General features: G+C 40.6%; 1 long non-coding RNA gene across 1 annotated transcript; it reads right to left on the bottom strand.

Moving 5' to 3' along the window:
- Positions 1 to 27,390: 27,390 nt before the first annotated feature.
- LOC309843475 lies at positions 27,391 to 52,226 on the bottom strand. The gene is made up of 4 exons (XR_014300149.1): positions 52,186 to 52,226; positions 31,821 to 31,922; positions 29,833 to 30,059; positions 27,391 to 27,864 (listed from the first exon to the last, which is right to left on the bottom strand). It is a non-coding gene; the product is annotated as an uncharacterized lncRNA (long non-coding RNA).
- Between the last annotated feature and the right edge of the window lie 19,863 nt (positions 52,227 to 72,089).

Raw genomic sequence — 72,089 nt, 5'->3', positions numbered from 1 at the left:
CATGGGGCCTGGCTCCCGTGAGGAGCTGGGAGCCTCACCAGCCAACAGAAGCACAGCCTTTTGCACTCCCCACGCGAGTGCCCTGCCTTGCCATCAGAGTCCAAGTCGTGCCCTGCGCCCTCCCCTGAGAGAGGTGCACACAGGCGCCAACCCAGTGCTCTCAGACCCAGAAAGACCAGGCACTCCCAGCCCAGGCCAGAGGGAAAATCTCAGTGAGCGATCTCTGCTTGGAACTTCTCTGGCAGTCTGGAGCTGCCCAGACAGTGGTTTTGGGTACAAGCAAAAAATCCTGAGTCCCCAGGGACCGCGACTGGGAACCTGCTCTGCCAGCAGCCAGGGGGGATTTATTTGGGCTCTGCAGCCCAGACTGAGGCTTCTCTCTGAGAGGGAGATCAGGGTGCAGTTTGCTTTCCTCTAAACCTACAAAAACCACCAAAAGTGGTCAAGGCGAGAGAGAAAAACAAAAGTGAACAAATAAAAAAACCTCCAGAGAACAAAAGCCTGAAAAAACCAGTTTCCTCAGAGCCCACCCCCTTGAGGGGGGCGGGAGGACTTCACTCAGAGAACATCATTGACTGAAAACCCACGTGGCAGGCCCCTCCCCCAGAAAACCAACCAGGAAAGGAAAAAAAAGAAAAAAAGATGACAAGAGAACAACCACCACTACTTCATAGGACAATTTTTATTATTAATTCGTTACCATTATTCTGGCTCATTTTTTTATAGAGATAATTTTTTATTATTATAAAGATAATTTTTTAACCTATTTACTGTCACAGTGAGATGTCCAGTACATCAAATTCCATAATAACCTTCTAACCTGAACTTTTTGGTACATACACCTGTGTTTTCCTTTTGCATTTCTATTTTTAAATTTCTTTTTTTTTTAATTTTAGTTTAGTTTAGTCTAGTTTATTCTTTTTTTAATATTTATTTTCTTTTTTTTTAAATATAATTTTTTTATTTTTTATAAACATATATTTTTATCCCCAGGGGTACAGGTCTGTGAATCACCAGGTTTACACACTTCACATCACTCACCAAAACACATACCCTCCCCAATGTCCATAATACCACCCCCTTCTCCCAAACCCCCTCCCCCCAGCAACCCTCAGTTTGTTTTGTGAGATTAAGAGTCACTTATGGTTTGTCTCCCTCCCAATCCCATCTTCTTTCATTTATTCTTCTCGTACCCACTTAAGCCCCCATGTTGCATCACCACTTCCTCATATCAGGGAGATCCTATGATAGTTGTCTTTCTCTGCTTGACTTATTTCGCTAAGCATGATATGCTCTAGTTCCATCCATGTTGTCGCAAATGGCAAGATTTCATTTCTTTTGATGGCTGCATAGTATTCCATTGTGTATATATACCACATCTTCTTGATCTATTCATCTGTTGATGGACATCTAGGTTCTTTCCATAGTTTGGCTATTGTGGACATTGCTGCTATAAACATTCGGGTGCACGTGCCCCTTTGGATCACTACGTTTGTATCTTTAGGGTAAATACCCAATAGTGCAATTGCTGGGTCATAGGGCAGTTCTATTTTCAACATTTTGAGGAACCTCCATGCTGTTTTCCAGAGAGGTTGCACCAGCTTGCATTCCCACCAACAGTGTAGGAGGGTTCCCCTTTCTCCGCATCCTCGCCAGCATCTGTCATTTCCTGACTTGTTGATTTTAGCCATTCTGACTGGTGTGAGGTGATATCGCATTGTGGTTTTGATTTGTATTTCCCTGATGCCAAGTGATATGGAGCATTTTTTCATGTGTCTGTTCGCCATCTGGATGTCTTCTTTGCAGAAATGTCTGTTCATGTCCTCTGCCCATTTCTTGATTGGATTATTTGTTCTTTGGGTGTTGAGTTTGCTAAGTTCTTTATAGATTCTGGACACTAGTCCTATATCTGATATGTCGTTTGCAAATATCTTCTCCCATTCTGTCAGTTGTCTTTTGATTTTGTTAACTGTTTCCTTTGCTGTGCAAAAGCTTTTGATCTTGATGAAATCCCAATAGTTCATTTTTGCCCTTGCTTCCCTTGACTTTGGCGTTGTTCCTAGGAAGATGTTGCTGCGGCTGAGGTCGAAGAGGTTGCTGCCTGTGTTCTCCTCAAGGATTTTGATGGATTCCTTTCGCACATTGAGGTCCTTCATCCATTTTGAGTCTATTTTTGTGTGTGGTGTAAGGAAATGGTCCAATTTCATTTTTCTGCATGTGGCTGTCCAATTTTCCCAGCACCATTTATTGAAGAGGCTGTCTTTTTTCCATTGGACATTCTTTCCTGCTTTGTCGAAGATTAGTTGACCATAGAGTTGAGAGTCTATTTCTGGGCTTTCTATTCTGTTCCATTGATCTATGGGTCTGTTTTTGTGCCAGTACCATGCTGTCTTGATGATGACAGCTTTGTAATAGAGCTTGAAGTCCGGGATTGTGATGCCACCAACGTTGGCTTTCTTTTTCAATATCCCTTTAGCTATTCGAGGTCTTTTCTGGTTCCATATAAATTTTAGAATTATTTGTTCCATTTCTTTGAAAAAGATGGATGGTACTTTGATAGGAATTGCATTAAATGTGTAGATTGCTTTAGGTAACATAGACATTTTCACAATATTTATTCTTCCAATCCAGGAGCATGGAACATTTTTCCATTTCTTTGTGTCTTCCTCAATTTCTTTCATGAGTACTTTATAGTTTTCTGAGTATAGATTCTGTGTCTCTTTGGTTAGGTTTATTCCTAGGTATCTTATGGTTTTGGGTGCAATTGTAAATGGGATTGACTCCTTAATTTCCCTTTCTTCTGTCTTGCTGTTGGTGTAGAGAAATGCAACTGATTTCTGTGCATTGATTTTATATCCTGACACTTTACTGAATTCCTGTATAAGTTCTAGCAGTTTTGGAGTGGAGTCTTTTGGGTTTTCCACATATAGTATCATATCATCTGCGAAGAGTGATAATTTGACTTCTTCTTTGCCGATTTGGATGCCTTTAATTTCCTTTTCTTGTCTGATTGCTGAGGCTAGGACCTCTAGTACTATGTTGAATAGCAGTGGTGATAATGGACATCCCTGCCGTGTTCCTGACCTTAGCGGAAAATCTTTCAGTTTTTCTCCATTGAGAATGATATTTGCGGTGGGTTTTTCATAGATGGCTTTGATTATATTGAGGTATGTGCCCTCTATCCCTACACTTTGAAGAGTTTTGATCAGGAAGGGATGCTGTACTTTGTCAAATGCTTTTTCAGCATCTATTGAGAGTATCATATGGTTCTTGTTCTTACTTTTATTGATGTGTTGTATCACATTGACTGATTTGCGGATGTTGAACCAAACTTGCAGCCCTGGAATAAATCCCACTTGGTCGTGGTGAATAATCTTTTTAATGTACTGTTGAATCCTATTGGCTAGTATTTTGTTGAGTATTTTTGCATCTGTGTTCATCAAGGATATTGGTCTATAGCTCTCTTTTTTGGTGGGATCCTTGCCTGGTTTTGGGATCAAGGTGATGCTGGCCTCATAAAATGAGTTTGGAAGTTTTCCTTCCATTTCTATTTTTTGGAACAGTTTCAGGAGAATAGGAATTAGTTCTTCTTTAAATGTTTGGTAGAATTCCCCCGGGAAGCCATCTGGCCCTGGGCTTTTGTTTGTTTGGAGATTTTTAATGACTGTTTCAATCTCCTTACTGGTTATGGGTCTGTTCAGGCTTTCTTTTGCTTCCTGGTTCAATTGTGGTAGTTTATATGTTTCTAGGAATGCATCCATTTCTTCCAGATTGTCAAATTTATTGCCGTAGAGTTGCTCATAGTATGTTCTTATAATAGTTTGTATTTCTTTGGTGTTAGTTGTGATCTCTCCTCTTTCATTCATGATTTTATTTATTTGGGTCCTTTCTCTTTTCTTTTTGAAAAGTCGGGCCAGGGGTTTATCAATTTTATTAATTCTTTCAAAGAACCAGCTCCTACTTTCGTTGATTTGTTCTATTGTTTTTTTGGTTTCTATTTCATTGATTTCTGCTCTGATCTTTATGATTTCTCTTCTCCTGCTAGGCTTAGGGTTTCTATCTTGTTCTTTTTCCAGCTCCTTTAGGTGTAGGGTTAGATTGTGTACCTGAGACCTTTCTTGTTTCTTGAGAAAGGCTTGTACTGCTATATATTTTCCTCTCAGGACTGCCTTTGTTGTGTCCCACAGATTTTGAACCATTGTATTTTCATTATCATTTGTTTCCATGATTTTTTTCAATTCTTCTTTAATTTCCCGTTTGACCCATTCATTCTTTAGAAGGATGCTGTTTAGTCTCCATGTATTTGGGTTCTTTTCAAACTTCCTTTTGTGGTTGAGTTCTAGCTTTAGAGCATTGTGGTCTGAAACTATGCAGGGAATGATCCCAATCTTTTGATACCGGTTGAGTCCTGATTTAGGACCGAGGATGTGATCTATTCTGGAGAATGTTCCATGTGCACTAGAGAAGAATGTGTATTCTGTTGCTTTGGGATGAAATGTTCTGAATGTATCTGTGATGTCCATCTGGTCCAGTGTGTCGTTTAAGGCCTTTATTTCCTTGCTGATCTTTTGCTTGGATGATCTGTCCATTTCAGTGAGGGGAGTGTTAAAGTCCCCTACTATTATTGTATTATTGTTGATGTGTTTCTTTGATTTTGTTATTAATTGGTTTATATAGTTGGCTGCTCCCACGTTGGGGGCATAGATATTTAAAATTGTTAAATCTTCTTGTTGGACAGACCCTTTGAGTATGATATAGTGTCCTTCCTCATCTCTTATTATAGTCTTTGGCTTAAAATCTAATTGATCTGATATAAGGATTGCCACTCCTGCTTTCTTCTGATGTCCATTAGCATGGTAAATTCTTTTCCACCCCCTCACTTTAAATCTGGAGGTGTCTTCGGGCTTAAAATGAGTTTCTTGGAGGCAACATATAGATGGGTTTTGTTTTTTTATCCATTCTGATACCCTGTGTCTTTTGACAGGGGCATTTAGCCCATTCACATTCAGGGTAACTATTGAGAGATATGAATTTAGGGCCATTGTATTGCCTGTAAGGTGGCTGTTACTGTATATGGTCTCTGTTCCTTTCTGATCTACCACTTGTAGGATCTCTCTTTGCTTAGAGGACCCCTTTCAAGATTTCCTGTAGAGCTGGTTTGGTGTTTGCAAATTCTTTCAGTTGTTGTTTGTCCTGGAAGCTTTTAATCTCTCCTTCTATTTTCAATGATAGCCTAGCTGGATATAGTATTCTGGGCTGCATGTTTTTCTCATTTAGTGCTCTGAAAATATCATGCCAGCTCTTTCTGGCCTGCCAGGTCTCTGTGGATAAGTCAGCTGCCAATCTAATATTTTTACCATTGTATGTTACAGACTTCTTTTCCCGGGCTGCTTTCAGGATTTTCTCTTTGTCACTGAGACTTGTAAATTTTACTATTAGGTGACGGGGTGTGGGCCTATTCTTATTGATTTTGAGGGGCGTTCTCTGAACCTCCTGAATTTTGATGCTCGTTCCCTTTGCCATATTGGGGAAATTCTCCCCAATAATTCTCTCTAGTATACCTTCTGCTCCCCTCTCTGTTTCTTCTTCTTCTGGAATCCCAATTATCCTAATGTTGTTTCGTCTTATGGTGTCACTTATCTCTCGAATTCTCCCCTCGTGGTCCAGTAGCTGTTTGTCCCTCTTTTGCTCAGCTTCTTTATTCTCTGTCATTTGGTCTTCTATATCACTAATTCTTTCTTCTGCCTCATTTATCCTAGCAGTGAGAGCCTCCATTTTTGATTGCACCTCATTAATAGCTTTTTTGATTTCAACTTGGTTAGATTTTAGTTCTTTTATTTCTCCAGAAAGGGCTTTTATATCTCTCGAGAGGGTTTCTCTAATATCTTCCATGCCTTTTTCGAGCCCGGCTAGAACCTTGAGAATTGTCATTCTGAACTCTAGATCTGACATATTACCAATGTCTGTATTGATTAGGTCCCTAGCCTTCGGTACTGCCTCTTGTTCTTTTTTTTGTGTTGAATTTTTCCGTCTTGTCATTTTGGCCAGATAAGAGTATATGAAGGGGCAAGTAAAATACTAAAAGGGTGGCAACAACCCCAGGAAAATATGCTTTAACCAAATTAGAAGAGATCCAAAATCGTGAGGGGGGAGAAAAGGGATAAAAAGAGGTTCAAAAAGGAAGAAATAATAAAAAAAAAAAGAAAAAAGAATAAAAAAAGAAAAGAATTTTTTAAAAAAGAAAACACCTAAGAAAAATATAAAAAAGAAAAAATATATGTATTAGATAAACTAGTAAAAAATCGTTAAAAAAGAAAAAGGTAACAGTTAAAAAAAAAAAATTTACCCGAAGGCAAAAAAAAAAAAAAAAAATATGAAAAAGAAAAAAAGTAAATTAACCGCAAGACTAAAAAAAATCACAGGGAAAAAGCCATGAGTTCTGTGCTTTGCTTTCTCCTCCTCTAGAATTTTGCTGCTCTCCTTGGTATTGAAACCGCACTCCTTGGTAGGTGAACTTGGTCTCGGCTGGATTTCTTGTTGATCTTCTGGGGGAGGGGCCTGTTGTAGTGATTCTCAAGTGTCTTTGCCCCAGGCGGAATTACACCTCCCTTACCCAGGGCCGGGGTGAGTAATCCGCTCGGGTTTGCTTTCAGGAGCTTTTGTTCCCTGAGCGCTTTCCGTAGAGTTCCGGAGGACGGGAATACAAATGGCGGCCTCCTGGTCTCCGGCCCGGAGGAGCCGAGAGCCCAGGGCCGCACTCCTCAGTGCGCGCTCAGAGAACCGCGCTCAGTTACTCCCGTCTGCCTGACCTCCGGCCGCGCTCCGAGCTCACCAAGCCTGTGACCGGTTCAAGGTCACCCCGAGCTGCGAGCTTACTGTCGGCTCTGTCTCTGTAGCCGGCTTTCCCGTTCCAATACCCGCAAGCTCTGCGACACTCAGACACCCCCGATCCTTCTGTGACCCTGCGGGACCTGAGGCCACGCTGACCCCGTGTGGGCTTTGCCCCGGTAGCCTCTGGAGTGATGTCCCTCAGCGGAACAGACTTTTAAAAGTCCCGATTTTGTTCGCTGTTGCTCTGCCGCTTGCCGGGAGCCGGCCCCTCCCCCCAGGGTCTATCTTCCCGTCGCTTTGGATTCACTTCTCCGCCGGTCCTACCTTTCAGAAAGTGGTTGTTTTTCTGTTTCCAGAATTGCTGTTCTTCTTCTCTTCGATCTGCCGATGGATTTTCAGGTGTTTGCAATCTTTAGATAAGCTATCTAGCTGATCTCTGGCTAGCTGAAGTAGTCTCGGCCTGCTACTTCTCCGCCATCTTGACTCCTCCCCTAATATTTATTTTCTAATATTCATATAGAGTTAAACTTCAAGGCAATCCCCTTTCCCCAATCAATGCCACCCCTATAGGTAAACCAATTCCTAATCCCCCTTTATCTTAAGAAAGTTGAGTCCTTTAACAAAGGTATCAGGATACATCCAGGAAGAATCAAAACAACCTTCCTCACCCACATTGAGTATTTACAACCACTCTCCCATCTTTTTCTTCCACCAGTGTTTCTGTGTTTTTGTGTTTGTCCTGATAGTATATAAATCTTACACTCGGGCTTCTTTTTGACAAGGATCTTCCTTTATTTGCATATATATATATATATATATATATATATATATATATATTACTTTTTCTCTCTAGTCATATACTTTTATCCGTCTTTTTTTTTTTTTTGTCTGTTTTTGTTTGTATATTTCATAAATCTTACCTAGGGGCCCATTTGGGTGGAACGTTCTCTTTTATCTCAACTTTCGTTCCTGTCTCTCTCTCTCTCTTTTTTTTCTTTTTTCATTTCTTTTTCCAGTCAATTGGGTGGGGGACCCTGATTGCTTAGAAGCTTTCCAGGGTGCACCTTGACTGCACCACGGCCGATACATCCAGCTACACCCATTCAGCCATCTCTTACAAAAATGACTAGGAGGAGGAATGCCCAACAGAAGAAAAATACAGAGGATGGGCCTTCTGCAACAGAGCTAATGGCTATCAACATAGACAATATGACAGAAAGAGAATTCAGGCTAACAATTATCCAAGCAATAGCTAGGTTAGAGAAAGCCATGGGTGACCAAATGGAATTGATTAGGGCCAAACGGAAAACGACCAGAGACCATGTTTTCAATACTAGGGAAGAGCTGAAAGGTACCAGGGATGAGCTTCACAATGCTCTCAATGAGTTCCAATCTAATCTAAATTCTCTCAAAGCTAGAGTAACTGAGACAGAAGATAGAATTAGTGAGCTGGAGGACAAACAGATAGAGAGAAAGGATCTGGAGGAAGCCAGGAACAAACAGCTTAGAAGCCACGAAAATAGAATCAGGGTGATAAATTATGCCATGAAACATTCCAACGTCAGAATTCTTGGAATCCCTGAAGGGGAGGAGAAAGAAAGTAGTCTAGAAGATATAGTGGAACAAGTTCTTCATGAAAATTTTCCGAATCTCGTGAATGGAACCAGTGTTCATGTATTAGAGGCCTAACGGTTTCCCTCCAAGATTACAGATTCTCGAAAGTACTCGAGACACCTAATAGTAAGAATGATGAATTATAATTGTAGGCAGACCTCTTGAAAGCAGCTAGGACAAAGAAGATCCTTACATAAGAGGAAAGCCCATCAGAATAACGTCAGACCTGTCCATAGAGACAGACCTGGCAAGCAAGAAAGGGCTGGCACGATATATTCAGAGCATTAAATGAGAAGAACATGCAGTCAAGAATACTTTATCCAGCAAGACTGACATTCAAAATGGATGGAGAGATAAAGAGTTTCCAGGACTGGCAAGGCTTAAAAAACTATGCAACCACCAAGCCAATAGCAGGAAATATTAAGGGGGGTTCTATAAAAGAGGAAAAAGCCCAAGAATAGTAATAACAGAAATATAGAGAAAATATACAGAAAGAAAGTCTTCAAAGGTAGCACTATGTCAATAAAATTGTATCTATCAATAAAATCACCCTCAATGTGAATGGCCTAAATGCGCCCATAAAACGGCACAGGGTTGCAGACTGGATAAAATGATAGGACCCATCCATATGTTGTCTACAAGAGACCCATTTTGAACCTAAAGATACACCCAGACTGAAATTGAAGGGACGGAGAAGCATCGTTCATGCCAATGGGCCTCAAAAGAAGGCTGGGGTAGTGATTCTCATATCAGACAAATTAGAATTTAAACTAAAGACTGTAGTAAGAGATACAGAAGGACACTACATCATTCTTAAAGGGAATATCCACCAAGATGATCTAACAATTGTAAAATCTATGCCCCCAATATGGGAGCAGCCAATTACATAAGAAAACTGCTAATCAAGATAAAGAGTCATATTGATATGAATACACTAATCATTGGAGATCTTAACATGCTTCTCTCAGAAATAGACAGATCATCGAAGCAGAAAATCAATAAAGAAACAAGAGCATTGAATGATACTTTGGACCAGATGGACCTCATAGATATATACAGAACATTCCACCCTAAAACAACAGAATACTCATTCTTCTCAAGTGCACATGGAACCTTCTCCAGAATAGACCACATACTGGGTCACAAATCAGGACTCAACCGATACCAAAAGACTGAGATTATTCCCTGCATGTTCTTAGATCACAATGCTTTGAAATTGGAGCTCAATCACAAGGAAAAGTTCCGAAGAAACTCAAACACCTGGAAGCTAAAGATCACCTTGCTAAAGAATGCTTGGGTCCACCAGGAGATCAAAGAAGAACTGAAACAATTCATGGAAACCAATGAGAATGAAGACACTTCGGTCCAAAACCTATGGGTTAGAGCAAAGACGGTCCTAAGGGGGAAATACATAGCCACCCAAGCCTACCTCCAAAAAACTGAAAAATCCAGAACACACCAGCTGTCTCTACACCTTAAAAAACTGGAGAATCAACAACAAAACAAACCAACTCCACACATAAGAAGGGAAATCATCAAGATTAGAGCTGAGATCAATGAAGTAGAAACCAGAGATACAGTAGAATGTATCAATGAGACTAGAAGCTGGTTTTTTGAAAGAATCAATAAGATCGACAAACCATTGGCCACACTAATCCAAAAAAAGAGAGAAAGCCCAAATTCATAAAATTATGAATGTAAAGGGAGAGATCACAACTACCACCAAGGAAGTAGAAACAATCATCAGAAGTTATTATCAACAGTTATATGCCAATAAGCTAAGCAACCTAGATGACATGGATGCATTCCTGGAAAACTATAAGCTCCCAAAATTGAACCAGGAAGAAATTGACACCTGAATAGACTTATATCCTGTAAGGAGATTGAAGCAGTGATCAAAAACCTCACAAAAAAACAAAAAGCTGATGGATGCCCTGGGGAATTCTACCAAACTTTCAAAGAAGAAATAACACTCTTCTCCTGAAGCTGTTTCAAAAAATTGAAGCAGAAGGAAAACTTCCAGACTCTTTCTATGAAACCAGCATTACCCTGATCCCCAAACCAGGCAAAGACCCTACCAAAAAGGAGAATTTCAGACCAATATCACTGACCAATATGGATGCTAAGATTCTCAACAAGATCCTAGCAAACAGGATCCAACAGCACATTAAAACGATTATCCACCATGACCGGCCGGGACTCATTATTGAAGTAAAAGAATGGTTCAACATTCTCAAATCAATCAATGTGATAGAACAAATTAATAAGAGAAGAGCGAAGAACGACATGGTCCTCTCAATTGATGCAGAAAAAGCTTTTGACAAAATCCAGCATCCGTTCCTGATTAAAACGCTTCAAGTACAGGGAAAGAGGGAACATTCCTGAACCTCATCAAATCTATCTATGAAAGAACCACAGCAAATATCATCCTCAATGGGAAAAAGCTTGCAGCCTTCCTGTTGAGGTCAGGAACACGACAAGGATGCCCACTATCACCACTCTTGTTCAACACAGTATCAGAAGTCCTAGCAACTGCAAACAGACAACAAAGAGAAATAAAAGGTATCCAAATTGGCAATGTCTCTTCACAGATGACATGATTCTTTATATGGAAAACCCAAAAGACTCACCCCCAAACTACTAGAACTCATACAGCAATTCTGTAACGTGGCAGGATACAAAGTCAATGTACAGAAATCAGTGGCTTTCTTATACCCTAACAATGAAAATACAGAAAGGGAAATCAGAGAATCGATTCCATTTACTATAGCACCAAGAACCATAAGATACCTGGGAAAAAACCTAACCAAAGAGGTAAAGGAACTGTATTCGAGGAACTACAGAACACTCATGAAAGAAATTGAAGAAGACACAAAAATATGGAAGACCATTTCATGCTCTGGGATCGGAAGAATAAACATTGTTAAAATGTCTAACCTGCCTAGAACAAATTTTAATGCCATGCTGATAAAAATTCCAATGGTATTTTTCAAAGAGTTGGAGCAAATAATACTAAAATTTTTATGGAAACAGAAGATACCCTGAATCACTAAGGAAATGTTGAAAAACAAAAATAAAAGTGGCAGCATCACGTTACCTGATTTCAAGCTTTACTACAAAGCTGTGATCACCAAGACAGCATGGTACTGGCATAAAAACAGACACATAGACCAGTGGAACAGAGTAGAGAGCCCAGATATGGACCCTCAACTCTATGGGCAAAAATCTTCGACAAAACAGGAAAAAATATACAGTGAAAAAAAGACAGTCTCTTCAATAAATCGTGCTGGAAAAACTGGACAGCTATATGTGGAAGAATGAAACTCGAGCATTCTCTTACACCACACACACACAGATAAACTCAAAATGGATAAAAGACCTCAATGTGAGGCAGGAATCCATCAGAATCCTAGAGGAGAACATAAGCAGTAATCTCTTTGATATCAGCCACGCAACTTCTTTCAAGATATGTCTCCAAAGGCAAAGGAAACAAAAGCGAAAATGAACTTTTGGGACTTCATCAAAATCAAAAGCTTCTGCACAGCAAAGAAAACAGTCAAGGAAACAAAGAGGTAACCCACGGAACGGGAGAAGGTATTTGCAAATGACAGTACAGACAAAAGGTTGATATCCAGGATCTATAAAGAACTCCTCAAACTCAACAGACACAAAACAGAGAATCATATCAAAAAAAATGGGCAGAAGATATGAACAGACACTTTTCCAATGAAGACATAAAAATGGCTATCTGCACATGAAAAAATGTTCATCATCACTAGCTATCAGGGAGATTTAAATTAAAACCACATTGAGATACCACCTTACATCAGTTAGAATGGCCAAAATTAGCAGGACAGGAAAGAACATGTGTTGGAGTGGATGTGGAGAAACGGGAACCCTCTTCCACTGTTGGTGGGAATGCAGGTTGGTGCAGCCTCTTTGGAGAACAGTGTGGAGATTCCTCAAGAAATTAAAAATAGAACTTCCCTATGACCCTGCCATTGAACTACTGGGTATTTACCCCAAAGATACAGATGTCGTGAAAGAAAGGCCATCTGTACCCCAATGTTTATAGCAGCAATGGCCACGGTTGCCCAACTGTCGAAAGAACCAAGATGCCCTTCAACGGATGAATGGATAAGGAAGATGTGGTCCATATACACTATGGAGTATTATGCCTCCATCAGAAAGGATGAATACCCAACTTTGTAGCCACATGGACGGGACTGGAAGAGATTATGCTGAATGAAATAAGTCAAGCAGAGAGAGTCAATCATCATATGGTTTCACTTATTTGTGGAGCATAACAAATAACATGGAGGACAGGGGTGTTAGAGAGAAGAAGGGAGTTGGGGGAAATTGGAAAGGGAGGTGAACCATGAGAGACTATGGACTGTGAAAAACAATCTGAGGGGTTTGAAGTAGCAAGGGGTGGGCAGTTGGGGGAACCAGGTGGTGGGTATTAGAGAGGGCATGGATTGCATGGAGCACTGGGTGTGGTGCAAAAACAATGAATATTGTTATGCTGAAAACAAATAAATAAATAAATAAATTTTAAAAAGTAAAGGGGAAAAAACAAAACAAAACAAAAAAACAACAAATGTCCTCTGAGAATAAAAGAAAATGCCTATCATTAAAAAAAAAAACCAACTTGTGTAGCACAGAAGTGTCAGAATAGATCTATTCATTTATCCCCCTTAACACAATTTCTTTCAGAAAGATGTTTCTTGAGATCCTTCTTGACACTGATTTTTGGATTTGACATCAGAAGCAAAGGCTACAATGAAAAATAAACAGCTGGGACTACATCAAACTAAAAGCCTTCGGCAGAGCAAAGGAATCTCATCATCAACACGTTGAAAAGACAACATACTAAAGAGGAGAAAATATTTGCAAACTATCTAACTGGTAAAAGTTTCATATCCAAAATACTGAAGAACTCATATAACTCAATAGCACAAGAACAGATAGCAGTTACGAAATCAGCAGAGTTCAGAATAGATATTTTTCCAAAGAAAACACACAGAGGGTCAAAAAATACATGAAACGATTTCACCAACACTTATCACCAGTGAAATGCAAATCAAAGCCCAAAGTGATGTCACCTGATACCTGTCAGAATGGCTAGTATCCAAAAGACCAAAAATAACAAACGCTAGCCAAAATGTGGAGGAAAGGGAACTGTGTTGTTGGTGGGACTGTAAATGGGTGCAGCCACTATGGAAACAGTATTAAGTTTCCTCAAAGAATTCAACATGGGGCACCTGACTGACTAAGTCAGAAGAATGAGTGACTTGACCTTAGGGTCAAGAGGATGAGCCCCACATTGGGGGCAGAGAGTACTTTTAAACAGTCAATATAAAACAACCATATCATCCAGAAACTCCCCTCTTACATATTAGAATAAAGCCAAACCTTCTCTTATCTAAAATGAATAGTTTGTTGTGCTCCACTGTTTCATTCCAGCACTGAAGAGTCTCTGCTCCCTTGAAGTAGACTGTGAAGGGTCCTGGCCACCAAGCTAAGGTCTAAAGTCCCAAGCCAGCTGCCATCCAGAGCTCTACTCAAATCCTGAGAAGTTAGCTCTCAGTCTACTTTCCTTGTACCCACAGTTCTGTCATTCCCCAATCTCTCAAGGCCCAGCCCACCATCCCAGGGAGCTTGACATAGCTTGTGGGTCTGGCTGACCCTGGACTTGCTGGGTCAGCACTGAGCCCAAAGCTATATCCTAAGCTGCCCACTACAAATATGCCTGGGTCATAGAAACGTATTAGCTACTTAGCAGAATTCTCAGAAGGGTCTCACAAGCACAGACCCCCAATCTATATACTTGCTGATTAGGAAGCATCCCCCAGCTATTGCAGGCCCGCTGTATCCAATGTGCCATCAGGTGTTGTGTGCAAAATCCTTCCACTCTTGTCCCTCAAACAGCCTAGACTCTCACCAGCCAGTGAGAACTGGTTAAGTTACATGCACATGATCACCAAAATCTGCTGTCTATAAGCCCTCTGCTACTCATGCATATATTTCCTTCCCAGCTTAGCAGTATCTGGAACTTATCACACATTACCGAGTCTTCTGATCTTGAATCCTTTGACTCTTCATCTATCCCATGGTCTGATGTGCTTGGTGTCTTCCTTCTGCCTTCAGAAATATTTTTCTTCATAAGGTCCAGCCCTCAGATCTGAGTGCTGCATTAACCCATGGAGTCCACCAGGTAACTCTCTTGATCCTTAGAGCTTCCCCATTGATGGCATGGGAACAATAATCTGGAGTTTATGGACCTCGGAGTTTCTGGAGTGAATAAGTGACATTTTTCAATCCAGCAGTCTCAGATTTTGTTTTATGGAGGAAAATATTGACACTGACGGCAAACAAATCCATTCAAATGCAACATATTTCATAAATATGCATGTTCAAAAAGGAAAATTCAAACCGTAATTTGTCTCATTTTATATTTATATTTACTCAAAATGACAACCTAAGTTTGTTTCCTTCAAAAGGTCCACATAAGACAGCAAGAGGCTATTTTAAATGGTCGCTTTGACTGGAACCTAAGTGGTGCTTTTCCTCTCCCATCGCTATGCTTTTCTTCCACCACCTTGCAACACACAGCCTATTCTTTCCTCCTCTTTGGAAGGAAGCCAGGTGTCCACCTTAATGCTCAGTCCCTGAAGAACATCTTTTACTTCCTTTTTTTAATAGGATAGTGTCTTCTGCTAATCACACAGAAACCATTGCTGGCCTAGGTGAAGAAAACAGATTATCCACAAGGGAACAGCATTTCCATTTTAAACATTATATGAAGTGAAATATTAGTTCCCAGATGGGGGAATTTGGAGTGAATTTTCCTCAACACTGCCTCCTTTTTCAGAGTCCTCAGAGGTGGGTATGGGATGTGGCTGCCCCAAGGCCTGACTGCCACAGGAAAGAGCCCTGCCCCGGAACTCCAGATTTTGAAGATTGTAGCAGGATTAACTCTAAAACCGCCTGTACTCAAAAGTGTCTGGGAGCAAGGGAAGGAGAAACAGTCAATCATCAATGTGGGAAATACCCATCAGATGCTAAAAGTACTTGAATGCTAAGCAAGGACTGGGCCTGATGTCTTTCATCAGGCATGTGTCCCCTACAGGAGGCTCTAGAGCAAGGACTAAAGTCACAGTTGATGCCAAACTCTGAGTAGAGATTTACAGTCCCTTCCAGTCAGTGGAGATGTGAGAGAAAGTGTGTGGGCTTTGGAATCAAGGCACCAAAACTTCAGTGCCCCATTTCTCATATGTTGGCCATGTGCCTACATAGTCCTCAAGCCTCTGTTGCCTCACATAGCACACAAAGACCATGATAGTGCCTTTTCTTTTCTCATGTTTGATAAATGCCATGAGGGAAATCTAAAGCCTGCTCAAAGATTAAGTTATTAAGATGAAGTTATTACTGACTCAGTAACAGAGATTCTGAAGTATGGCTGTTGTTCATTTACAACCCTGTGAACATGTTTTTCAGTGGTGATAGCATTTCCCCCGAGGTTTATTGAAGTACCCCTTGGTGTGCAATAAACTCCTGAGGCCCAAGCAGAACCAGGCTTCCCTCAAGAGAATGCACAGGGTCCAAGTGGATGATCATTACTAACAATCCTTGTCTTGACCACCTGGCATTATCTGAAGGACTGACCTTTGAGGAAGTACAGTCAACATGAGTTAAAAATTTGCCATACCAGTATTTGCAGGAGCTTTCACAGTGATGACCCTCGTGCCAATGCTTAAGTGTTTTTTTCTTTTTTTTGAGTCCATTATAGTTCTAATGAATGAACAGCTCCTCCATAGTGTCTTCAAATGTAGCTTCTATTTTTATTAGGTGTGGCAAGGCCATTGCAAAGATAGTTTGTTATCCTCACAGATCTCAGGAGGACAGAACACAGCATGCCACATGGGGAAGTACAGAGTCAGTTAGGAGGCAGCGGGGGCAAAGGAAAAAATGTACCAAGAAACAGTACCAGGAATGCCTTTATACCCCAGAGTCTGCTGAAATTCTTCAAACTAGCCAATCCTAAGCCTTCTTACCTTGCCTTGCACATTCCTTCCAATGGAAACCGAATGTAAAGATTTTGTCTATAGTTTCCCTTGTACCCCTTTCTCCTGAATGAGCCTGGAACTTCCCCATGTAGCTCCGTGTGGTGATCTATACCTTTTATTTCTAGGCACCTGCAAATATTAACTTTATTTTTCATGAGAGTCTGTTTTGTGTCCATATGTCTTACCCTACTTGCTTAAAACAAGCGTTAGGTACATCTTTTTTTTTTTTTAAATTTACATTTAACTTATTCTCAGCATAACAGTATTCATTATTTTTGCAACACACCCAGTGCTACATGCAATCCGTGCCCTCTATAACACCCACCACCTGGTACCCCGACCTCCCACCCCCGCCCTTTCAAAACCCTCAGATTGTTTTTCACAGTCCATAGTCTTTCACGATTCACCTCCCCTTCCAATTTCCCCCAACTCCCTTCTCTCTATCTCCCCATGTCCTCCATGCTATTTGTTATGCTCCACAAATAAGTGAAACCATATGATGATTGACTCTCTCTGCTTGACCTACTTCACTCAGCATAATCTCTTCCAGTCCCGTCCATGTGGCTACAAAAGTTGGGTATTCATCCTTTCTGATGGAGGCATAATACTTAGTGTATATGGACCACATCTTCCTTATCCATTCGTCTGCTGAAGGGCATCTTGGTTCTTTCGACAGTTGGGCAACCGTGGCCATTGCTGCTATAAACATTGGGGTTCAGATGGCCCTTCTTTTCACGACATCTGTATCTTTGGGGTAAATACCCAGTAGTTCAATGGCAGGGTCATAGAGAAGTTCTATTTTTAATTTCTTGAGGAATCTCCACACTGTTCTCCAAAGAGGCTGCACCAACCTGCATTCCCACCAACAGTGGAAGAGGGTTCCCGTTTCTCCACATCCACTCCAACACATGTTGTTTCCTGTCCTGCTAATTTTGGCCATTCTAACTGGTGTAAGTTGATATCTCAATGTAGTTTTAATTTGAATCTCCCTGATGGCTAGTGATGATGAACAATTTTTCATGTGTCTGATAGCCATTAGTGTGGCCAATGGTTTGTCGATCTTATTGATTCTTTCAAAAAACCAGCTTCTAGTTTCATTGATACATTCTACTGTACCTCTGGTTTCTACTTCATTGATCTCAGCTCTAATCTTGATGATTTCCCTTCTTATGTGTGGAGTTGGTTTGTTTTGTTGTTGATTCTCCAGTTTTTTAAGTGTAGAGACAGATGGTGTGTTCTGGATTTTTCAGTTTTTTTGAGGTAGGCTTGGATGGCTATGTATTTCCCCCTTAGGACCATCTTTGCTCTATCCCATAGGTTTTTGGACCAAAGTGTCTTCATTCTCATTGGTTTCCATGAAGTGTTTCAGTTCTTCTTTGATCTCCTGGTGGACCCAAGCATTCTTTTTTTTAGATTTTATTTATTTATCAGAGAGAGAGGGGGAAAGAGCGAGCACAGGCAGACAGAATGGCAGGCAGAGGCAGAGGGAGAAGCAGGCTCCCTGCTGAGCAAGGAGCCCGATGTGGGACTCGATCCCAGGACGCTGGGATCATGACCTGAGCCGAAGGCAGCTGCTTAACCAACTGAGCCACCCAGGCGTCCCGGACCCAAGCATTCTTAAGCAAGGTGGACTTTAGCTTCCAGGTGTTTGAGTTCCTTCTGAACTTTTCCTTGTGATTGAGCTCCAATTTCAAAGCATTGAGATCTGAGAACATGCAGGGAATAATCTCAGTCTTTTGGTATCGGTTGAGTCCTGATTTGTGACTCAGTATGTGGTCTATTCTGGAGAAGGTTCCATGTGCACTTGAGAAGAATGAGTATTCTGTTGTTTTAGGGTGGAATGTTCTGTATATATCTATGAGGTCCATCTGGTACAAAGTGTCATTCAATGCTCTTTTTTCTTTATTGATTTTCTGCTTCAATGATCTGTCTATATCTGATAGAGGTGTGTTAAGATCTCCTATTATTAATGTATTCATATCAATATGACTCTTTATCTTGATTAGCAGTTTTCTTATGTAATTGGCTGCACCCATATTGTCTATGTTGCCATTAGCTATGTAGCCATTAACTCTGTTGCAGAAGGTCCATCCTCTGTATTTTTCTTCTGTTGGGCCTTCCTCCTCCTAGTCATTTTGGTGAGAGATGACTGAACAGATATAGCTGGATATATCAACCGTGGTGCAGTCAAGGTACACCCTGGAACACTTCTGAGAAATCAACATTCCCTACCCAAACGAGAGAAAAAAGAAAATAAAAAGAAAAAAAAGAGAGAGAGAGAGACAGGAAAGAAATGGAAGATAAAAGAGAAGGTTCCGACACAAAAATAGACTCAAAATGAATGAAGGACCTCAATGTGCGAAAGGAATCCATCAAAATCCTTGAGGAGAAAACAGGCAGCAACCTCTTCGACCTCAGCTGCAGCAACATCTTCCTAGGAACAACGCAAAAGGCAAGGGAAGCAAGGGGAAAAATGAACTATTGGGATTTCATCAAGATCAAAAGCTTTTGCACAGCAAAGGAAACAGTTAACAAAATCAAAAGACAACTGACAGAATGGGAGAAGACATTTGCAAATGACATATCAGATAAAGGACTAGTGTCCAGAATCTGTAAAGAACTTAGCAAACTCAACACCCAGAGAACAAATAATCCAATCAAGAAATGGGCAGAGGACATGAACAGACATTTCTGCAAAGAAGACATCCAGATGGCCAACAGACACATGAAAAAGTGCTCCATATCACTCGGCATCAGGGAAATACAAATCAAAACCACAATGAGATATCACCTCACACCAGTCAGAATGGCTAAAATCAACAAGTCAGGAAATGACAGATGCTGGCGAGGATGCGGAGAAAGGGGAACCCTCCTACACTGTTGGTGGGAATGCAAGCTGGTGCAGCCACTCTGGAAAACAGCATGGAGGTTCCTCAAAGTGTTGAAAATAGAACTGCCCTATGACCCAGCAATTGCACTATTGGGTATTTACCCTAAAGATACAAACGTAGTGATCCAAAGGGGCACGTGCACCCGAATGTTTATAGCAGCAATGTCCACAATAGCCAAACTATGGAAAGAACCTAGATGTCCATCAACAGATGAATGGATCAAGAAGATGTGGTATATATACACGATGGAATACTATGCAGCCATCAAAAGAAATGAAATCTTGCCATTTGCGACAACATGGATGGAACTAGAGCGTATCATGCTTAGCGAAATAAGTCAAGCAGAGAAAGACAACTATCATATGATCTCCCTGATATGAGGAAGTGGTGATGCAACATGGGGGCTTAAGTGGGTAGGAGAAGAATCAATGAAACAAGATGGGATTGGGAGGGAGACAAACCATAAGTGACTCTTAATCTCACAAAACAAACTGAGGGTTGCTGGGGGGAGGGGGTTTGGGAGAAGGGGGTGGGATTACGGACATTGGGAAGGGTATGTGCTTTGGTGAGTGCTGTGAAGTGTGTAAACCTGGTGATTCACAGACCTGTACCCCTGGGAATAAAAATATATGTTTATAAAAAATAAAAAATTATAAAAAAAAAAAACAAACAGAAGGTTCAGCCCAAATGGGCTCCAAGGTAAGATTCATGAAGTATACAAATAAAAACAGACAAAAAGACTGATATAAGTATATGACAAGAGAAAAAAATATATATATATACATATATATATGCAGATAAAGGAAGAACCTCATCAAAAAGAACCCCAAATATAAGATTTATATACTATCAGGACAAACACAAAAACACAGAAATACTGGTGGAAGAAAAAGATGAGAAAGTGGTTATAAATTCTCAGTGTGGGCAACGAAGGCTGTTTTGATTCTTCCTGGATGTATCTTGTTATCTTTTTTAAAGGACTCAACTTTCCTAAGATAAAGGGGGATTAAAAATTGGTTTACCTATAGGGGTAGTATTGATTGGGGAAAGGGGATTACTTTGAAGTTTAACTCTATATGAATATTAGAAAATAAAAACAAAAAGGAATAAACAAGACTAAACTAAACTAAAATTTAAGAAAAAGAAATTTAAAAAATAGAAATGCAAAAGAAAAACACAGGTATATGTATCAAAAAGTTCAGGTTAGGAGGTTATTATGGAATTTGATGTACTGGACGGCTCACTGTAATGGTAAATAGGTTAAAAAATTATCTAGGGGCACCTGGGTGGCTCAGTGGGTTAAGCCGCTGCCTTTGGCTCAGGTCATGGTCTCAGGGTCCTGGGATCGAGTCCCGCATCGGGCTCTCTGCTCAGCGGGGAGCCTGCTTCCCTCTCTCTCTCTGCCTGCCTCTCTGTCTACTTGTGAGCTCTCTCTGTCAAATAAATAAATAAAATCTTAAAAAAAATTATCTTTATATAAAAAATGAGCCAGAATAGTGGGAACACATTAAAAATAAAAGTGTCCTATGAAGTAGTGGTGGTTGTTATCTTCTAGTCTTTTTTTTTTTTTTTTCTTTCCTGGTTGGTTTTCTGTGGGAGGGGCCTGCCACGTGGGTTTTCAGTCAATGATGTTCCCTGAGTTAAGTCCTCCCACCCCCCTCAAGGGGGTGGTCTCTGAGAAAACCATTTTTTTCAGGCTTTTGTTCTCTGAATGTTTTTACGTTTGTTCACTTTTTTTTTTCTCTCACCTTGGCCGCTTTTGATGGTTTTTGTAGGTTTAGAGGAAAGTAAACTGCACCCTACCCTCCCTCTCAGATAGAAGCCTCAGTCTGCTCTTCTGTGGGTGTAGTAGAGCCCATTTAAATTCTCCCTTGGCCACTAGCAGTGCAGGTTCCAAGTCATGGTCCCTGGGGACTCAGTATAATCTGCTTGTACACAAAACCACAGCAGCAGCGGCTGTCTGGGCAGCTCCAGACCACCAGAGAGGTTCTAAGCAGGGATCGCACACTGAGATTTTTCCGCTGGCCCGGGCTGGGAGTGCCTGGTTTTTCTGGGTCTAAGAGAGTCCGACTTGCGCGCACCCCTCTCAGGGAAGCCTGTGGGTTGTGCGTGCGTGTGTCTTAGCCTCTGAGAGCGGGGCTCAGGTCCAAAAGCACCAGGCTGGGCCTTCACGCACCTCTCTCAGGGGTGTTTGGGGTGCACGTCTCAGGCTCTGAAAAAATGGCAAGGGTCTAAGAGCACTGGGTGGGCCTTTGTACACCTCTCTCAAGGGAGGGTGGGGGCTTGCGTGTCTTAGGCTCTGTGGCTCCCAGCCCCTCACAGGAGCCAGACCCCATGCAATCTCGGGTGAGCTGGCGGCTCAGGGACCAAGGCCTGATTTCTCCACCACACTCTCTCTGGCTCAGTGCCAGGGGAGGCTGTCCTGGGTCCGGGGACTTAAGCCCCTGTCTTTAGCTGCCCCAATTCCCACAGTCGTCGCCCCCCCCATCCTTTGCTCTTTTGGAGTGCTTTCAACCAGTCTCCAAGTTAATGCTGGTCCCCAGATGCAGGGCACTCTCGTATTAGGGGTATTACTTTCCAATTGGTCACCTCTGGTGGCTCCCTACCCCTTTTGTTTATCTTCCGATATCAGTCCTACTTTCCCACTCCACTTTACCTGCCCACTGGCATCTTCTGTCCCTGTAGAGATCCAGACGTGTATAATTCTGATCTCAGGCTGATTTCATGGTGATCAGAGTTCTTTGGAAGGTAATCAGCTCACTTTAGGGTACAGGTTGAAAAGGCCCTTCCTCCTACTTCCCTGCCATCTTGTCTCCCCCTCAGGACATTTTCTGTGCTCCATAGTTTTAACAGGTTCTTGGCTGGCTCTGTCAGCACAGCATCTGACTCTTGATCTCAGAATATTGAGTTCAAATTTCGGACATGGAGTTTATTTTGAAAAAAGGTAGCGGTGTTAATAACATTCTGCTCAATTTTCATCTAGGTATTTTACAGCTCTAGCTGTTTTGTTGAACTCTTTGCCACATTTTGACTTCATTGTTGTGGATGAGGTTGGATAGACATCCAGTTGTATTCCTTCACTTGAGGTTGCCCAGAGTTTCCAACATCACTTATTGTGGAGACTGTTGCTTCTGTATTTTATATTCTTGGAGCTTTTGTTGTAAATTAATTGACTACATATGTGTCAGTTTCTTCCAGGTCTTTCTACTCTGTTCCCTTGATCTGTGTGCCTGTCTATATGTCAATACCATGATGTTTTGATTTCTACAGCTTTGTATTACAATTTGAATTCAGAAAGTATGACGCCTCCAGCTTTGTTCTTTCTCCAGATGACTTTGGCTATTCAGGGCCTTCTGTGGTATTATTCACTTTGTAAGATTATGGTTTTATTTCTAAAAATACCATTAAATGTTATGGGGTTTGCACTGGGTATTTAGATTGCTTTATGCAGTGTGGGGCTTTGGATTGCATATATTCTTGGGATTTAGTAACATGAGATGTCTTCAGACTTAATTCTGTCTTCTTCAATTTTTTTCATTAACGATTTATAGTTTTCAGCATACAGGTCTTTTACCTCTTGGTGAAAATAATTCCTATGTATTTTATTCTTTTTGAGTGATTACCAATTAAATATTGTTTTCTTAATTTCTCTCCATGATAGCTTGTTATTCATGTATAGAGATGAAACTCATTTTTTTATATTGAATCTTTGTCCTTAAGCTTAACTTAATCCATCTGTTAGTTCTACAAGGATTTTTGTAGAGTCATTAAGGGTTAGACATATCATATCATCCTCACCTAGTAAGTAAAAAATTAGCTGGGACTATGGATTGATGTCATCTAACTGGGAAAAAAAGACACAGATATATCATCTAACTGGGAAAAAAGGATGCATAAAAAAGATTGCAGATACAGATAGTTTTCAAATTTTCTAAAATGTTTTGTGATTAATGTAAGCAAAGGAATCCATAAATATTACTTATTTTCATTTACTGTTTTCTTTCACCCGGATATACAGAGCTGTGGTGTAGATCAGTTATTCCCCACACTTTCCCACCCTACAACCTGTGCCTCTCAAGAAGCATCCACCATTCTCCATACTTTCTGTCCTGGAACCCAGGGCCTGACTCAGCTTCTCAGAAAATACTTCTCGAAATAGTGCTCTTGGGAAGGCTATTTTTTTCACAGATTTCCTAGAAGAAATCCTCCAAAACATTGAATTTTGCAGAATTGTTTTTGTCTCTCTACAAATCCTTGAAGATGTCCAAGGTTGAATGTGGCTTGTTTTGCAGACAAATCAGGGAACTTCTGCAGTTTCTCCTGTGGCCACCAGAGGGTGGTGTGTGCTCTTAACACACCACCTCTACTGAAGATACAATTAACTCCTTTAAGACTTGTTTATAATCTTGGCGAATTGCTTCAAGGATTATTTATTCTAAAAATTCTTGGGGATCTATTGACAGGTCCCTACAAGTGACAACCTAAGGTACTAAGGTGATGAAACCGTATCTCTTCTTACACATGCAGATATATAAAATTATAAATAACTGAATGAAGGTGGACCCTCCCCTCAGATGAGACAGAAAGTGAACTCCAAATGGGTCACAGACCTAAATGTAAGAGCTAAAACTATAAACCTCAGAGAAGAAAGCTTAAGAAGAAATATACCTGACCTTAGATTTAGCATCTATTTCTTAAGGATGACGTCAGAATCAACAAGTGGAAAAACAGATACGTGGGTAAGTTGGTCGCCAGCATGACTACATTTCCTCTGGGCTCCCCATGTGCTCCCAGGCATGAAGCAGGAACTATATGAGTCATTTCTTTCTGCATCCCACTTAGCAGTACCTGTTATATTTTCCAATTTAGGGATGGGGTCTGTAGCTTCAGAGCCCTACCTGGCATCACTCAGCTACAAAGTGGCTGAGCAGGGGCTAGCTAAAACGGCTGTCTCTCTGTCATTGGACTCTGCACTCCATCCACATGGCTCGTCCCTGGAATTCAAAGATGTGTAAAGCTCCACATCCAACTCCCAGGTCTGGAGATCTCACTAAACTCAGGGGGCAGTTGGTGCCACTCCTGACTGGGGCTTGGCCTGGGTCTGTCATGGCACAGAGGACTCTCCTAGTAGCAGCCAGCCTTTGTGTGGGCAGGAGGGGGTTTCTCCCTGGGTACATGCACAAAGGTTCATGCAACCTCAGAGTTGAGAAACCCCTTTTGAAGCATCTGGATTCAACTTTCTTGTGAGATCAGGGCCACAAGGGTGGCATGCCCTGGGTTCAAATCCTGCCTGTGACTCAATAAGGAGAAGTTTCTTAAAGTCTTGGTTTCCTTATTAGTCAAACAGAGACAGCATTTCTACCTTCCTCATGGAATTGTTATGGAGATTGATGGACATGATTCATGCTCTCAAAAGATACTCCGTAATTCTTAGCTCTACCTGCTTAAATTAGGCCACTGTGAGCACATTGGTGCCCTGGGCTCTGGACCTCTGCCTTACTCTGTCCCTTCAGCCTCCCCTGACTCACTTGTCCTTCGAGAAAGCCTTCATCCCCTCCAGTATGGGATCCCACAGCACTGGTGCTCACCCATCAGACCCACCCAGCCCCGAGACTGGGTGTCATCCAGAGCTTGTGTCCTGGATATGGACAGTCCTCAGTGTGGAGATTGCCAGTTGGAGCCCCCTGAATTGTCACCTGTTTTTGGAACAAATTATGGGGTGCCTTGTGATGGGATTCTTTCTCCACAAAGCAGACAAAAAAAGATGCCCTCAGTTCCATCACACATGTCCCCCCTTTTCCCCCACTGTGTAATCATTGGTACATAGCACCTCCTTGGCTGCCAGGGCCCCAGAGCCTTTTTGTGGTCAGAGATGAAAGTGATTGCTGGTGGTGAACTTCATTTTTGATGGAACTGTTGGTAGGATGAAGCCTGGCTACTCCCTACAAACCCACACAAAGCCTGTGCTGACCAATAAAGCAGTGCCCATCCCATGGCAGCCCTTCCCCTAGTGGTCAGAGCTCTCCTCTCTCACTGAGTCCCATTAGCTGGTATTTCTCTCTTCCTGCAGAGAGAGCCCAAATGCCCTCTCTCTCCTTGAGGATCTATCTTCTGGGGAGCTCCGTCTTGTGGCAGAGAAGACAGAAATTACTGATGATGGCCTCTCTTACAGTGTCAGATAAAGTGGACTCCCGCTATCTGACTTTGTGGGAGGAAAGCGGTCTCAGGAGGAAGCACAGTCCCCTCTCTCGGACAAGCTTAACTTGAGGGATACCAAGGTTGGGGCTGGCAGGGCCAGGGAGTCACAGCTAGTGGATCCTGAGGGGTGTGGATGAGCTAGGTCCAGTGTCAAAGCCCCTGGTTGAGACTCTGTCCATCCTGGAGCTTCCATGAGCATCCAGTGTGATTTGTAAAGGCCTCTCTTGCTCACACAAATTCAAGTGGTTCTTGCTGTTGCCACTAAAACTACATCTGGATGATCACCTGTCTGTAACCCACTGACTTGCACTATCCTTAGAGGTTCTTCCCTGAGAGGATGGAGTTCAGCCAGGGAGGACAGGAAGCAGCCTGGCAGGATTGGCCTGGCCTACACTCCTCTACTGGCCTGGAGCAGGGCCTGGTTGTTCTAGTTAGAATCTGAGTTATGAATCACAATGGGCTGGAGTGGCTGGAGCATTTCACTGGACCGGGTCTGGGTGAGGTGTGTTCCAGGACATGCGGCAGGGAAGCTTGTGGGGGAGGACACATGAGGGGATTGTGGGCAGGCTCTTTGTAGCTCTATGGTCTCTCTCAGTACCAGTGACCTCACTGCTGGCTTGTCCTCCTCATGATTTCAGGTTTCATCTATGCAAAATGGGATCCCTCCTTTCCAGAGCAAGGCTGCCCCTTAGAGAGCACAGAGGAGCCTGCAGGCTGTCCTCCAAAAATGTGGTTAAAGTGTGTTCCAGTAATGGTTCTTATAGGAACTAGTCCTAAAGAAACAGAGATTTATGGCACAGACATGCTTATTACTTTAATTATGAGAGTCAAATAATTGGAAATGGCTCTGTTGTTCAACAGATGGTACCTTGAGTGTTGTCACTGAGAATGCCCAAGGGAACAGCAGCGACAGTGCCTGTCCACTGTGAGGACATCAGGTACAATAAGAGCCCAGCCATGGAACCTTCCCTGCCCCATCCTGTCACACACACACGGGCACACACACACACACACACACACATACACACACACTACACTCAGATGGAATGGTGGAGAAAATGGACATCGTGTGTTATGGGTGATTATTTCTTGGTAAAAGAAAGGTGTCTTCTTTTCTTCATATTTAAATCATTATTTACTAAATAAACATAGTCTGGCTAAAATCTAAAGTACTATTTACTTTATTACCTAACTTGTTAGTAATAAATGGGAATAATTAAGGTATGATTTTAATATTTTATAACATTCCCATTAGAATAGTTTAAATGTGGCCTATCCAGGAAAATGAAAGAAATTAAAGATGTCTCATGGATCCAGACATTTCTCTTGTGGTTTTCACCTTTCAAGGCATCCTTAAAAAAGGGAACCCTATCCCACATATTGAAAATAATTCATCTGGGGGCTTCTTGTGGTCTTTGTTCTTTCAGTAACATTCTTTGTAATAAAATGTTATTTGTATAAAAAGTGAAGGAAAATTATGAATCAATCTTATGTTCTGCAGCCAGATACAGAAGGCCATATTGTAAGATTCCAAGCACATGAACATCTCAGATGAGGTAAAGTACCAGAGACAGAGAGAGCAGTGGTTTGGGGGACTGAGGTGAGGTAATGAGCAGTGAGTGATTACTAGTACAGCTATCTTTGGGATGGAAATGTTCCAAAAGTTAATGATTGGCGGAACACTCCTAATATACCTAGTGGCACCTTGATATGTCATTGAAAAGGATCATATAAAATTTTTATGTAAAGTCAAATTCTATTTTAAAGAACAAAATATTTTAGGCCATTATACAGGTGTATAAAAATCACAGAATTTACAAACAGGAGAATGACAGGGGAGGCGAAGACATCCTTTGAGACTGAAGCCAGCTCAAGCTGTTGCTTGGGGGCTGAGGATGGTTGTTCCACTAAGGCAGGTGGTAGTTCAGGCCCTCCAGGAACCCCAGTTGCAGGGGCAGGACCCTGCTTGACCTCCAGGTCAGACAAAGGGGCATGTGGCTCTTCCAGGTCAGAAGAGTGAATTAGAGCCCTGACTACCAACTGCACTGTACTCAACAGGGCAGGTGGTGTCATTGCTCTTCTTGACTGGTGAGCTCCAGCAGCAGAGATGGGTTGGGCCAGCTTAGGCTCTGAAGATACAGCAGGTGCCACAGTGGGAGCTGGGGTGAGTTCCTGAGATGGGTCAGGATCTTGTTCTGGGCTGGTGTTGCAGCTCCACGAAGAGAAAGTATCATCAGCATGATTGACTTCCCATGTGCCTTCTAAAAAAAGGAACTTTTCCCACCACTCAATGTCATCTGAATCCAAGAACCAATCTGTGGAAGGTCTCCCCGACTCAAACCAATAGCTACAGGAATCTGAGAATACTCACTACTCTCAGCCCAACTGCACTCTATGGAGGCTTGCTCAGTGTGGCCCACCCTGTCCCCTCCTCACAGGCATACCTATCACCCCCTGTCCTCCTCACCCCCAGCCTCTTGCTCCATGGACCTAAGGTGTTGCAGCTGTGAGAGCAGAAGATGGGCCTGGCTTTTCAGGACTGTCTGGCATACGGAGCCCCATGTAAGCCATCAGCATATTCAGGCTGGGAAATTCTGGGTGCTTGACACAATCCTCGGGATATTGTTCTATCCATATGCTCAAGATGGAATAGAGGGCCCTGGTGTCAGAAAGTAGGCAGAGGAGTCAGAGGACAGGGCACCCTTTCCAATCAATATCCCAGGGAACCCCTGTGGGAACCTGTTCCTGGAATTCCAGTTCCTGTCAGAGACCAGTCCTACTCCTTGTCCTCCTGTGATCTGGCAGTCCTGCCTGAGACAGGCCTGGTCACAGATGAAAAGCTGGCAAAAATCTCTATGAGCAGGAGTCCTTGATCAATGTTGTGAGCATTTCTGTCCTTCTGAGGGGAGCTGAACTCACTCCTCAGTCTCTATCATTGTCCATGTGCCACATGAATTCATCTGCTTGTGGCCAAGGTGGGGTAGTGTCTGGCCTGTTCATTGTTCTCACTGCATACACCATTGCTGTGAGAAGATCCAATCGAAAAGGGAACAAAGGAACTGTTGTTAGCTAGACCTTCCCAGGACTGTCCCAATACCTCAAAATTTACCTCCCATGTCCATGCTGCCTCATTTTCCAGGTGCCATGAGTGGGTCTCCTTCCACTGACCCTTATCTCCTACAGGGTGTGGGATGTCTGGTCCCTGAGCTATCACTGGGTCTCCTGAGCACCCAGTATCCAAGTTTCAACAGCTTGCTGAATGTGATGGTTCCCACATCATCTGTTCTGGGTCCCAGGATTGGGGTAGAGACAGGGCTGGTTGGGAGGTTTGGGAATGACTCTCTTAGGGGCTAAAGCTGTCCTTTAGCCCCCTCAGCTCTCCCACAGTTCTCACACCCCACCCACAGCTCCTCAGGACTATTTCCCATTCTCTAGAAGAAGTTCGCAGATATTTACCCTAAAACAGAAACCTTAGATGTATAGTTGAAGGTCCAAAAGTCCCTCCAACTCACAGTACCCTCACTGCCCTAGTGAAGAGGTAAGATCCTCCTGTATCAGCCAAAGCTCACTCACATGTTCCACTTCTCCTGGGCTCTGCCAACCTCATTAGAGTTGGAAAGAATGCACCCATATCTAGAGGAGGCCAGGGGCATCACATGAAATGTCCTGTGGACGCTACCTCTCATTGTATCCAGTGTCACTGTCTGACCCTGACTAGTCTGGAGCCCTGGGGTGCTATCTGTTCTGTGCAGGGATCACATTCAGCTCCAAGAAAGAGTATGCACTGAGTTGGGCTTCCTGAATGTTTGATGAATGAATGAAAGGGTCCCTACCAGCCCAGCCCAGATCTGAGTGGGCCTAGCCCGCTGTTCACCCCCGGGGATCCCTGCTCTGGTTTCACCCAGACACAGACCCCAGATGGAGCCTCAGATATCCCTTTAAATGGTAAAAGAGCCCAGTGAAGACCATAGTTATACTGAGGTATGAGGCAGAAGCTTCTTCATAAGGAGCAGGACAATTATAAATGAGTATGACCACAGCCCCTCTAGCATACCTTTCCACAGGCCCAGGCACCCAAGTGTAGTTTCCCTACAAGAACCCACTGAGTCCCTGTAATAACTCTGCCCCAGAGGAGAAAACTGAGTCTTGGGGAAATGTGGGGACATTCCCGAAACTCACAACCAAGTGGTGGCCAAATCCCACTGGGCAGTTAGGGGCAGGGTGCTCACCTAGCAAACAGGAGGTTTTTGTTTTTGTTTTCTTTTCGGTGGTCCAGAATTCTTTGGCAAACAGGAGGTCTAACACATCTTGGGTGGTGGCAAAGACTCTATATGCTCCCAGGAACATGTGGACGTAGCTTAGATCTCTTCCTAGGAGGATGGGCAAGAAGTGTTTGATTTGTGTCTCTAGTGAGTTGACCTGGTTGGTCCACAGCATGCAGGTCTCATTCCTCTTCCTGAGGTGGATCAGAGGAAACATGAATCAGTGCTGTAGCCACCAGGAAGGTTGGGGGTTGAAGGGCAGATTGAACCCCCAACATCTCAGTGACTTATGGCAAGAGGTGGGACAAGTGGGCCCATAAGCATAAAAAGAATAAGGTGACTCAGTGGTTCATTGAGTTAATCAAAAGAGTCTTGGTATTTGTTCAGGTCATGACGTCAATATCCTGAGACAGCTCCTCGTGGGCTGCATACTTAGGGCAGTGTCTGCTTGAGGATTCTGTCTCTCGCTCTGATTCTCCCAACTCTCCCCCTGCCTCTTTCTCAAATCAATCAACCAATCAGTTAATAAATTATTAAAAAAAGAGAAAAAAAGTGAAACCATATGATAACTGACTCTCTCTGCTTGACTTTTTTCAATCAGCATAATCTCTTCCAGTCCCGTCCCTGTTGATACAAAAGTTGGGTATTCATCCTTTCTGATTGAGGCATAATACTCCATAGTGTATATGGACCACATCTTCCTTATCCATTCGTCCGTTGAAGGGCATCTTGGTTCTTTCCACAGTTTGGCCACTGTGGCCATTGCTGCTATAAACATTGGGGTACAGATGGCCCTTCTTTTCACAACATCTGTATCTTTGGGGTAAATACCCAGTAGTGCAAAGTCAGGGTCATAGGGAAGCTCTATTTTTAATTTCTTGAGGAATCTCCACACTGTTCTTCAAAGTGGCTGCACCAACTTACATTCCCACCAACAGTGTGGGAGGTTGGGGGAACCAGGTGGTGGGTATTGGAGAGGGCATGGATTGCATGGAGCACTGGGTGTGGTGCAAAAACAATGAATACTGTTATGCTGAATGGACTGATATTCATGACAGAATGATCACTGTAGCATATTATAATGGCAAATGATTCCTTGAGAATTTATATTCAATATAATTACTTAACTAAAAAAAAAAAAGAAAGAAAGAAAAAGAAAAAAAAATATTCTTGGCATCCATACAAAGAATTGAAGCAAGTGATGTCTGAACTTGATAGTATGTCAGGTCATATTGTGAGCTGAGTGTTGATAGCACCTCCCTGGATGAAAGGCATGGATCCTATGATTTCTGAAAGCATATACCTTTCTTGAGATGACAACACAGAGATGCTTTAGATAAAGGGCTCAGGATATTAGGACATGTAGTATGTAGGATGTAACACTGAGTTGGCAACAGAAGGGAGTCACATCCAAGTTCTGCATCAATAAAGGAACCAGTGGCTGTGATAAATGGTTGGCCTTCTGGAATGTTGTGCAGCACAATGAGGCCCCTGCTCCTGACTCTGGAGGGGCCCAGGGATCTGTTCTTTCACAACCAAAAGGCAGATCAAGAGACATAGTACCATGGGCCCCATGTCTCATTAGGTAAAAGTCTCTCAATGCACCATGATCATGTTCAAGACTTGCAGAAGTTGGGGAAGGATGGATAGGCCAACAGGGACACTTGAAAGCACTAGTTAAGAAAATGCATAGTACAGTGCAAAAGGATTCTAGATGAATGGGATGAGACATCTTAAAATCTCTTTTCTCATATTCCTACAAATATGTGGACAATGACTCTGCCTCTAGCCAAGACAGAGGCAGGGCCATGAGGGCAAGTTTGGGAAAGAGATGGAATGCGAGTTCATGTGGACATCGGACTCTAGGAGGGAGCCCAGACTGGCTTCTAGGTAGTGAGGCCTTTTGTTCTGCATCAGCGCCCTGGGAGTTTGTTCTCCCCAGCACCTGTACTCACCCTGAGCCAGCGCTGGACTCTGTTGGCAGTGTGGGGCACCTTCAAGGAGGTAGAGAAGAAGATCTCTTCACTCAGCCCCTGCTCCATCTTCCGTGTGGAGCTCTGTAAAGACAGAGACTGGCAACCAGGCAGGAGGTCTCAGAGCCCTATCTGGCTGCCATTGCTGGTCCTCAGACCCAGGGAACTCTATTCCAGACACACAACTCCCCAGTATGCACACACCTCCACCACGGAGAGAAATGTGACACAGCTTCAGGGCCTTGGATGTGCTCTGGCACAGGTAAGAGGCACCTCGGGAATCCTCTTTCCACCCTGCCTACCAAGACATTGATGTGAAAATGAAGGGATCACCAGGATATCCACTGTCCTCAACCTCCTCCATCCCAGGGACGGGAACACCCACATACCCCTCTTTCCCTGGAACTCAAGAGGAGGGGGTGGGGCTGACCTGGGATGGTTCAGAGAAGTGAATTGGCATCACCTACACTGCTCTTATGTAGGCAAGGTTTGAGCCAATGTTTGCAGCACGTGAAAAAGCCATTCTGCTAGGGTTTTTGGAAGCCACAGTCCCGGGAAGTAAGCAAGCAACAAGAGAACATCTTTCAGTATCGGATGTCTCCAGCCAAGTAACTCTGATACTGAACTACACTAGAATGTGGGCGCCTGGTTGGAAGGGTTCCAAGTTCTGTTGAGATCTATGGTCCAGGAAGTGACTTCACTGCCTGGGATCACCTCCCCATGTCCACTCCTGGATTGACACCTACACAAACAGTGCTCTGGGTTGCTGTCTGCTCATTGCCTTTCTGCATGCAAGACCACATCTGTACACAGTGACACCAACACACCATTCTCCACAGGCCCCCAAGGAAGGTCTGGGTGCAGAAAGAGCCCCACCTGGCTTCAGACACAAATCTCCACTCTTACTGTTTTTGACCCTGTATAAGCTATCATCCCTGTCGGGAGTGGTCTGCATCTTGTCTACAATACAGATGATTCTAGCATGTACTTCCTCTAGATATCCACAGGCATATGTGGGATAATACCTATGATATTGGACGAGTGGTGTCACATGTAGACAAAAACCTCCAACCACATTTTCTTCTCACCTTCTCTGAGACTGCTACTAGTCAGATCCCACCCCACAGTCCCTACTGGGGTGTGTGTGTGTGTATGTGCATATGCACACTCATTCCTGTGTGCCCACATGTGTTCATTAGTGCTAAAATTCTGGAGTCCCAGAAGATGACAGCCCCATTGACAGAGGGATGGACAGTAACTTCCCAAGATCTTGGGCTTTCTAATTTCCAATGCAAACCCTAAAGAAGGGATTGGATCCTTGGCCCTCGATGGTCAGAAACCGCCCTTATCCCTAGAGACTGCCTGTCCTGTGATGCAAGCCATTACCTCCTTTCCAATGGGTGTGATGTGTATAGGGGCCCACTCAGTGGGTTGCCATGACCTGGCCTCTCCCTCAGATAAGAATTTAGGGAATGTCTCTAGGATATTAATGCTCACTTTCACCCCCATACCATTTCCCTGTGTGTAGCCATTCTACCAAGACAACCTTTTCTAGAGCCCCCAGTGAAGGGCTAGGTGCATCCAGGACCCCACCTTTGAGGACACTCAGAGAGTTGGGTTCATGCTTGGTAAGCCTTCTTACCAGACTGTGAATCTAGGCAAGGCACGGATCCTGCAGGGGTCTTCACCTTCCACCCTCAGTGGCTCCCTTAGATTCCTAAGGAGTCCTTGTGTACACATCCTTGTGTCCTCCTCCCCTGAAAAGTGGTCTGGACTTAGTGATTCACTTACATTCCACAGAACATGGCAACATGACCCAATGCCCCTTCTGAGATTTAGTCATGAAAACTAAGTGCCCAGCACCATGCTGACTCTGCCCACCTTCTCTCTCAGATCCCCACAGTGGGGTATAAGCCCCTATGTTGAACCATGACACAGACACACACACATGGCCTGGGTTGTTGACCTGCAGTTGATGGACTGAAACCTGCCAACACCCCTCAGGGAGCTCAGGTTCTCAGTGAAGCAGGTCCTGCCTTGGTGTTGTCAACAGCCCCAACCTACTGAGAGACTCTGGCAGGAACCCTCAGCTGTGCATTGCTGGATTCCTGATCCTCTGAGACTGAGAGACAGTGTTGATTAAACCATTGAGTGTGGGGTAATGTGGTCACACAGCACTGGGAGCAGGGTACTGATACTGTCCACCTGTCCTGGGCCCTGGCCCTCCTACCCATCCTCTCTGCTCTCCTCCTCAGCTTCCTCTGGCCACCCTGGCCTCCTTTCTAACCTCCATTCTGGGAACATCAAATTCTGCCTCCAATCCTCTGCATCATGGTGCCTTCTGTCAGGCTACATATACTCAGATTTGTGCAGGGCTGTCTCCTTCTTTTCCTGCCATAGGAATTCTCAATGTCATCTCAGCACAGCCTTATCAGACCCCTCATTTGGTGGAGCTCATGGCTTAGCTGTAGTCCCTTGCTCTTTTCCTGTGGAGTAATTGCACATTTCCTTCATGTTTTTGTTACATGTTTGTCCATCTTCCCCTCTAGACCCTGACCTCCTAGAGGGAGAAACTGGTTGGCTGATAAGAACTGGTACCTTCTGAGTGCTCAGGGCACAGTGGCTGAATGAACAGGAGACTGGATCCATCCCACCACTGACAAGCTCTATTATTTGAGCCTAATTGATCATGTGTCATGTGTAAGTCCTTTTGTTTTGTTTTGTTTTGTTTTGTTTCCTAAGTAAATTCCATGCCTGATGTGGGGCTCAAACTCATGATCAAGTACCCTATTGACTGAGGAAACCAGTTGCCTCTTTGGTCATTTTTAAAGGTTCTAGGCTGATAACTATTGAAGTTAACTTGGCGATTTCAACATATTGTAGGTATTTTACGTTATCCTAAATTACCAAATAACTCCCCAAATTTTGGTAGCATGTCACCATAGATTCCCCCACATGACAGTGCCAAGTGGCTATTCAGATTGGAGACTGAATTCCTTCATGTAGTCTTTCAGGAGCCCAGAGTCCCTCTACCATGGGCCTTCTCACTCCCTGGGTTGTCATGCACCTCTGACACCATCAGCACAAGAAGAAAGACGACAAAGAAATACATATGGGACATTGTTTCTAGCCAGGTCTAGAAGGCCAAAATGTACACCTTTATGCTCAATTTTTTTTATTTTCTTAGGATTTTATTTATTGGTTAGAGGGAAAAGAGCACAAGCAGGGGGGAGGGGCAGAGGGAGGAGAACCAGAGAGATGCTGAGGTGAGGAGGACAGGGGGTGGCTGATACAGACCTGTGAAGGGAACAGCTTAGGCCACACAGAGCCTCCATCAACTGTGGTTGGGCAGGAGTAATGAGTACCCTCAATTTCCTGTGCCCCTGACCTGTAATCAGGAGAGACTTCCCAGGGATTTCCTCATGGACTCAGACAACATTGAGTGGTGGGAAATTTTTCCTTTATTTAGAAGGGAGATGAAAAATCAATCATGGTGATGATTCTTTCTCTTCTTGGACCTACAGCACCAGCCCCCAAACAAGATCCTGAACCACCTCAAGAGCTACCTCCAGCTCCCACTCTGGTGCCTGCTACAGCTTCAGAGCTCAAGTGGCAGGTGAGAATAAGTTGTGTGGGTGATGTAGCTATGGATAACAGCAGAGGGAAGGCACCCAGCTAAAGGAGCCTACCGCAAAGTTTTTTATCAACAGCGAAGAGCACAATCAAAGCTTTTAGGAGTTTACTACTATGGGGGACATTCCTGGCTTAAAAGTGTTCAAGTGGTGAAGTGGAGTGTAATCCCAGGTGTGACAGCATGATCTTAGGGTCCCGGGGTTCATGAGAAAAACACGTTGGCCTAAATGCTTCAGAGTTCCCAGACATCAGTTAGGGAAAACTGGCTGAAAACCACGAGGCTAGGTGCTGGCTTTCTGTTCTATGTAGCCATACACTCCAAATCACAGCACAGGTGGGCACTCACTTTCCTGAAAGGGGTCCAGCAAAAAACAGAAGCATGGCAAGACCTACAACACCAGCAGGTAGAGTGTGGGTCTGTGCCACAGGAATCCAAAGAAATTGGAATTGGAACTCAGTCATGTGACTGAGGTAAAAATGCCTTGTCACTGGCAGGGTGAACACAGAGTTCTCACAGAAACTGAGGAGTTCAGACTTAGGCATTGTTTTTCTGTAAGGGTTCACTGAAGAGCTGGGGTGCAAATTTTCAACGCCTGGGTAGAGATCAGGTTGCAGTCATATTCATCTCACCCATTGGTGCTACAAGCCTTCAGGGAGTAAAACAGCATAAACAGAGTAAAACAGCAAGAGCTGCATACACGGAGGCGTCTCTGCTGCTTAGGAGAGCTGCATTTGCACTAGCTGAAGTATACCTGGGAATCAGGGTAAGAGGTCCTTCCCTAGAAGACCATCACAAACAACTCACTCTTTTCAAGTTTACTGATAATAGAGGGCTGCAAAGCTTCAGATCTTAGGGAAAACACTAAGTAGCATTCTTTGTATTGTTATTTTTTAGTCTTTTATTTATTTTTTCATTTTTTCATTTTTTTAATCTATTTAAGTAATTTTTATTAGAGAGAGAGAGACAGCGCGCGCGCGCGCGCGTGTGTGTGTGTGTGTGTGTGTGTGTGTGTGTGTGTGTGTGCAGGGGTTGGGCAGAGGCAGATAATCTTGCAGCAGACTCCCTGCTGAGCACAGAGTCCAACTCTGGGCAGGATTCCAGGACCCCAAAGATCAGGACCTGAGCTGAAACTCAACAACTGAGCCACCCAGGCTCCCCTCCAAGAGTAGATTTAAATGAGAAGAAATTAAAGTTAGATCAATCCTAAACATGTAAGAATAAAAAGGAAGAGTAGGTGAAAGAAGAGAAAGAAGAAAGAGAAGAGCAGAGGAAGAGTAGTCAAAGAGTAATATGAATTTTACTAAAGTGTGTCATGAGACAAAACGAGAAAGAAAGAAATGACTTTATTAGTAGTATCTTTGTGGTGTGACCAAAATGTGTTGTGATTTTATTCTACATACTTGAAAAAATATCTTCCTATTTTTTAAAGCATGCCTGAATTATTTTAATTTCATCTTTAATATTTAAAGAAAAGATGCTATATAGTTTACTTTCTCAAATGTCTTGAGACTTGTAGCAGGAATTCTCCTCAACCAAACTGCATTGCCAAAGGTCTTGGAGGTGATCCTTGACTGTATTCTCTAACATGAACCAGTAATAGTGGATATTCCTGCATCGTGTTTGTTTCTTTTATTGTCCTTACCGCAATAAGTACTTATTAACTTAGTTATGTACATATTAAATGCCTCTTTCTCTCTCATTTATCAACTCCAAAAGGGCAGTCACCTTTTCTGTTTTATTGGCCAATATATTATCAATTGCCTAGCACAATGACACATGAGGTAGGGACTCAATAAAGACCTTTGAATGAATAAATATGTAATCCAAGAAAGTGAAATCGTATCAGAGTATGGAAGTATAATTGAAAATCTATAAATACTAAATGGGAATTTGTTTACTGGAGCAAATGGTTGTAAATTTGTCATCACAAAATGGGCCATTAATTTCTAAATATTTTTTTCTTTTTGCTACTCTTTCATTACTGTTTTTCACTAAGATTTGCTATTCCCAAAACTGAGAAATATTATCTGAGAAATGAATAAATAATTGTTTTTGATGTAGCATAAACACTGGAACCAGCACTAAGGTGAGGCAATTGATGTATCCAGAGCACACAAGTTCAGGAGACATTCACGCCTAGGTTTGTGCAAGCCTCAACTATGAACCTTCATGACCCTGCATGTGAGTGGCTCCTTAAATTTTATACGCTAGGGGCTTCACTTGTCTCATTCTGGTATCTCTGTTAATATATCTATTATTTATTCTTTCTATAAACGTATCCTTGAAAGAGAAAAGAGTGCATCTCCCGGCTATTTCAGCTTGCCAACAATAGGTTCATGAATGTCCTTCTTTTCATATACAGATTTCTTTCCATCTCTTGACTGCCTGCCAGACCCACATAACAAAACTTCCAGGTTGGTTACAACTATCTATTCCCTTTCCTCCAATCCCATACAGCTAATTGTGGCCAAGCTTACTGGCTGCACTAAATATTTTTGTTATCCAGCCTTAGCTGGTCTGTAATGAAACTTGTTATTCTTTTCTTCTTCATCACTTTGTGCAGGTCAGAGATTACAAATGAGGTGTTGGGTCTCATGCATGGACACCTTTCTTTGCCTTCAACATACTTAATGTTAACTACTTCCCGACATTTAAAATTGTCAAATTTACATGAAAATCCAGATGTACAAAATCTCAAAAATGAAAAAATCCAAACCAAAACAAAGCACATTTTTAAAAAGATTTTATTTATTATAGAGAAATAGAGAGAGGATGTGCATGTGCATGAGTTGGAGGAGGGGCAGAGGCAGAGGGAGAGAAACAGAAACCTAAACAGACCTCATGCTTAGTAGGGAGCCCCACATAAGTCTTGATCTGACAACTCTGAGATCATGACCTGAGCAAAAACTAAGAGTTGGATGCTTAATCAACTGAGCCATCCAGGTGCCCCGTAAAACACTTTTTTTTTTTTTTTAAGAAAATATGACAAGAGTCTTTTCACACATGGCTCCAGTCAGCTGGAGTTTTCTTATCATTTAGCTGAAATAAGTGCCTTTCTTAGAAGCTGCCAATGAGTTTACCACAGATAAAATATTTCTTCTCAGTTTTCAATTAATTTCAGACATCCACATTTTCCAATGATACCTAGCCCCCATATATTAAAACTCTCATGAAATATTGACAGTGGATAGGGACATCCACCCCTCTCTTTCTAGCAAATGCAAGGTACTCCTCAACTCCAGAAAACACAGATCCCAACCTTTCTACATTGTGTTCATAGACACAAACTCCTCAGTCTAAGAAATGTCCCTTTCACATTCCAATCACCCTTAGCACTGGTATTGTTCTTTTTATTTTAAAAATTTAAAAAATATTGGGGCACCTGGGTGGCTCAGTGGGTTAAGCTGCTGCCTTCGGCTCAGGTCATGATCCCAGGGTCCTGGGGTCGAGCCCCGCATCGGGCTCTCTGCTCAGCAGGAAGCCTGCTTCCTCCTCTCTCTCTCTGCCTGCCTCTCTGCCTGCTTGTCATCTCTCTCTGTCAAATAAATAAATAATCTTTAAAAAAAATTTAAAAAATATTGTAGTAGATTAACATACTATGTCATATTAGTTTCAGGTGTACAACAGAGTGACTTGATAATTCTGTACATTACTTGATGCTTATCGTGATAAACGTAGTCACCATCTGTCACCACACAGCATTGTTACAGTATTATTGACCATGTTCCCTATGTTGTACTATTCATTTCTGTAACTTATTTATTTTGTAATTGAAAAAATTTTACTTCTCATCCCCTTTACCTCTCATCTATTTAACCCATTCACCTACACATTTCCCTTTAGCAACCACCAGTTTGTACTCTGTATTTAAGAGTTTGTTTGGTTTCAGATTCCACATATAACTGAAATCATATGGTACTATTATTTTTATAGTACTGTCACTCCTCTTAAATTTCACATGTCTTGTCCTTTAAAATATGTTCCACAGGGGGATGGAGAAATTACCAAACTTGTATCCCATGTAATGAATATATATAATATATATACACACAAAGAATACAGGATAGATAGATTCTGTGAATAACAAAGTGTGAAAGTTGAGAGGTTAGGAGTTAAAAACTGAAATTCCAGAACTTAATCCCTGGTTCAAATTTCAACATTACTCATTCCTATCTTGCTGGCCAGGAGTCACATCCATAATGTCTTTGCCAGAGTCTTCTTCCAGCCAACAATTTTTGTTCTCTCCAGATCATACTTTTCTTGTGTTTTTCAGTGTGGATAGGCTGGCAGTTTTCTGAGTGTTCAAAGTCTCATTCCTTTTTGCTTAAAAATCATTTAACAATTCCTTGTTAAAATCATCCCTATGCTCTTGCACTGTACTATAAACAGTAACAAAAATCCAGATTGCACCTTTGACATTTTTTCTTAGAAGTCTCAGGTAATCATTTAAATAAGTTCTGTTTTCCAGAAAACACTAAGCACAATTCAGCCAAGTACTTTACCTCTTTATAACAAAGGTCGCCTTTCCTCCAGTTTCTAATAGCATTCTTCATTCCCATCGGAGACCACATGACCATCACCTTTAAAGGTTCTTACTTCTACTGACAGTCTCTCCAAGTCAATGTAGGCTTTTCTTACATGCACCTTGTAACTCTTCCAGCCTTTCCCCAACCCACTTCCACAAAGTCACTTCCATATTGGTAGGTATTTGTTACAGCAGCTCCCTACTGTTCAATGCCAAAATCTCCATTAGGTTGCTAGGGCTCTGTTAACAAAATGCCAGCCACCAGACTGGATGGCTTAAACAACAGAAAATTTTTTTCAGAATTCTGGAAGATGGAAGTCCAAAATTAAGGTAAGGTTTGGTTTCTCCTGAAGCTTCTCTTCCTGGCTTGGAGACAGGACCTTCTTGCTGTGTCCTCACACGGTCTTTCCCTATGCATGTCCATCTATGGAGTCTCTTTCCATTTCTATAAGGACATCTGACTTATTGACTAGGATGGGATTAGGATTTAATTATGATTTAATTTAACCTATTTAATAATGATTTAATTTAACCGAATTGCTTCTTTAAATATTTTAAAAATATTTTATTTGTTTATATGACAGAGAGACATTACAAGTAGGCAGAGAGACAGGCAGAGAGAGAGGGGAAGCAGGCTCCCTGCTGAGCCAAGTACCCGATGTGGGGCTCAATCCCAGGACCCTGAGATCATGACCTGAGTTGAAGGCAAAAGCTTAACCCACCTAGCCACCCATGTACCCCTAAAAGCTCTATCTTAAGCACAGTCACATCTTAGGGTATACTGGGGGTTAGGATTTCAGCATATGAATTTGCAGAGTACATGGTTCAATCCTAACAGCTACTATTGTCTTCATTTAAATGAGATCCTCCCAGGAAAATTAAGCATCTGTTTATGAATAAATTTGCTCATGTCCTTCTATTCTTTAATGAAGGCTATCACTTAAAGAGGCACTTGAGACTCACAGACCACCAGTATCATCGATACTGCTATTGTCCCACATGGCAGTGCTTCCTAGCCCACGGTGATGCCACCAGTTAATTTCACCCTAAATAAACCACTGTAATGATCTCAAATGAACAAAACAACACTATGTTCGTCCAATCCCTACTAGGTACTGAATCCTGATAAATCCCTGGAGATTTGTCAACATTGGGAATTTTTTTTCCCTTTGATAACATTCAAACCAGTCCATGAGGCTAGGTTCAGGAACACATATGTGTCCCTTCACCTTGCCTTTGTGACAGATTGGACTACTACTGGTAATTCTACACTACCGTACATCTACATCCATGCCATACCTCAAGAAAGTATACTTTCTTACTCCTTAATATTAGGCTTGACCACATTAGCTGCCTTGGCCCATGTATATTGGCATATATAACAGAAGCAAAAGCCTTGCATGGTTTGGCTTATTTCTTGTGGTTCAGAAATCTTCCATGGATAAATTTTGTAATAGCTGATGTCCTACTAGCTTTGTCCCTAGAACAAATCACATGAAGTAAATATGACCCAACCTAGAATGAGGCTTAGCTACTACACAGCCTGAAGTAGAGTGCCCAGTGGAACCAACTTAGATCAAAAAGCCATTCAACCTCTTGACCTGTGAGCATGGGAATAAATGTATATTGTTGAAGCCACTGTATTTTGGGGTGATTTGTTATAGATTTTTTAAAAAAGATTCCATCCATTTATTTGACAGATAGAGATCACAAGTGGGCACAGACGGCAGGCAGAGAGAGAGGAAGGGAAGCAGGTTCCCTGCCAAGCAGAGAGCCTGATGCGGGGCTTGAAACCAGGACCCCAGGATCATGACTTGAGCTGAACGCAGAAGCTTTAACCTACTGAGCCACCCAGGCTCCCCTTGTTATAGGTTTTAATGTTGATAACTGACTGATACAGTATCCAAGGAAAGTGTACAACAACTATCCCTTTAGAGCTTCCTTCCATCGTTCATTTAAAATAAATGAAGCCGGTAGACAACTGGGGGCCACCTGTTCCTTACATATTCTCAGATGTGTGGAAAATCTGCTTCATAGAACCTTACTTTAAAGATGGATTTCGTGGGGCACCTGGGTGGCTCAGTTTGTAAAGCCGCTGCCTTCGGCTCAAGTCATGATCTCAGGGTCCTGGGATCAAGTCCTGCATTGGGCTCTCTGCTCGGCAGGGAGCCTGCTTCCTCCTCTCTCTCTCTGCCTGCCTCTCTGCCTACTTGTGATCTCTCTCTCTGTCAAATAAATAAATAAATAAATCTTTAAAAAAAAAGATGGATTTCTCACTTTTTATGGATTCATAGGTGTTATAAGCGCTGGAAGTCACATTAGACGCTACACCATAACTCTCTCCAATTGATGAAATATTTGAGACACAGAGAGAAAAAATTATTTACATGAGGCCATATAGTAAGACAATGACAGCGCCAGGATTAGACCTTGGGTCTACTCCTCCTAATCCAGCACACTTCTGTTATGATTCTTGCAGTATAGTTGATGATTAGGAAAACAATCTGTGAAAGAGTTTTATTAAAAGCATTCATAGTGGGGTATTACTTTCTAATCGGTCGCTTCTGGTGGCTCCCTCCCCCTTTTGTTTATCTGTGATCACCAAGACAGCATGGTACTGGCATAAAAACAGACACATAGACCAGTGGAACAGAGTAGAGAGCCCAGATATGGACCCTCAACTCTATGGTCAATTAATCTTCAACAAAACAGGAAAAAATATACAGTGGAAAAAAGACAATCTCTTCAATAAATGGTGCTGGGAAAACTGGACAGCTATAAGTAGAAGAATGAAACTCGAGCATTCTCTTACACTGTACACAAAGATAAACTCAAAATGGATAAAAGACCTCAACATGAGCCAGGAATCCATCAGAATCCTAGAGGAGAACATAGGCAATAATCTCTTCGATATCAGCCATAGCAACTTCTTTCAAGATATGTCTCCAAAGGCAAAGGAAACAAAAGCAAAAATAAACTTTTGGGACTTCATCAAGATCAAAGCTTCTGCACAGCAAAGGAAACAGTCAAAAAAAGCAAAGAGGCAACCCACGGAATAGGAGAAGATATTTGCAAATGACAGTACAGACAAAAGGTTGATATCCAGGATCTATAGTGAACTCCTCAAACTCAACACACATGAAACAGGCAAACATATCAAAAAATGGGCAGAAGATATGAACAGACACTTCTCCAATGAAGACATACAAATGGCTATCAGACACATGAAAAAATGTTCATCATCACTAGCACTCAGGGAGATTCAAATTAAAACCACATTGAGATATCACCTTACACCAGTTAGAACGGCCAAAATTAACAAAACACGAAACAACATGTGTTGGAGAGGATGTGGAGAAAGGGGAACCCTCTTCCACTGTTGGAGGAAATACAAGTTGGTGCAGCCTTTTTGGAGAACAGTGTGGAGATTCCTCAAGAAATTAAAAATAGAACTTCCCTATGACCCTGCCATTGCACTCCTGGGTATTTACCCCAAAGATACAGATGTCATGAAAAGGAGGGCCATCTGTAACCCAATGTTTAGAGCAGCAATGGCCACAGCCGCCAAACTGTCAAAAGAACCAAGATGCCCTTCAACGGACGAATGGATAAGGACGATGTGGTCCAAATACACTATGGAGTATTATGCCTCCATCAGAAAGGATTGAATACCCAACTTTTGTAGCAACATGGACGGGACTGGAAGCAATTATGCTGAGTAAAATAAGTCAAGCAGAGAGAGTCAATTTTCATCTGTTTTCACTTATTTGTGGAGCATAACAAATAGCATGGACAACAAGGGGTGTTAGAGAGGAGAAGGGAGTTGGGGTAAATTGGAAGGGGAGGTGAATCATGAGAGACTATGGACTCTGAAAAACAATCTGAGGGGCTTGAAGTGGCGGGGGGGGCGGGATGTTGGGGTACCAGGTGTTGGGTATTATAGAGGGCACGGATTGCATGGAGCACTGGGTGTGCTGAAAAAATAATGAATACTGTTTTTCTGAAAATAAATTAAAAAAAACTAAAATTAAATAATAATAATAAAAGCATTCATAGTGGTGGGGCGCCTGTTTGGCTCAGTTCGTTAAGCATCTGACTTCAACTCAGGTCATGACCCCAGGGTCCTGGGATCCAGCCCAATATCAAGCTCCTGGCACAGCGGAGAGCCTCCTGTTCCCTCTGCCACTCCTCCTGCTGTGCTCTCCTGCTCTCTCTCTGTCAAGTAAATAAATAAAATTTTTTAAAAAGCATTCAAAGTGACAATGAACTTGCTCAGAAATTCCCCAATTTTATCATGCAATTATTTCCTTACTTTTGTTAGTTTCTTTCAAGCTTAGATCATTTTGACCCAGATTTTGATGTGAAACTTGACTGGTAAATGTGTATTTTAGTGAAATTAAAATCCATGAGGAATAATGAACTAGCCCAAATATTGAGTACAGTGCTGGAAAACCTCCAAAGAGTCATCAATTTAAAACTCTGAGTTATTCTGTTTGCTAAAGATTTTTCTATAAAGATGAACTAAAAAGAACCTTATTAATTTTATTTGAATCCTTTCTACTGTTGAGATTTTCAACTGCTAAGGAAAAATGTTAGAATCCTGGGATGAGGGATATTACTTAAATTATTTGAGGGGAAAATTTAGCAATACTTAAATGTAAAGTTTGCATCTGTGTGATGGACTCATTTCTTTTAATATTGTATTTTTCTGAAAATTCTGCAAATGTATGCTTAAACTTCTATAGACATAGTAATGTGACAGAGAAACAAAACTTTTAAGAGGGGTTATCTGTCTTTACAGGCAATATGAAAGTTTTAGGTTCACAAGTTGCTTTTCCTCTCTCTCAGAACAAAGCAATATTGCATCATTGTTGAGCTCAGATTCTGTAGTCATACTACCTGTATTTGACTCAATGCTTTGTCAGTTATTATTTGAACAATCAAGAAAAGTTGCTTATCTCTTTGTAAATATGTTTGTTCATTTGTAACCTGAAGGTAATAATAGTAATACCTGTCACAGAGAGTTGTTTTAAGATCTAATTCATTATATATATATATATATATATACACACACACATATATATATATACATATATATTTATATTTATATAAATATATATTTTATATTTACATATATTTTATATATTTTATATATATATATATATTTTGAGTGCCTACTATCTACATTATTTTTCTAGGTACTTGAGCAATATTAATGAGCAAAAGAGGCAAATATCTCTATCATAAAACATATTCTAAAAGGCATAGACAGGCAAAAAAAAAAGAAATCTAATAAATGAGCAATGAAATATGGTGTACCTGCAAGTCATAAATACTGTGGGAAAGAATAAAAGTCAAGCAGGATAAAAAGAATCAAGGGTGCTGAAGGAAGGAGTAAGTTGCAATTTAAAAATAAATGTTCATCATCACTAGCCATCAGGGAGATTCAAATTAAAACCACATTGAGATACCACCTTAAACCAGTCAGAATGGCCAAAAATAGCAAGACAGGAAACAACGTGTGTTGGAGAGGATGTGGAGAAAGGGGAACCCTCTTACACTGCTGGTGGGAATGCAAGTTGGTGCAGCCACTTTGGAGAACAGTGTGGAGATTCTTCAAGAAATTAAACAAAGAGCTTCCCTATGACCCTACAATTGCACTACTGGGTATTTACCCAAAAGACACAGATGTAGTGAAAAGAAGGGCCATCTATACCCCAATGTTCATAGCAGCAATGGCCATGATCACCAAATTGTGGAAAGAACCAAGATGCACTTCAACAGACAAATGGATAAGGAAGATGTGGTCCATAGACACTATGGAGTATTATGCCTCCATTAGAAAGGATGAATACCCAACTTTTGTAGCAACATGGACGGGACTGGAAGAGATTATGCTGAGTGAAATAAGTCAAGCAGAGAGAGTCAATTATCATATGGTTTCACTTATTTGTGGAGCATAACAAATAGCATGGAGGACAAGGGGAGATGGAGAGGAGAAGGGAGTTGAGGGAAATTGGAAGGTGAGGTAAACCATGAGAGACTATGGACTCTGAAAAAGAATCTGAGGGTTTTGAAGGGGCGGGGGGTGGGAGGTTGGGGGAACCAGGTGCTGGGTATTAGAGAGGGCATGGATTGCATGGAGCACTGAGTGTGGTGCAAAAAACAATGAATTTTGGTACACTGAAAAGAAATTTAAAAATAATAAAAGCCTTAAAAAAAAAAAAACTCACTCCTGGAACTGATTGTAATGATGGGTGTGTAATACTTTGAATAGTATCTTGAATTTTTTTTAATATCTAACGTTAGATTATCACCATAATGATTAGTAATATGTCAGCGAATTTTGCTCCAAGATATTTCTGATTCATTATAGACATGGGGAGTAACACAGAAAGAAGAAACATTCCATCATCTCCTATATATATCATGGCTGTTTCTAAATCAGAGATACTTTCATCTAATTTTTGATCTATGATCATTTGTTGATTCCAAGCTTTGCTAGCATTCTCATGTCACTTTTGTACAAATTGTGTGGTTTGTACAGTTTGAAATAAGGCTATTCCTGTAGTGGTAGGCTGTAGCAGTAATGGCTATAATTCCTGAAATAGTTGTTATAGGAAATCTTTTTGTTCTATGGACCCAGTCCTTCAAAGCTGTTAAAAGTATATGTATATCTGGAGAGATTTCCCAAACACGGTGGTGTTTTACCGGTAACCAAATGCCTATTCTTCTTCTAGCTATGTGAATAATAGAATTGTCTGTATAAATATTCTCATCTACACAGGTGTGCATTTTACATTTGAGACAGCTTTTTTCTCTCTTGCTATGATTAAAAGTCATCTTGCCAATAACAAAAACATAGGGATCTCTAACACAAGCTTATACCCATTCTTCATCCATTAGGAAAAAAGAAAATGCATAGTTATTAGACAGATGAATATAAGAGCTGTTCCAAACTCTTATGTGATTTAAAGCTGTGGTGACCTTCCATAAATTCTTTTGTCTTTTATGATAATTAGCAAAAGGAGATGGCATACAAAGTCCTTGCCCAAGCCAGACCAGGGGTGCATCTCCTGAGGTTAAGGTTTGTGGTAAAATGAGATCATCAAAAACTTGCCATTTTAAATTTTGATGAGAGGAGCAGGGTCTCCCTGTGCAATTGGTGACTGCCATCCCCTTAGGGGACCAGTCCCATACAATTCCATAGGAATCATTAATAACAATACTGGGGTGAGAAGCTTGACAATCCTCCCATAAAGGTTGAATTCCCTCATCAGACCACATTTGTCTTAGTTTGCATTTGGGAATAGAGGGTGCTGCTGTGTTATAGCTAGAACCCCGATATTCATTGGCTAGGAGTCCTTTAGTGGAGAGTAAATGTAACTGAGCTTTAGTCAGATAATTATCAGTAGGAAAGTCCACCAACCATCTTTGATCATCAGGGATAAGACAACTGGAATGATTGCTGATACATATTGGTCTTTTGATATCCTAAGGTAAGATTAATATTTGTGCCCTCATCTAAGGGCAATAGTGGCCATCTAGGATCCAAAATTCCAGGTACCCATTTGGAGATATTTAAATAAATTGGTATTATATCCTCTCCCCACTCTACTGGATGGAGCAGAGGAGGATTGAGTATATAAACCCAGTAAGTAAAATTATGTATTTGTGCATAACATCCAGGAAGACTTATGGCTACCGTGATGAGAGCCAGCATAGTGCATCAGATGTAGAAACAGTAGTAGTTTTGATATGCTGTAAAACATACACTGCATATAAAGAATTAGATAATAGATTAAATGCAGAAGAAACATTTTGAAACAATGTAATAACCACAATTAATTCTGATTTTTGTGCTGAGAGACCGGTAGTAGATATGATCTTCGAAGTAGTACCATAATAATCACCTTTACCTTTGACAGAGCCATCAGAAAAGTAAGTAGAGGCATCTCTTACTGGATTTGTAGAAGTAATTTTAGGAAGGACAAAAGCAGTATGTTTTAAAAAGGAAACAACAGGTAAAGAAGGATAATGAGAAGAAGTGTTTCCAGTAAAGCCACTAAGGGCAATTTGCCAATTTAAATTATTTTGGAATGCTGTTTCAATTTATGTCTTATGTTGTGGCCGGTGTGATGACACAAGCAGGGTCCAGAGGGTAAGAGAATGGAGAAAGAATAAGACTTGTAAAGAAATGTGGACAAGAGGGACACAGTGGATGATGTCCAAGCAGTGCCAATTTTATTCAAGGCTGTGAGGCATTATATAGCTAACAGAAACAATTATAAGGAAGTATCTCTTTTCGGTTGATTGCTCATACACATATAACATTCACATGAAACCCCTCAAGCTTTCATGAAGCCCATTTCCCAAGCACTGGTAGCGGATCTTCTGACGCCAGTAACTTTTGTCTACTTAGCTAATCTTTAACTAGCAATTCACGAGCTTACAATGGTGCAATTTATAATCCATGCAAGTACAGGGTAATCTTGTAACAGTTAAATGTGCAACCCAGTTTTGCCTCTAATCTGTGCAGGCAGTCACGTCAGCGAGTCTTAGGGTCTATAGCTCAGGCTCTTTCTCAAGCGCAATTCAACTGATATTCAGGAGGCACGAGTCAGGGCCTGGTTTGATCCCTCGCCTCTAGCTTGGTCCATGGCTGCCTAAAGTCTTATTTAAAGGCAGAACAATAACCTGCAGATCATACCCCTGTATTTGCCGAGTTCTTTTTTTTCCTAATTGAATAATACTTCCAATATGACCTATATAGGTAGTGAGTGTTTTAACACTATTATTTGGGAGGAAAAATCCATTCTATAATTAGTTTTTCCTGAATAATTAATCCAGTGGGTGTATGTGGGGTATGAACAATGAGAAGATCTAATGGTATCTCAGGTTGGACTCTATCCGTTTGCATTGAATGAATCTGGCTTTCAACAAATTGTAATTCTTTTAAGGCCTCTTTTGATAGGGTCTTAGGGCTGTTTAAATTAGGATCTCCCTTTAAAGAGGCAAATAGATGCTGTAAAGCACAAGTGGGAATTCCAATTTTAGGTCTTATTCAATTAATGTCTCCCAAGAATTTTTACAAATCATTCAAGGTTGTCATTTTATCTCTACAGATTTAAACTTTTTGTGGTTTAACTGAGGTCCTGTCCATAATGAACCCCAAATATGAGAAAGGTGTGGTGACTTTTATTTCTTCTGGAGCTATAATTAGTTTGTGTTTTTCAAATTGCAATTGAAGCATTCTGAATGCATCCTGCAATTGCATGTTGTCAGAGGCTGCACATAATATGTCATCCATATAATGGACAAGATCATTTTGTGGAAATTGATTTCTAACTGGCTGTGTAACTTTTGCCACATAGTCCTGACGGATAGTGGGGCTAGTTAACGTTCCCTGTGGAAGAATTTTCCATTGATATCGTTTGGCTGGTTTTTAAAAATTTACACTGGGAATAGTGAAAGCAAAACGGGGACAGTCTTCCTTAGCAAGTGGTATAGTATAAAAGCAATCCTGTAAATCTATGATAATTATTGGCCATTTGTGTGGGACTAGATTAGATGAAGGCAATCCAGGTTGGAGAGACCCCATGGGTTTAATAGCAGAAGCAACCACACATAGGTCTGTTAAAAGTCTCCATTTTCCTGATTTTTTCTTAATAACAAAAATTGGTGAATTCCAAGGACCGTGAGATTCTTCAATATGTCCCCTTTTTATTTGTTCCTCTACTAGGGTTTGCAAAGTGAGTAATTTCTCTTGTGCTAAGTGCCACTGCTCCACCCAAATGGGTTTGTCATTCTTCCCATTTAACTTAATGGGTTCAGGAGCAGTGGCCCTCAGTGAAAAATTTGGGAATCCTCCTTAGGGGAAGGTATAACCAGAGAGGTTCCCATTGACTTAGTAAATCTCACCCCCAAAGTCTACAATATATGGCTGTAGATAACACTTTTGACCCTCAGGTCCTTCACAGAAAAGAATATTGGAGCTTTGACTCACATTGCCAGCCTGTCCTAATCCTGTAATAGTAGCAGAAGAGGAATTAGATGGCCATTTTTTAGGACAATGTAATGAGCTTATGATAGAGACATCAGCTCCAGTATCAATTAGACCCAAAAATTCCTTTCCTTATATTTTAAGATGACAAACTGGTCTGTCTTGATAAATTTTCTCAGTTTAATATGCTCCAGTTTTTCCAGTACTTCCAAACCCAATGGAGTTTCTTTGTTTATTTTTAGATTGACCCCAGAGCTAGGGTAAAAGTAAAAACTGAGCAATGCAGTCTCCTTTTTGAAAACAGTATGGAGCCACAGTAGTTAACATCACTAAAATTTCACATAATCTGAATCAATAATGCCAGTGTGAACTAGTACTCCCTTTGAAGTAAGGATAGATCTCCCTAAAAGTAACCCAGTGGTCCCCTTTGGTAAAGGACCATAAATATTAGTTGGAATTTTAATGGGAAGCTTGGTAGGCATTAAAAAATAATCTTTGGGAATGGGAATATCTAATCCAGCACTACTATTACATGTGGCATGTAATAAATTTAAAATTGTACATTTGTCTGAAAGCTGGGTGTTATGGGAGAATTGTCCCCCTTGTTTTTCGGGGCTGAGGGCTTGCCCCAAAATAAGTTTCCTTGAAGGGGGGATCCATCCTTGCTAAATTTGGAATGACATTGACTTGCCCAATGATTTCTCTTTTTACATTTAGGACAGAGACCAGGTGTTTTATTTTTTACATTTTGCAGAGGGAATTTTCCCTTTTCCCTATATTGAGCTTTAGTATGCCCTGCTTGCTTACAGTTGAAACATTGTCCTTTAAATTTTCCGGTGGTCAGAGCAGCTGTGGCTTGAGCTAACAAATCAGCTTTATAGATCTCTGTTCCTTCTCCTTGGCATAGCTTAATATAATCTGTCGATGTTCCCTTGCCTTTAAAGGTTGCTATCAATTTCTTACAATCAGAATTAGCATTCTCATAAGCCAACAGCTGAAGAATGTATCAGCAGCCTCAAGATTATTTATCTGTCTTTCGATAGCCTCTTGTAATCTTGCAATAAAATAGTATAGGGTTGTTTTGGACCTTGTACCACCTTTTGAAAAGAAGAGCACTTCTCTCCTTGGGATTCTATTCTCTCCCAGGCTCTCAAACAGCAACGCTGGAGCTGTTCAATAGCTTGATCATTCATTAGTACCTGGTCTTGCACCCGGGCCCATGGCCCAACACTCATGAGTTGTTCATGGAAATAGGAAACATTAATAGCTCTGTTATGGGCAGCTGTTGTTTCTGCCTAATCTTGCCACCATGTTTTAAATTGTAAGAACTCACTTGAAGATAGAACTGTTTTTGCTAACAGTGACCAATCAATCGGAATAAGTCGATTGCTTTTTGCGATGCCTTGAATGATTCCCATTGTAAATGGAGAATTAACTCCATAGTTTTGTACTGCTTGTTTTAGTTCCTTCAATAATTTGAAGGGAAATGGCTCATGCTTGGCCTCATAGACACCATTAGGGTTGTTAGGATCATGTCCTGGAAGGACATGTTCTGTAATAATAACCGGGAAATTAAAATGTAAGGCATCTAGGTCTCCCGCTCGCTGTGCTTCAAGGAGGCCTCTTTGAATGGCTGATAGCATGTACTTTTCATCTTTTTCACTGAATGGTGCCTTCTTATAGGATGGTGGAGCTGATGTCCGCAGTGCCTTTGGCACCTTTTGTCTTTATTGGAGGAGGAGGAGGAGGAGATTCCTTCTTTATATATTCTTTTTTGATGGCCTTAGTAATTTCTTTCTCCTCCTGGATGGCATGGTCAGGTTCCTCTTTTTTTAGTTTCTCCTGAATATTCATTATTGCTCTCTGAATCAGGGGTTTGTAAGGGCTCCAGAATGGAGCAAATGAGGGTCCAAGTAGGCCATATACTAATTGGAATTGGTTTTCCTTTAGTGTACAAAAGTTTTAACTCATGACCTACTTTTTCCCATGTTTGTAAATCTAAAGTTCCTAATATAGGGAACCAGGAGCAATGTTCTTTAATTACCTTTAAAAGCTCCATGAGTTGGCCCTCACTGACTTTTACTCCTCCCACCTTTTGGAGTTGTCTCAGTAGGCAAACATAAGGGTGATAATCGTTTGTGCTCTCTAGATTACCCATACCCTGCAATAAGTACCCACAACTCACCAGTGGGAAAAAGGCACAGCCATGCAAAACTCACGTTGGGGCTTCTTCTGTTGCATTTCTGGTCCCTTTCTGGGCTGCACTTGCCGCTTCCAGTTGGTGAACAGGGGAAGAATGAGGCACAAAAAAGTCAGCTGCAAGAGAAAGGGAGCATGGGACAACCATAGAAAAGACTGCTGCCCTGAGCAACTCCTCAGTCTCACTTTTATTAGTTAGAAACAATGACCAACAGAAGAGCTGATGAAGGTCAAACATTAGTCATATGTCTTGTGGACAAACAAGAAGGAGGGCTAAGTTTATAGTTAAGCAAGCACATTCAAAGGACTTATCTAACTAGCAACAGGCCCTTTTGGGAGGAGAAAGGGGAGATAACGGGAAAGGGAAGCAGGTGGCATTCTACCGTGAGCGGGTTAGGCATCCCCAGCTGCTCAGCTTCAAGGTCATATATCTTCCTCTCCCCCAAAGGCCTGTTGCCAGTATGTGTTTCTCTTAAGGCTATATCTAAATGTGCTTGGTAAAATCATCCAGGGGTTATATTTTAAGTAATACATTGTTCTGAGGGGTAGTCGCAAATCACTTAATGGATATGGCAATAACACAAATCAGTGTACCTCTGACTGTATTTGTCCCTCAGAATAATATGCTGCTTAAAGTATAACTTTAACTAATGAGGAGTTGTACTGGTCACACAAGCATGCTTAAAGATGACCTTGAGAAAAACATGTCCTAGCAGTAGGCCTCTGGTGGAGGGGATGACACACGTCTTGAAGCCCAACCGCTGGGAATGTCCGCTGGTTCAGGGTGGAAAGCTGCCCTGCTTCCCTTTCCCATTGTCTTGCCTACCTCAGAGAAAGCCTCTTGCTAACCTAATCCTTTTAAGGGTGCTTGCACAACTACAAACCCATGCTGCTGGACCAGACGCACCTTACTCTTCTTGTTTACCTCATTTGCCTCTAAAACTTTTGTTTTGTTTTGTTTTTTAAAGTCTTAAGTATATTGGTCCTTCCTCCTTCTTTTTTTTTTTTTTGTAATTTAAAGATTTTATTTATTTATTTGACAGACAGAGATCACAAGTAGGCAGAGAGGCAGGCAGAGAGAGAGGAGGAAGCAGGCTCTCCACGGAGCAGAGAGCCTGATGCGGGGCTTGATTCCAGGACCCTGGGATCCTGACCCAAGCTGAACACAGAGGCTTTAACCCACTGAGCTACCCAGGCACCCCTGCCTTTAAAACTTGTGACCAACATATGACTCACATTCCTCCTTGTTTATCTACTAGACATATAACTATTACATAGCCTTCATTTCTTTTCTTTTGTTGCTATCTTATATCTAATAAATATGGGATTGAGAGGTTGTTTGGGGCGACAGTCCTTCCAGCTGTTGTCCCCTGCTCCCTCTCTCTTATAGCTGACTTATTTGTGCCTCATTCTTCTCCCATGCAACATTAAGAAGCAGCATCTGACCTTCTCATGATGAAAGCTGGGGTGCTCTGAAGAGAATCCCTACCCCTCTGCCCACCCATGCAACTAAAACATTCTACAGTGGTTTGCCATTAGGGTATTCATTCAGATAGTGTTTTCCTATTAGGAACTACAAACTTGAAACACTTTTTAAACCTGAAAAATATATTTTGGAGGACACAATTTGCATGGAGCACTGAGTGTGGTGCATAAACAATGAATTCTGGAACACTGAAATTTAAAAAATAACTAAAAATTTAAAAATATATATATTAAAAGATTGTGTTAGCCTCTACATATTTCTTTATTAGTAATTTCATCTTATTTTCCTTTGGATTGATTGGACAAGGAAGATACTTCAGTGTAGATGATTTATTGCTCAGTTGGAGTGAAATAAAGGTTTATTAGTGGGATGGAAGTGCAACATTTATATAGATGAAGTTAGAGTTGGAGATCTTGTTTCTGAGGCATTTTGTTTTGTCGTTTGAAATGTTTTTTTAAAAACACAATATATGGACATGGGGAGTTAGAGAGGAGAAGGGAGTTGGGGGATATTGGAAGGGGAGGTGAACCATGAGAGACTATGGACTCTGAAAAACAATCTGAGGGTTTTGAAGGGGTGGAGAAAGGTTGGGTACCAGGTGGTGGGTATTATAGAGGGCACGGACTGAATGGAGCACTGGGTGTGGTGCAAAAATAATGAATTCTGTTATGCTGAAAATAAATAAAAAGTAAATTAAAAAAATACCAAATAAAAAAAACCCACAATATATTTTGATAAAACCATTGGGACCACCAATATTATAGTAGGACCTGGATAAGGACCTGAACATGAAGTTCTTGGCAGGGCAGCAATAACATTATTCCTTTTATTTTTTTTTCCCCATGAATAGCAAAAATAACATTTATTATTTTTGTTTCTGTTTGTTTGTTTTTTATTCATTTTTTAAAATTTTTTATAAACATTGGGGTACAGATGGCCCTTCTTCTAACTACATCTGTATCTTCGGGGTACATACCCAATACTGCCAATGGATTCCTGCCTCACGTTGAGGTCTTTTATCCATTTTGAGTTTATCTTTGTATACGGTGTAAGAGAATGGTCAAGTTTCATTCTTCTACATATACCTGTCCATATTTCCCAGCACCATTTATTGAAGAGACTGTCTTTTATTCCACTGTATATTTTTTCCTGTTTTGTTGAAGATTTATTGACCATAGAGTTGAGGATCCATATCTGGGCTCTCTACTCTGTTCCAAAGGTATGTGTCTGTTTTTATGCCAGTACCATGCTATCTTGGTGATCACAGCTTTGTAGTAAAACTTGAAATCAGGTAACATGATGCCCCCCATTTTATTTTTATTTTCCAAAATTTCCTTAGCGATTCGGGGTGTATTCTGTTTCCATAAAAATTTTTGGATTATTTGCTCGAGCTCTTTGAAAAATACCGCTGGAATTTTGATCGGAATGGCATTAAAAGTATAGATTGTTCTAGGCAGTATAGACATCTTAACAATGTTATTCTTCTGATCCAAGAGCATGGAATGGTCTTCCATCTTTTTGTGTCTTCTTCAATTTCTTTCATGAGTGTTCTGTAGTTCCTCGAGTACAGATCCTTTACCTTTTTGGTTAGGTTTATTCCCAAGTATCTTATGGTTCTTGGTGCTCTAGTAAATGGAATCAATTCTCTGATTTCCCTTTCTGTATTTTCATTGTTAGGGTATAAGAAAGCCACTGATTTCTGTACATTGACTTTGTATCCTGCCACGTTACAGAATTGCTGTATGAGTTCTAGTAGTTTGGGGGTGAGTCTTTTGGGTTTTCCATATAAAGAATCATGTCATCTGCAAAGAGAGAGAGTTTGACTTCTTCATTGCCAATTTGGATACCTTTTATTTCTCTTTGTTGTCTGGTTGCTGTTGCTAGGACTTCTGATATTATGTTGAACAAGAGTGGTGAGAGTGGGCATCCTTGTCTTGTTCCTAATCTCAACGGGAAGGCTGCAAGCTTTTTCTCATTGACGATGATATTTGTTGTGGGTCTTTCATAGATAGATTTGATGAAGTTCAGGAATGTTCCCTCTATCCCTATACTTTTAAGCGTTTTAATCAGGAACGGATGCTGGATTTTGTCAAATGCTTTTTCTGCATCAATTGAGAGAACCATGTGGTTCTTCGCTCTTCTCTTATTAATTTGTTCTATCACATTGATTGATTTGAGAATGTTGAACCATCCTTGTAGCCCAGAGATGAATACCACCTGATCATGGTGGATAAACTTTTTAATGTGCTGTTGGATCCTGTTTGCTAGGATCTTGGTGAGAATTTTAGCATCCATATTCATCAGTGATATTGGTCTGAAATTCTTTTTGGTAGGGTCTTTGCCTGGTTTGGGGATCAGGGTAATGCTGGTTTCATAGAAAGAGTCTGGAAGTTTTCCTTCTGCTTCAATTTTTTGAAACAGCTTCAGGAGAAGAGTGTTATTTCTTCTTTGAAAGTTTGGTAGAATTCCCCAGGGCATCCATCAGCTTTTTGTTTTTTGTGAGGTTTTTGATCACTGCTTCAATCTCCTTACAGGATATCAGTCTATTCAGGTTGTCGATTTCTTCCTGGTTCAATTTTGGGAGCTTATAGTTTTCTAGGAATGTATCCATTTTATCTAGGTTGCTTAGCTTATTGGCATATAACTGTTGATAATAACTTCTGATGATAGTTTCTACTTCCTTGGTGGTAGCTGTGATCTCTCCCTTTTCATTCATAATTTTATGAATTTGGGCTTTCTCTCTTTTCTTTTGGATTAGTGTGGCCAATGGTTTATCAATCTTATTGATTCTTTCAAAAAACCAGCTTCTAGTTTCATTGATACGTTCTACCTTATCTCTGGTTTCTACCTCATTGATCTCAGCTCTAATCTTGATTATTTCCCTTCTTATGTGTGGAGTTGGTTTGATTTGTTGTTGATTCTCCAGTTCTTTAAGGTGTAGAGACAGCTGGTGTGTTCTGGATTTTTCAATTTTTTTGAAGGAGGCTTGAATGGCTATGTATTTCCCCCTTAGGACCGCCTTTGCTATATGCCATAGGTTTTGGACCGAAGTGTCCTCATTCTCATTGGTTTCCATGAATTGTTTCAGTTCTTCTTTGATCTCCTGGTTGATCCAAGCATTCTTAAGCATGGTGGTCTTTAGCTTCCAGGTGTTTGAGTTTCTTCAGAACTTTTCCTTGTAGTTGAGCTCCAGTTTCAAAGCACTGTGATCTGAGAATATGCAGGGAATAATCTCAGTCTTTTGGTATCGGTTGAGTCCTGATTTGTGACCCAGTATGTGGTCTATTCTGGAGAAGGTTCCATGTGCACTTGAGAAGAATGAGTATTCTGTTGTTTTAGGGTAGAATGTTCTGTATATATCTATGAGGTCCATCTACTCCAATGTGTTATTCAATGCTCTTGTTTCTTTATTGATTTTCTGCTTCGATGATCTGTTTATTTCTGAGAGAGGTGTGCTACGATCTCCTACTATTAATGTATTCATATCAATATGACTGTTTATCTTGATTAGCAGTTTTCTTATGTAATTGGCTGCTCCAATATTGGGGGCATAGATATTTACAATTGTTAGATCATCTTGGTGGATAGTCCCTTTAAGAATTATGTAGGGCCCTTCTGTATCTCTGACTACAGTCTTTAGTTTAAAATCTAATTTGTCTGATATGAGAATCGCTACTCTGGCCTTCTTTTGAGGCCCATTGGCATGAAAGATGCTTCTCCATCCCTTCACTTTTAGTCTGGGTGTATCTTTAGGTTCAAAATGGGTCTCTTGTAGACAACATATAGATGGGTCCTGTCGTTTTATCCAATATGCAACATTGTGTCATTTTATGGGCATATTTAGGCCATTCACATTGAGAGTAATTATTGATAGATACGTTTTTATTGACATCATGTTACCTTTGAAGTCTTTCTTTCTGTAGATTGTCTCTATATTTCTGTTCAAAGCTATTCTTAGAATTTTTCCTCTTTTATAGTACCCCCCTTAATATTTCCTGCAGTGTCAGCTTGGTGGTTGCATAGTCTTTTAATCCTTGCCGGTCTTGGAAACTCTTTATCTCTCCATCCATTTTGAATGTCAGTCTTTCTGGATAAAGTATTCTTGGCTGCATGTTCTTCTCATTTAGTGCCCTGAATATATCTTGCCAGCCCTTTCTGGCTTGCCAGGTCTCTGTAGACAGGTCTGACATTATTCTGATGGGCTTCCTCTGTAAGTAAGGAGGCTGTTTGTCCTAGCAGCTTTCAAGAAATTGTATCTACAATTATGATTCCTCAATTTGACTATCAGGTACCATGATTTTTTTTGGAATATATAATCTTGGGTGGAGACCATTTGACCTCTAGTACATTTAAACGCAGTTAGAATGGCCAAAATTAGCAAGACAGGAAACAATATGTGTTGTAGAGGATGTGGAGAAAGTGGAACCCTCTTTCACTGTTGGTGGGAATGCAAGTTCGTGCAGCCACTTTGGAAAACAGTCTAGAGATTTCAAGAAATTAATAATAGAGTTTCCCTATGACCCTGCAATTGCACTATTGGGTATTTACACCAAAGATAGAGATGTAGTGAAATGAAGGGCCATTTGTACCCCAAAGATTTTAGTAGCAATGGCCACGGTCACCAAACTGTGGAAAGAACCAAGATGCCCTTTAATGGGCAAATAGATAAGGAAGATGTGGTCCATATACACTATGGAGTATTATGCCTCCATCAGAAAGGATGAATACCCAACTTTTGTAGCAACATGGACGGGACTGGAAGAGATTATGCTGAGTGACATAAGTCAAGCAGAGAGAGTTAATTATCATATGGTTTCACTTATTTGTGGAGCATAACAAATATCAAGGAGGACAAATGGTGATGGAGAGGAGAAGGGAGTTAAGGGAAATTGGAAGGGGAAGTGAACCATGAGAGACTATGGACTCTGAAAAACAATCTGAGGGTTTTGAACGGGTGGGGGGTGGGAGGTTAGGGGAATCAGGTGGTGGGTATTAGAGAGGGCACGGACTGCATGGAGCACTGAGTGTGGTGCTAAAACAATGAATACTGTTATGCTGTAAAGAAATAAAAAGAAAAAAAAGAATGCTTTATCAACCAGGAAATCAAAGAAAAACTTAAACGATCCATGGAAACCAATGACGATGAAAACAGTTCTGTCCAAAACCTATGGGAAACAGCAAAGGCGGTCCTAAGGGGAAAATACTGAGCCATCCAAGCCTTCCTCAAGAAAATTGAAAAATCCAGAATACACCAGGTATCTTTACACCCTAAAGAAATGGAGAATCAACAGCAAATTAAGCCAACTCCACACACAAGAAGGGAAGTAATCAATATTAGAGCAGAGATCAATGAGATAGAAACTACAGATAAAGTAGAACGCATCAATGAAACTAGAAGCTGGTTTTTTGATGAACCTTTGGCCACACTAAGCCAAAAGAAGAGAGAAGACCCAAATTAATAGAATTATGAATGAAAGGGGAGAGATCACAACTAACACCAAGGAAATAGAAACAATCATCAGAAATTATTTACAACAGTTATATGCCAATAAGCTAAACAACCTAGATGAAATGGATGCATTCCTGGAAAGCTATAAACTTCCAAAACTGAATCAGGAAGAAACTGACCACCTGAATAGCCCAATATCTAATAACAAGATTGAAGCAGTGATCAAAAACCTCCCAAAAAACAGGAGACCAGGTCCTGATGGATTCCTTGGGGAATTCTACCAAGCTTTCAAAAATAATAATAATAATAATAATAATAATACCTATCCTCTTGAAGCTGTTTCAAGAAATTGAAGTACAAAGAAAACTTCCAGACTCTTTTTATCAATCCAGCATTACTCTGATCCCCAAACCAGACAAAGACCTCACCAAAAAGAATATTTCAGACCAATAACCCTGATCAATAAGTATGCTAAGATTCTCAACAAGATCCTAGCTAATAGGACCCAACAGTACATTAAAAAGATTATCCATCACGACCAGGTGGGATTTATCCTTGTGATACAAGGGCAGTTCAACATTTGCAAATCAATAAATGTGACAGAACAGATCAATGAGAGAAGAGAGAAGAACCATATGGCCCTCTCAACTGATGCAGAAAGAGCATTTGACAAAATCCAGGATATGTTCCTGATTAAAACGCTTCAATGTATAGGGATAGAGGAAACACTCCTCAACTTCATCAAATCTCTCTATGAAAAACCAACAGTGAATATCATCTTCAATGGGAAAAAGCTGACAGCCTTTCCTTTGAGATCAGGAACATGACAAGGATGCCCACTCTCACCAATCTTGTTCAACATAGTATCAGAAGTCCTAGCAACAGCATTCAGAAAACAAATAAAAATAAAAGGTATTCAAACTGCAAAAAAGAAGTCAAACTCTCTCCGTAGATGACATGATACTTTATATGGAAAACTCAAAAGACTCCACCCCCAAACTATTAGAACTCATTCAGCAATTCAGTAATGTGGCAGGATACAAAATCAATGTACAGAAATCAGTTGCTTTCTTATATACTAACACTGAAAATACAGAAAGGGAAATCAGAGAACCTATTCTATTTACTATAGCACCAAGAATCACAAGATTCCTGGGCATAAACCTAACCAAAGATGTAAATGAACTGTACTTGAGGAACTACAGAACACTCATGAAAGAAATTCAAGAAGATACAAAAAGATGGAAGACCATTTCATGCTCTTGGATTAGAAGAATAAACATTGTTAAAAGGCCTATACTGCCTAGAGCAATCTATGCTTTCAATGCCATTCTGATAAAAATTCCACTGGCTTGTTTCAAAGAGCTGGACCAAACAATCCTAAAATTTGTATGGAATCAGAAGAGACCCCGAATCACTAAGGAAATGTTGAAAAACAAAAACAAAACTGGGGGCATCACATTGCCTGATTTCAAGCTTTACTACAAAGCTGTGATCACCAAGACAGCATGGTACTGCCATAAAAACAGAAACATAGACCAGTGGAACAGAATAGAGCGCCCACATATAGACCTTCAACTCTATGGTCAACTAATCTTCGACAAAGCAGGAAGAAATATACAGTGGAAAAAAGACGCTCTCTTCAATAAATGGTGCTGGGACAATTGGACAACTATGTGTAGAAGAATGGAACTCGACCATTCTTTTATACCATATACAATGATAAACTCAAAATGGATAAAAGACCTCAACGTGAGGCAGGAATCCATCAGAATCCTAGAGAACATAGGCAGTAACTTCTTTGACATCAGCCACAGCTACTTCTTTCCAGATATGTCTCCAAAGGCAAAGGAAACAAAAGCGAAAATGAACTTTTGGGACTTCATCAAGATCAAAATCTTCTGCACAGCAAATAAAACCATCAACAAAACAAAGAGTCAACCCACGGAATGAGAGAAGTTATTCACAAATGACAGTACAAACAAAAGGCTGATATCCAGGGTCTATAAAGAACTCCTCAAACTCAACAGACACAAAACAGATAGGTGTGTAATGAAATGGGCAGAAGACCTGAACAGACACTTCAATGAAGACATACAAATGGTTATCAGGCATATGAGAAAATGTTCATCATCACTAGCCATCAGGAAGATTCAAATTAAAATCACATTGAGATACCACCTTAAACCAGTCAGAATGGCCAAAATTAGCAAGACAGGAAACAACGTGTGTTGGAGAAGATGTGGAGAAAGGGGAATCCTCTTACACTGCTGGGGGGAATGCGAGTTGGTGCAGCCACTTTGGAGAACAGTGTGGGGGGGATTCCTCAAGAAATTAAAAATAGAGCTTCCCTATGACCCATAATTGCACTACTGGGTATTTACCCAAAAGATACAGATGTAGTGAAAAGAAGGGCTATCTGTACCCCAATGTTTATAGCAGCAATGGCCATAGCCAACAAACTGTGGAAAGAATCAAGATGCCCTTCAACGGATGAATGTATAATGGAGATGTGGTCCATATACACTATAGAGTATTATGCCTCCATCAGAAAGGATGAATACCCAACTTTTGTAGCAACATGGATGGTACTGGAAGAGATTATGCTGCGTGAATAAGTCAAGCAGAGTCAATTATCATATGGTTTCACTTATTTGTGGAGCATAAGAAATAACACAGAGGACATGGGGAGATGGACAGGAGAAGTGAATTGGGTGAAAATGGAGGGGAGATGAACCATGAGAGAGTGTGGACTCTGAGGAACTAACTGAGAGTTTTGTAGTGGTGGGGAGTTGTGAGGATGTATAAACCTGGTGGTGGGTATTATGGATGGCATGTATTGCATGGAGCACTGGGTGTGATGCATAAACAATGAATTCTGGAACACTGAAAAGAAATTTAAAAATGAATCACAATTAAAAAAATGAAGGTGGGGAGGATAGACTTCTTTTTCTTCCAATTTTTATTAAAAGAGTAAGAATAACTTGATTTTTTGAGAAAAATGTGAATAATATATAGACTTAAGTTTGTTTCTGCAAAGTTCACAGGGAGTGTGAATTCAAATGCTAGGATCTTGATGTTGCATCTTCGAATAGCTTAATGACATATAATCTCTCTGCAGTCCCTAATAAATTATTTTATGTGGCTGCACATAATACTATTGGTTAAGAAAGAGAAGAGAGAGTGACTCAGACTTTGGGGACTCAGTGGCCTCAGACTGAGTTTAATTCATACATGATTTTTATCTATTTTAGAAACTTTGGAGACAAACTTTATATTATCCACATTTGATCCCAAGAGAATGCACAAAACAGAAATGATCACTATGTGTGAGTGACATCTTGAAAAATAGGAGACTGTCCAAACACACTGCTAATCATTTCACTTGAGAGACAAGAGCCAAACTCCCATTTTGTTGCACTTCATAAATTTATGGGATAAAACGTGGGGCAACTCTTTTCTCCACTCCTGATTTCTATGAGAAGAGAATTTATTTGAACATTTCTCACCTCTTTCACATTCTTCTCCCCTTCATTAGTCCCCACAGGAAAGGAATAACAGCTATGCTACCTGTGTTTAAATCCTGCCAACACCTCTTAGTAACTTAGACAAGTTTATTTTGTCTGTGCCTCCCATTTCTCACTTCTACAATGTGGACATTAATGATTTCTGATTTTTGAAGTTACTCTGTGGATTGGACCAAATACTATATGTAAAGTGGTTATAACTATGTCTGTTCACATAAAAACACTATGTTTTAGTATTAGCTATTATTCGTCAAATTTGTCTTTAATTTTCCATTGGATTTGAATAATTTTATTTCATTTAATTATTTAAATAATTTAATACATACTTGTTCAAATTTTGAAGATTGTTCTGCTTGTTTAAAGGCACTGAAATAAAAGATTAATTTTTTCTCAGCATTTATGTTATCAATTTTCCTTAAACTGTGACTTAGTATGTCCCCTTGTTCATTATCTGAACATGAGAATGAGCAGATTATAGATTATTTCAGAGCATTTGTGAGTTGGAAATTCTGGGAATATTGTGACCTTCATGTAACTATCCTTTCCTTTATTACTAAATCAAAATTATTTGAGATGAATATTTGGGAGAAGATTCTAGATTTGGGGGTATAGGAGCAGGTATGAAATAGATAAGAAGGAGATTGGTAAAGTCAATGGATTAGGGAATTCTAGTTTGACTTCAAGATAACATTAATGACCTACAGGAGACTAGCAGTCATGAACAGAAAGTAATAATGAGGCTCAGGTGAAGAATTGCATTTAACTGGGACAGGTGTTTTGACAGGCAAGTATGATGGACTTCAAACCACCACTGGCAAGACCAAGAGTGGCCTGCAGAGCCTGGTCAGACTCTGGTAAGATGTTCTGGTATTCCTGGTAAGTTCTCCTACTAAGACTACCACAGCTTCCTTCCAGGCCCCTTAACACTAGCAAAAAGATATTACTAAAATATCAAAAGACCATTATACCATGACCAAACAGGGATAATGTCAGGAATGATATCATAAAATATATCAACGTGGTTCACTACATCAGTGCATTTAAGGATATAATTGACATAACTACGTAATATACATATGTTAGTCTTTAAGAACTTCAATAAAATTATAAATTTGAATGGAACAAAATTACCTAATATAATAAAGTTGTCATCAAAATTAAATATTACCATAGATAAAGACACCAAAACTGTTTCATTTAAATCCAAGAATCATATGGGAATGTGCACTATCATCATTATTTTTCAGTATTGCCTCAAGGTTTCTAGCAAATGCAATCTGGCAATGAAATAAATAATATTTATAATATATAAGTAATACTTGTATAAGTAATAAGAATCATGGCTCATTTGACTTTTTAATAAATAGAAACAAAATACCCTTGTTAAAAAAGAAACTGATAGAAAAAATAAGACATTAAGTTCCTACACATTTGATAAAAATCAACAAGGGCCATCTGTACCCCCAATGTTTATAGCAGCAATGGCCACAGTCACCAAACTGTCGAAAGAACCAAGATGCCCTTCAATGGACAAATGGATAAGGAAGATGTGGTCCATAGACACTATGGAGTATTATGCCTCCATCAGAAAGGATGAATACCCAACTTTTGTAGCAACATGGATGGGACTGGAAGAGATTATGCTGAGTGACATAAGTCAAGCAGAGAGTCAATTATCATATGGTTTCACTTATTTGTGAAGCATAACAAATAGCATAGAGGACAAGGGGAGTTAGAGAGGAGAAGAGAGTTGAGGGAAATTGGAAGGGGAAGTGAACCATGAGAGACTATGGACTCTGAAAAACAATCTGAGGGTTTTGAATGGACGGGGGTGGGAGTTTGGGGGAACCAGGTGGTGGGTATTAAAGAGGCACGGATTGCATGGAGCACTGAGTGTGGGGCAAAAACAATGAATACTGTTACACTGAAAATAAATTTAAAAAAATAAATGAATAAATAAAATTTTTAAAAATCAGCAATTCAATAATGTTTCTAATTCAGCAGTAAACACTGAGGGGCAGTAAGAAGAGAAAACATCTTCCATTCATATTGGCGACAAAAACTGTAAAATGTATGGGAATGCATTTAATAGTAAAGGCACCAGATCTACATGTATAGTATCTCATTGAAAAAGATAAAACACAATGAACCTATTAAAACCATATCATAGTCTTGAAAGGAAGTCTTAATACCATTAATATGCCAATTGTTCCAAAAATAATGAGTACATGTTAATGCCATTCTCATAGAATCACAATAGAGCAGAACTTCTGGGAAAGGAAAGGAGTTTGAGAGGAACTGACAAGTAAGAGACCTTATAACTTCAATTAGAAAATAAATGTTTAAGAATCACTAAGAAGGGGCGCCTGGGTGGCTCAGTGGGTTAAAGCCTCTGCCTTCGGCTCAGGTCGTGATCCCAGAGTCCTGGGATCGAGCCCTGCATCAGGTTCTCTGCTCAGCAGAGAGCCTGCTTCCCTTCCTCTCTCTCTGCCTGCCTCTCTGCCTACTTGTGATCTCTCTCTCTGTGTCAAATAGATAAATAAAATCTTAAAAAAAAAAAAAGAATTACTAAGAAAATTTTGGAAAAGAACAGTGACCAAAAACTTTCTTATCTGATATCACAACATACTATAAAGACTCCAGAAGACATCACTGGCATTGAAATGGAAAGTAAAGAAGTGAAAACAAACTCGAGATTACAAAAATAGATCCTGGTATGTATGAGGAGAACATAGCACCTGGAAATCATCCCTAAAATGCTACAATCAGCATTACCATCATTATGATAATCAGGATCATCATTATATGATCCCAGTTATCATCATCACAACACAACCCCCCAGTACATAATTCCCAGCACTGAGTAAGTTCATATCAATAGTGTTTGAATGGAACTGATACAATAGTGGGACATCAATAATTAAGTGTATTTTATTTTTAAAAATCTGGAGAACTTGGTGGAGGTTTTGATTTGTTGTGATATATAGATAAGGGAGGTAACACATGTGAACACTCTTTGCAGATGAGAAAGTACTTATGTAAGTGCTCTTTCTGACCTTAACATTACTTTATATCTTGCAAGGTCATAGCAATATAAAATAGTGATTTATAGTACATATGACATACATGTTGGTAAAGTGCTAAATCATTGTTCTGTCTGTAGGAGAGAAACAAGATAATCTTACATTTGTATGTGTTCAGCCAAACTCTTATGGGTGAGGGGTCAGGGAGGGGGCATTATTAACATTCTCAAGAAGACCATATCTCTTTTGGTAAAGATCTATGTTTATCTGGCTCCTGTGAGAAAAGCCTGAGCCAAGGTTTACATATATATATTTGACTTCAAGGAATGTACCAGCTCACACAAGGTGAACCTATGACCTGAATGATTTGCCTTGGTTTCATTAATACTATCTCATTCCCTATGCATTTTCTCAGAGGTACTAAAAGAAAGTAGAATCTGTTTTACTTAAGATGAGACTTTTTGTAAATGCTGGGATATTGTTTAGGGTGGGATTGAGGTTTTTCTTTGGGTTTTAATGGCTCGATATGTTGAAAAAGCATTATAGCCTGATTTACTTAGGATGCTATTCCATTCCTTCAGAAGTCAGGGCACTAGATATGTTATGTTTTAATAGATAGGATTTCTTATAGTAGTCCTGAGTGGGAAGTTAGGAAGACATTTACTAGTTGGTCTCTAAGCATTTGTAAAGTTGATAAATTCTATGTGCATTTAAAATAGCACACTTTTGGGTGTAACAAGAGCTTTACTTTCCTGTTTTGCTTCTTCTCAACTATGTGCAAAGTCGTAATGGATAAATCATTTTGAGAGCTACCTGTTAACCTATAGAGGCAACAACATACCTGCTATTAAGAATGATGTTTTGAGGTGCCTGGGTGGCTCAGTGGGTTAAAGCCTCTGCCTTCGGCTCAGGCCATGATCCCAGGGTCCTGGGATTGAGCCCCACATTGGGCTCTCTGCTCAGCAGGGAGCCTGCTTCCCTTCCTCTCTCTCTGCCTGCCTTTCTGCCTACTTGTGATCTCTGTCAAATAAATAAATAAAATCCTAAAAAAAAAAAAAAAAGAATGATGTCTCAATCTTCTTTCAGTGTAGGGGTACTTTGTGCTTGTATTTGAGAATAAAGATCATATAAGGGAAAAATAAATCCATCTTTTTATTACAAGCAATCACCCAGACATTAGCTATAGATTTAAAAAACCCACATTGCCCTTTTATTCTATAATTCTGCTTCAGATTAGATCTAATATCAATATCAACAAGAATTGAAATATAAGTGTTTACTAGGTGTCAGATACATAACTGCTTCCTCATGTGTTGTTTCATTTAATGTGTACAAACTTCCTGTTATAAACCAGTTTACCTATGATAAAACACAGAATCAGAGGATTTTACATAAAGATTTACAAAAATTAATCACAATTAAGTCTGTATGGTTGTCTCTTTCATAAAAATCAGTTTGTAGTCTGATGAGACATCTAAAAAAAGGTAGTGTTCTTTTGACATTCTGTTCTTGAACTTTACAGACAACCATGGCAGAGGGGTCCAGCATGAACACAAAGGAAGAGCCTGAACTCACCTCCTTGCAAGGATATACCAAATTTATAGCTACATATGGACTAATTCCCACTGAAAAAGAATTGAAACTATCTGAGTAGCTCCTTCCACAACTAGGGATAAAAGGACCACATTAAGATGAGTGTGAGAGATAGAGATAAAGTCTTGCCTAAAACCCCAACTCAGCACATGGACACACAATAAGGAGGGAGATCACAGTTGTGAAATTTCTCTCCAAGAAGTGAGACATTTATGCCCCACATCAGGCACCCCAAACGTTGAGACTTGCATTGGAAAGACAAGTCTGGCTTTAGAAACTAATAGGCTTACATCCACGTGGTCTGACGGATAGTGGTAATCTGAGATATTCTTTTTTTTAAAATTTTTTTAAGATTTTACCCATTTATTTGAGAGAGAGAGAGATATCATGGGAATAGGGGATAGGGGCAGAGGGAGAGAGAGAGACAGACTCCTCACTGAGCAGGGACTCCAACATTGCCAGATCCTGGGACCCCAGGATCATGACCTGAGCCAAAGGCAGATGGTCCCAAGGCAGACGCTTAATTGACTCACCCACCCAAGTGCCCCTGAGGGGCTTGTGCATGGACTCACTTTCTGGGATTCAGCACAAAGGCAATAGTTTGGGAAGTGATCAGACTCTAAGTAAAGGAGATGTATTTGCTAATTTTGAAGTATCTGCAAGAGAGGTGGGACCAGTAGAACTTTGAAGATAAAGGTGTTGATGAGTGACATTTTTGCATTCTCCCTCCATCTTGGTAGTGCTGATGCCCAAGACATAGCCTTGCTAATGCTGCAGGCATGCCTACCTCAGTATTCTTCTCTGCAGTAGGTGTCCCCTGCTCTAGCACACTTCTCCTGTATCACTAAAGCCTCAAACAAGCCCCACCATCATCACTTTCCCAAGGTCTTGCTAAATCTAGTGGGCAAATGCAGTCCACACAGGTGATACCTCTTGATTGCCTAGCTCTGGAGGTCAGAGGAGTATGTATTCTGGGCCCCACGCAACTGCTAAAATCAGAAAGTCAGTTCAGAACAGGCTATCACACCCAGTGCACTGCACAAAGGCTGATGGAAATGCACCCTTTTGTCTGCCTATTAAAAAAAATACTTTTGGTAAAGCTTCAATCTGAAGATATAAACTTCAGGTACGCTACACATCTGGAAGCTACAGAGGTGCTGTTGGGGAATGTGGACATCTTAGTGTCCTCCCTTGGCCTCACCAAAGCAAACATGTACCTCGCATAAAGGAACATACAAACTCATCTGAAACACCAATTCTTGTAAATGAGTGCTAAAGACACCTCCAGATTTCTTGGTCTAAAGATCAGCAGAGCCTATGATTGTGGTCCCATGGGACTGTATATGTGTTTACATATGTTAAAAGCAGTTGCCTAAGGATCTGGCTTCCAGTCAGCCTGAAGCTAAGTGTTGACTGAGATTCTTCTCTTTGCAACCCTACAAGTCTTGGCACACCCTCAACAGTTAATACATAGGAAAAATAAATGAAGCTGTTGAGACAATCACAAAGGTTCAAGAGACTATCAGGTGTTGGGCAAGGTTGAATGATATTTCATCTCCTATACAAGGCAACTCCTTCACGTCTAGGAGAGGTACCTGTTTCACATAATACACAGAAACAAACACAGAGAGTCAAATAAAATAGAGATAGAGAAATGACTATGTCCCAAATGAGAGAACAAGACAAAGCCTCAGGGGGGAAATTAATGGATATAAATAATCTACTAATCTATAAGTAACAATTATAAAGATTCTCACTAAACTCAGGAGAAACTCACAGGCTGAACACTGTGAGAATGTCAACAGAGAGAAAGAAAATATAAGTAAGTACCAATCATATGTCTGATGAATACAACAGCTAAACTAAAAAGTACATTAGAGAAGTTCAACAAGAGACTGGATGAAGTCAACTGTTTCGCAAGCTCAACAACAGGGCAGCAGAATTCATCCAAACAGAAAAGCAAAAAGAAAATAGAACTTTAACAATGTTTATTCTTCCGATCCATGAGCATGGAATGGTCTTCCATTTTTTTTGTCTTCTTCAAGTTCTTTCATGAGTGTTCTGTAGTTCCTTGAGCATAAATCCTTCACCTCTTTGGTTAGGTTTATGCCCAGGTACCTTATGGTTCTTGGTGCTATCGTAAATGGAAGCAATTCTCCAAGTTCCCTTTCTGTATTTGTATTGATAGTGTATAAGAAAGCAACAGATTTCTGTAAATTGACTTTGTATCCTGCCACATTATTGAATTGCTGTATGAGTTTTAGTAGTTAGGGGGTGGAGTATTTGGGGATTTCCATATAAAGTATCATGACATCTGCGAAGAGAGAGAGTTTGACTTCTTCTTTGCTGATTTGAATACCTTTTATTTCTCTTTGTTGCCTGATTGCTGTTGCTAGGACTTCTAACACTATGTTGAACAAGAGTGGTGAGAGTGGGCATCCTTGTACATCATATGATATGTACCACAAAGGATTGGTTACTTAAAAGAAGGAAAGAAAAAAGAAAGAAAGAAAGAAAGAAAGAAAGAAAGAAAGAAAGAAAGAAAGAGAGAGAAAAAGAAGGAAAGAAATAGAACTTTAAAAAGTAAAGATAGCGGGCGCCTGGGTGGCTCGGTGGGTTGGGCTGCTGCCTTCAGCTCGGGTCGTGATCTCGGGGTCCTGGGATCGAGTCCCGCGTCGGGCTCTCTGCTCAGCAGGGAGCCTGCTTCCTCCTCTCTCTCTCTGCCTGCCTCTCTGCCTGCTTGTGATCTCTCTCTGTCAAATAAATAAATAAATAAATAAATAAATAAATAAATAAATAAAAAGTAAAGATAGCTTAAGAGACTTACGGGAGAATATCAGGTGGAATAATATTCCCATTATAAGTGTTTCAGAAGGAAATGAGAGAGAGAAAGGGGCAGAAAATTCATTTGAGGAAATAATAACCGAACACTTCTCTCACCTGAAAACAGTCATTCAGGTCCAGGAAGCAGAGAGAGTTCCAGATAAGGTAAAAAGATCCACACCAAGACATTAGTTAAAATATCAAAAGTTAAAGAGAGTACCTTAAAAATGGCAAGAAAAAAACAACTTGTTTTCTTTTTTTTTTTAAGATTTTCATTTCTTTATTTAACAGAGAGAGAGAAACATCACAAGTATACAGAGAGGCAGGCAGAGAGAGGGGGGAAGCAGGCTCCCCGCTGAGCAGAGAGCCCGATGTGGGGCTCGATCCCAGGACCCTGGGATCATGACCTGAGCCGAAGGCAGAGGCTTTAACCCACTGAGCCACCCAGGCGCCCCAAAACAACTTGTTATATACAAGGGAAGCCCTATGAGAAGATCATCTGATTTTTCTGCAGGCCAGGAAAGAATGGCATGACATAGCCAAAGTGCTGAGAGGAACAAAGCTCCAAGGAAGAATGCTTGGCCAAGCAGTCACTCAGAATTGAAGGAAAGATAAAGAGCTTTCCAGAGAAGAAAAAGCTAAAGGAATTCATCATTCACTAAATTGGCCTTGGAGGAAGTGTTAAAGATAATTTTTTAAACAGAACTGAAATTCATTAACTAATATCAAGAAAGTATGTGAAAGTAAAACCTCACTGGTAAAAGCAAACATATAATAAAGGAGTGGATTAACCACTTATAAAGCTAGTATTTAGGTTAAAAGAAAAGAGCAGTAAAATTAACTGGAACTACAATACATAGTTAAGGGATACACAAAATACAAAGACATAAAATATATCATCAATAAAAACTCCACACACCAAAATATAAAATATAAAAGACCTAAAGGAGAAATTGCTAAACAATAATAGTAGGGGACTTTAATACTACCCTACTTATATCACAGACAGAAAATTTAGTAAATAAACATTAGCCTTAAACAACATTTTAGACCAAATGGACTTAATAAATATTTACAGAACATACCATACAAAAGTAGCAGAATACACATTATTTTTTAAACTAAAAAAAAAAACAAACAAAACAAAAAAAAACTTGTGTTTTTAAGAGAAGTTCTAAGTTCACAGCAAAATTGAGCAGAAACTACAGAGAATTTCCACATACTCTTCATTTCCACAAATGCACAACCTCCCCCACTATCAATATCTAGAATGATAGGATACATTTGTTATGACCAATGGACTGAGGTTAAGATGCCATTAATTTCCAAAGTTGGTAACTTACCTTGAGGTTCACTAATTATGTCATACATTATGTGGATCTTGATAATTGTATAATCAGATGTATCTACCATTATAGTATCACACGGGACATTTTTGCCTTCAAAAGCACCTCTGCTCTGCCTATTCATTCCTTCCTCCCATCTAAACCCTGGCAAACACAGTTACTTTAACTGCTTCACAATTCTTATTTTTACAGAATGTCATAGTGGAATCATACATAGAACTTTCATATTGTCTTCTTTACTTAATAATAAGTATTTAAATTTCTTCCACATCTGTTTATGGCTTGATATCTATTTCTTTGTAGCACTGAATATCATTTGATGTACTGATGTTGCTGTTTTTTTAGATCTATTCACCCACTTAAAGACACCTTATTTAATTCCAAGTTTTTTGTAATTATGAATAAAAGTGCATTAACATCCATGTGCAAGTTTGTATGTTGACATGCTTTCAACTTATTCATGTAAATACGAAGACTATAGTTGCTTGATAGTATGGTAAGAGTATGTTTAGTTTGGGAAGCATCCACCAAACTGTCTTCCAAAGTGGCAGTACCATTTCATTCCCACCATCAATGAATGAGAGATTCTGTTGTTCTGTATCCTTTCCAGCATTTGGGATCACATGTTTTGGATTTTGTCCAT

The sequence above is a fragment of the Mustela nivalis genome, assembly GCF_964662115.1.
Source record: "Mustela nivalis genome assembly, chromosome: 11".
Lineage (NCBI taxonomy): Eukaryota > Metazoa > Chordata > Mammalia > Carnivora > Mustelidae > Mustela > Mustela nivalis.
The sequence above is the reverse complement of the archived record's forward strand: the minus strand, read 5'-3'. Positions and strand labels throughout refer to the sequence as shown.